Source organism: Nelumbo nucifera, chromosome 1 (genome assembly GCF_055504915.1).
Source record: "Nelumbo nucifera cultivar China Antique chromosome 1, China Antique-T2T, whole genome shotgun sequence".
Lineage (NCBI taxonomy): Eukaryota > Viridiplantae > Streptophyta > Magnoliopsida > Proteales > Nelumbonaceae > Nelumbo > Nelumbo nucifera.
This window is the reverse complement of record NC_142649.1, coordinates 38,822,037-38,894,125: the sequence shown is the minus strand read 5'-3', so window position 1 is coordinate 38,894,125 and position 72,089 is coordinate 38,822,037. Positions and strand designations below refer to the sequence as shown.

The 72,089-nt window shown below is 39.5% G+C and overlaps 1 protein-coding gene across 5 annotated transcripts; it reads left to right on the top strand.

Annotated features, from left to right (window-relative positions):
• Positions 1-13,616: 13,616 nt before the first annotated feature.
• LOC104590084 (erythroid differentiation factor-like protein) lies at positions 13,617-54,757 on the top strand. Of its 5 annotated transcripts, XM_088896470.1 has the most exons (11): positions 13,617-13,913; positions 14,023-14,144; positions 35,509-35,716; positions 35,804-36,383; positions 36,454-36,705; positions 36,810-37,001; positions 37,091-37,165; positions 37,291-39,828; positions 53,831-53,921; positions 54,113-54,195; positions 54,286-54,424. In XM_088896470.1, exons 1-10 carry the CDS (start codon positions 13,753-13,755, stop codon positions 54,148-54,150), a joined length of 4,257 nt encoding a protein of 1,418 aa, XP_088752596.1. In that variant the 5' UTR covers positions 13,617-13,752; the 3' UTR covers positions 54,151-54,195; positions 54,286-54,424. The 5 variants fall into 5 exon arrangements, 3 of the variants coding, with proteins under 3 accessions (XP_088752596.1, XP_088752597.1, XP_010246917.1); XR_016081269.1 differs by lacking the exon at positions 53,831-53,921; XR_016081270.1 differs by lacking the exons at positions 54,113-54,195; positions 54,286-54,424 and adding an exon at positions 53,526-53,643 and having other exon boundaries at positions 53,831-53,934.
• The last annotated feature ends 17,332 nt before the right edge of the window (positions 54,758-72,089 follow it).

The following is a 72,089-nucleotide window of genomic DNA, read 5'->3' as shown; positions in this document are numbered from 1 at the left end:
TTCCCCTCAACCTCCTCTACTTTAAATATTTTCCAAATTGGGCTAATAAACTTAGAGGCCCTCTTTTTCTTTCCCCTAGTATCAGTACTTGAAGTGGAAGTTCCATCAATATCAATAGCATCCATATCGGTGCTAAAACTATCATGATACGACTAAATATCGTCGACATTGAACATGTTGGCGAATTGGTTTCGAGAGCCAGCCTTTTTTTTAATTCTAAAAACAAAATTAATTTAATTGGACTTACTTGGATTGTCGGTTTGGAATCCTAACTTGATTTCAATAGTTGAAGCCTTTCAACTCCAAGAGTCCAAGCCTCTCAATTTGCTAATTAACTTGAGATACTTGAGTTGGTTGAGCAAGCCTTCTTCTTGTTAAAACTTCAATAAAGTTGAGAATTGAAGAATCGGGGTCAATTAGAGTTCAGATCACTTCAGACTTCAGAAAATGTATGAGAAAAGAGATTAAGAGAATTTTTGAATTGGTGTAATGAGAATAGTGGAAGATAGGGCTATTTATAGAAATTGCAAATAATTTAATTACCCAAAATACCCTAAAAGCTATCTGTTTTTTAGTTGTTAGGAGGGGTATTTTGGTTATTGTAAAGTTATTTATCACTTTACCCAAAATGCCCCCCTAAACTAGCTATTGGAGGGCATTTGTGTCATTTTTTCTTCCTTATAACTAGAATACATAAATACCCCCCCTATATAGTTGTTTATAGCTATTGGGGGGTATTTCTGTAAAAAAACCCAAAAAGCTGAAGCTAGCCGTTGGGGGGGGTTCCCAATGGCTAGTTCTCAGGCAGGTCGAGCGGTAGCCCACTACAGGCCTGCGGGCAATGCCAGCCTGTGGACTCCAAACCCCAGGCCCAGCACGACATGGACCATCGTGCTAGGCCTGGCTGGTCCAAATTAAGGCTAGGTCGTGCCTGGCCGCGGGCGGCACGACCCGATTTACACCTCTACTCGCTAGGTTCGAGGAGGATCAATCCAGCCCCGCTTCCTCTCTGATTCAATGAACCATTCACATGGAGGATCTAGGGCTTTCAATCCTTGGTTGGGATAGGTGTCACGCTAGTTAGGGCCTCAGAGGAGGTCACAGGTTCTCCAACTTCAAGGATCGACGTGCTTAACATGCACTCGACAATGAAGTAAGCTAGGGCCTATGCCATGATTGTTGGACAAGGCTTGAACTGAATATTGTATTTGCTGAGCTCGATTGTTCACTTTGTCAACCTTCTTGACACCTCGGGCTTCTGTAAGACTTACTACAGAGGCTTGCCGATGAGGACGACTATCGTATGGGCGTAACTTGCAAGTTGCTATAACCAACAAGAAGGCTAGTTTTTCATTGTTAGGGTACTTGGTCTTCAAGGCATGCAGCACTTTACTTACATAATAAATTGGTCGCTATACCTTATCCACTTCTCAGATTAAGACCAAGCTTACCACCTCTTCACTCATAGAGAGGTTGAGCTTCAATTCGTCACCAAGTTCCGACCTAGTTAGTAAGGAAGGGGAGCTATGACATTTCTTGAGCTCATCGAAGGTGAGCTAGCACTCTTTGGTCCAGTCGAAGTCTTGGGCTTTCTTAATGACTTTAAAGAAGGGAAGACATCGCCCAACTGACTTGGACATAAATCGGTTGAGGTCGGCTATCCGACCTGTTAGCCTTTGGACTTCTTTAATGGAGATAGGGGGTCGTATGTCTAAGGTGGCCTAGATTTTCTCGGGGTTGGTCTCGATGCCATGTCAGCTCACAATATAATTGAGGAATTTGTTTGACATGACACCAAAGACACATTTATTTGGATTGAGCTTCAAGTTAATATTTCTAAGTAAAGTAAATACATCAGTTAAATCAATGACATGCCATCAACATTAACTTCCACTTTATTACCAATCAAATTAGAAAAAAAAAATTATTTATAAGTCGCCAATAGGTCACCCCAGCGTTCTTTAAGTCGAAGGGCATGACCTTATAACAATAAAGACCTATTTTGATTACGAAAGATATTTTTTCTTGGTCGGAAGGATCCATCTAGATCTGGCTGTAACCAGAATAGGCATCCATGAAGTTCAATAACTCAAACCCCGAGGTTACATCTACCAACCGATCTATCCTAGGGAGTGGGAAGTTGTCCTTTGGAAAAACTCTATTTAGGTCGGTGTAGTCGACGCACATGCGCCATTTGCCATTAGGCTTCTTCACGAGCACTTTGTTTGCAATCCAGCTCGGGTACTCGACCTCCCTAATGAAGTTTGCTACGAAGAGCTTCCCAACCTCCTCATTAATTATTCTTCACGAGCACTTTGTCTGATTGCTCTAACCAGGGGGTCAACATTTAGTCTATGAGTAATAACAAAGGGGTCTATGTCGGGCATATCAATAGTTGACCAAGCAAGAACATCTAAATTTGAACGTAAAAAACTTACCAGTTCGGAGCGCAATGGTTCGTTGATCTACGAGCCGATCTACACCATCTTCTGGGGGTTGGTATTTGAGACCGACACCTGGATGATGTCCTCCATTGGTCGAGCTCTTTCTCCACCATATTTCGGGAGCTGATCTAGGTCTACCTCCAAGTCCTATTTCCCCTTGTCTTTCAAAGCCACCACATAGCACTTGCGAGACTCTAACTAGTTTCCACGTACTACTCCCACCCAGTTGTCAATGGGGAACTTCATCATATGTGGATACCACCACTCTAAGGGAATGCAAGATCGGGCGGCCTAATATAGTGTTGTAGGGTGATGTTGTAGCTACCACCAAAAAATCGTGGTTGAATCTAATGTTGTTCGGGGCGGACCCCACTGATACCGAAAAGTTTATTCTTTCGAGAGGCCAAACCACCTCTCCACTAAATCTAACCAGAGGTACTTAGGCTGGGGATTGGCCCTTCTTCTACAGCCCCATCTACTCAAATGCTTCCAAGAATAGTATGTTTGTCGTGTTGTCGGAGTCCACAAGGATGCGCTTTACCTCCTAGTCATGGATGACAAGTTTCCTTAAAGGTAATGGACTCTACGCATGTCATCTTCAATGAAATAGACATCTTCTTTGAAGCATGATTGTCTTTCTTGATGAACTACTTGAGGTATCCCCTCCTGATCAGTTCCTTGATCTCATCTTTCAAGTTCTGGCAATTCTTTGCATCGTGTCCCCTTTATCTATGGAAGTGGCAGAACTTATCCTGGTTCCGGTTGGTGGGATTTCCTTTCAAGGGAGTCAACCACTTCAGATACTCGGCCAACTTAATTTCCATCAAGATCTCTCCCCTTTTGGCATTAAGTGACATGCAGTTCTTAGTCTTTATGGGGGGATTCCAGGAGCGTTGGTTGGACAACTTATGACTTCTTTGGAGGGATCTAGTTCTATGGTAGGGAAACCTGCTTCTTTTGGGTGAATTGCTTCTTTTTCTATGCTTTCTGTTGCCACCCTAATCATCTTCTTAGACCCAAGCACTTCTTTGGCCTTGATATACTAATGTGTATTTGCTACACTAGCAAGTGCACTAGCCGCACAAGTAATAGAGTGATGAATTGAGTATCGTTTCCCACGAGGACTTATGCAGCAACTACTAGTAGTATATCAACCTTCTATTATCTAATTAACCGAAATGCTAACCTAATCAAAACTAAATTTCTATCTAACAAACTATTTCTAGCAAATTGGATCAAACACCTTTCATGCAATTGAGAAGATAAGTTAAATATGCACAGAATTGCTTCGGCAATTAATTTTCTAGGTCATTCGATTAGATCAGAATTCAGCCTTGGTTTGGTGAAACCCCAAGGCAATGAACAACCTCTCTCAAGTGCATGTTCACTCTATTCATGAGTGATGGTTCTTCTATCTCTAACAAAAATCTAATCCCCATGCATGCATTAATATCTAGGCATTCTAGGGCCTCAATTCAGATTGAATGAGCACCAACCAAATTGTGCAAGTTATATCTAACCTTGCACTCAATTCGGTTCTTGATTAGCAGATCCTAAATTCTTTCTCAAGCAATTCAAACATTACAAAATCAAGATCAATTCGGCTAGCAGTTCTAACAATTAAATCTCTAATCAAGAAACATCAAGGTTGCATTTAATCCATTCAAATGAACCTAGAAAACTAATTACATATCTGAATTTACAGAAATCATGCTTCAATTACAACAAGAAAGAAAAATTAATGGAGAAAATAACATGAAACGCTAGCTGAATTCGATTACCACTTATGCAGAAATCAAGGAAGAAGACAACCTAGATTGATCTCTTCCAATGGCTTCTCCTCCAAATTCGAAATCAGCCTTTTCTCCTTCTTGAATCTTCTCCTCCTTTCTCTCTTGCGCACCTTTCTTCCCAAATCTCCCAAAAGGTCTTGACCCCCTTTTCCCCTCTTTCTCTTCTCCTTTTATAGCATTCTCATCTAGAAAGTTTGGCGCCTTTAGGATCTCTTGAACCTTCTAGAAAGTGTTGCCCCTAGCTTCTCTCGAACTTTCTAGAAATTTCCACCCCTAGCTTCTCTTGAACTTTCTAGAAGTCGCTGCCCCTAGCTTATCTTGGGTTGCAATTTGGACTGCTCTTGAGCTGCAAATGGGCATCCTCCTTGCTGGGCCGAATAGGCTCCCTTGGAAGCTTCGGCTGGGCTCTCTCTTTGGGCTTTCCCAAAGAGTGTTGCATGGGTTTTAAGGGCCGAATTGCCCCCCTTTGACCTTTCGGCTGAGCCTTGCTCCCAGCTGGGTTGTATTACCTCCAATTTGGCCTCTTGTAGCATGGTTTTATGTTTTTTTTTTCCTAGACTTGTCCCCTTTGATAATTTCCTGAAATCAAGCTAAATAGGGGTAAGAATTCACACAAATCAGGAGGGTTCAACTTGATTTCCCAGCGTAGGTCAGTGTGTCAGATGCCATTGACTATCGTAGTGAGTTGGATGGCATGGTTAAGGTTTGGAACTTGCAGCCTCTTTAGGTTGAACCACTTCACATAGTCTCTGAATGACTCATCGCGGACGTAGGGCAGCACTTGCTAGTAGCGAAGTAGGTCATAAATGAGTCCACGAACTACCTCCAGGTTTGGATCGAGTTTGTGGATAGCCTGCAATATCACGTCTGAGCTGTGCCTCAAAAAGTGGTCTAAAAGGCTAGGCACATGCTCACATTTAAGGCCTCGTGTAGATGCATTAGGGATTGAAAACTCTTGATGTGATCCATCAGGTCGTCGGTGCCATCATACGACTCTAGGATGGGGGCCTTGAAGCCCTTGGGGCGAGGGGTCGTAAGGATCTTGATCAACAACGGGAAGTGCAAGAAACATGCGGGGTAGACGATGTGCCAGTTCGACTAACTCCTTCCTCTTTCTTTTGGGCTTCATCATCCTTCAGTGCGAAATGACTTTTTCTAGGGTCAAGTTGGGTACGTCTTCGGTGTCTTCTTTGGGACCCCTCAATGAAGTTAATGTTTGTGGGCCCAACTGAGGAGGTAGCACAATTGGCCTCTTCGCTTGGGATGTATGTTGAATCCCATTCTTCCAAGGTGTAAGTCTTCTCCAAGTCAACGGTCTCGAGTGCTTGCGTGTTGTTGGTGAGAGGGATGTTTTGCTTACAGAGGGGCTCTTGCACTTGGTTTTGATTCTACTTGCCAGGCTATTGGTTCAGGATGACTGTTGGAGTGGGAAACTAGTTGGTGACGTATTGCTAAGGTACATGTGGCATCTGCAAGTTGGGCATAAATTGTGCTGCGTCCAGGCCATCGCAGGAGATGACCTTCCCAACTCTACATCCACAAGTTGATGCCGCTGATGTATTGCACTAGCTCCTGAAACTATTGGTCGTCAACACCAACGAGAACCACAAATGGATCGACCTACGGGGGAGGCACAGTCGAAGCAGGCAACACAAGGAGGCTCGATTCAGGCAACACCGAGATGCTTAGCATTGTTAAGGGGACTAAAGTCTACCCAAGCTGGACATTCTAAGTTGATGCATTTTGTACAGGATGGTTCTTCCCCCTAGTTGAGGTGATGTCAATCTGACCATTGTCGGCATTGTTGTTGTTGTTATTGTTGCTAGTTGAGGTCATTGTGTGCTTAGTAGAAAGTTGGTGAGAACTTAGCTTTTTGTAGTGGTTCCTACAAACGGTGCCAATTGATGATGCGCGACCTGGTGCTTCCTACTAGAGGATAGCTTAGACATTGAGGTGACGAGGGCGGCTGGTTTAGCTAAAAAAAAAACAGTCAGAGTACCCAAGGTGGGCACTCCAATGCTTAAGTCAACGAAGAGTGTTTGAAAATTATAGAAAGCCAAAACTACATGCACCTTTCTTGGTTGAAGGGGGTGCCTTTATATAGATGTAGGTAGTCGTGAGCTTCACGTAGCACATCCAAGATCTTCGAGAGGACATGGCTTATTGGTCTGCCATGCTCGGAGGTGTTTTCCGCATAAAGTGGTAAAGCTTATCCGGTTATCCCCAAAGTGGGCAACACAAGAGCCAGCTCCATCGGTCAGGCGATGTGATCCTAGAGGGCTTGGTGACGATAAGTCGCACATAGCAGAGGCCGATCGCCACATCACATAGGTTGCCACCTAAACCTCAATTAGGTTAGTGGAACCTTGGAGGGAGGTCGCCACTCATCCTAAGGTCCTTGGCCCAGTCTTGATGATAGTGCCAGTCTACTCCTGTCGAGGTGCATACAAGTCATCCCTAGATGAGGCGGTGTTAGGCGCTCTCCCAAGGTGCGCGAGGTGCCTCCAAAGTGTGTGCGAGGTGGTTCCGAGGTGAGCTCAACCAACTTGGCAAAGGCACCTCATTGCCTACGTGGTGCCAAGGTGTTATGCAATGGTTCGGAAGTGACACATGGTGTGATGTCACTAGAGGGCCAAATTACCTCTTATCAAATCAGATTAGGATACATTAACTAGGACTTATACTATTTCAGGGTTAAGCCCTTCGGCCTCAAGAATAATGATGCCACATACCAATGGCTTTTCAACAGGATCTTCTTCAAATCGGCCAAAACATAAAGGCATATATTGATGATATGTTGGTAAAAAGTGTTAAAGGCAACCAATGCCTTGTCAACTTGGAGGAAATCTTTGACATCCTTAGAAAGCACAATATGAAGCTTAATCCGAATGTGTATGTCTAGGGTCAGCTTGAGCAGGTTCTTTGGATTTATGATGATGCAAAGGGGTATTGAAGCAAACCTAGAAAAGATACAAGCCATCCTTGACATGACTTCACATTGGATTATGAAGGAAAGCCAATACTGCTTAATAGGGTGGATTGCAAAACCCAATCATTTTGGGTCCAGGTTGGCTAAGAAGTGTCTACCCTTTTTAAGTCTCATAAAAGGAAAAGGGGTTTTAGTGGATTGAAAATTGTGAATAATCATTCCACTCATAAAAGGAAAAGGGGTTCTAGTGGATTGAAAATTGTGAATAATCATTCTAAAAGCCAAATGAATGCTTATGCTTGATGCTGCTTGTCATAGAGTAGAACCTAGTAATGAGCTTTTCCTGTATTTATTATTACCAGACAAAATCATTAGCAGTCCTCATCAAAGATGAAGCCAGAGTTTCGAGTTCGATCTACTACATTAGCAAGGCTCTACAAGATGTTGAGATGAAGTACCCCGATTTAAAGAAGGTTGTCTTGGCATTGGTTTTCTCATCAAGAAAGTTGAGACTACACTTCTGTGCCCATAACATTATAGTGTTGACTGATTAACCGATTTGCTAGATCCTCCAAAAATTGGAGACTTCAGGTCAGTTAACCAAGTGGGCCATGGAACTAGGACATTTTGATATTCATTACAAGTCTCGGCCAGTGACTAGAGCACATGCCAATGCCGATTTCATAGCAAAGTGCACCCTGCCATAGATTCCTTAGCCTCTACCATGTGGATGTTACAAGTTGATGGATCATCCTATTAAAAGGGAAGAAATTCTAGGCTCATCTTGCTAGGTAGGGATGTCAATTTTTTCTGTAAAACTGGGTCCCGCATCACCCTGTTTCCAATGGGGTGGGTTTCCCCTAATCTTAAACGAAGATGGAAGTTACATCTGCCCCCCTCAGAATGCACCACAAAAACATCCTACAACACATCTCAATTGTGTATTGGGAACATCTCCCAATGACAAGTACGAGAGATGTTTTCAATGCATGTTGAGATGTGCATGTGGGATGCTTTTAGGGTGCATTTTGTGGGGAGTAGATGTGAATTCACGAAGATGGGGTGGTGCGGAAGGGGAAAATATTTTTTCCCCAAATTGAGGACGGGACGAGGATAGGATTTGCATATAATTCCTTGAATCCAATGATAAATTATTAAAATATTTCTAGATTTAATATTAATTTATAAAATATTCTTAAATTTACCCCAAATTAAAAAAAATCCTAAAATCCCATAATCACATATTTAAAATACTCCCAAATTTCCATAATCCTATATCTAAAATATTTTTTATATTTAATGTATTTATTAATAATTTATTCTAATTAAGTCAGGACGGGGAAGGGTAACTCGCCCCATTGCCATTCTTATTGCTAGGCCTTAATAATACTGCCCTAGAGTGCGCCATACCAATTGGTTTCAAGGCCTCCAATAATGGAGTAGAGTGTGACGTCCTTATTGTTGCAATTAGTTTTACCAAGGAGCTTAGAGTGGACAAGTTAGAAGCTTTTAGTGACTTCCAACTCATTGTCAACCAGATCAATGATGATTATGAAATTCAGGATCCATCGAGGGCCAAGTACTTATAGAAGGCTTGTAGCCTCATTAGTGGCCTAAACAACATACTATGCAATAGATTGATTGGAGAACGTTCGAGCTGATTGTTAGATAGTGTATCATCTCAGCTCCAATAGAAGTGTTGTAAATTGATATTTGTTATTATTTCATGTGTGTATGGTATGTTTTTATGTAATACCCATTAAGTCAGATATTTATGAGAGTTATGTTAGCTTAAAATGTTCTTGGATAATTGGTAAACTTGGGGAGTTTCGGCCGATTGATAAATTGGGGAGTTTATCTTGTCAAGGCTGACATTCTTGTGCTACCAAATGGTGGAGTAGTCTGTCTCAATTCCTTAGGTTGGACCTAAGGTACAAGGATTGGGTATTTGAGAAATAATGAATGGGAATATTTTTAGTTTAACCCTGGATCTTGGAGATAGATGGGTAAAACTGAAAAGTTGTATTTAATCCCCTGGCTTGATAATGATATATGTTGGGTGGTGGACTGATTTGCTTTTAATATGTCAACTAGTGAAATCCTTTTAGGGTTAAATACTTGGGAATGTTGTAGCTGATTGAAAAGATTCTTTAGTGAGTGATTGTCGTGATAGGATTAACCACTTTGTTTAACAAAGAGAATATCCCAATTATGTTCTCATTGTTGGATTTAAACATATTTTGAAATCATTTTATGAAATGTATTCATATTTATAAATAATTATTTTGATAAGTTTGCAAATGATTTTAATTATGGGATGCATTATGAATAGAGGGTGTGTCACTACATTTAGAAGTTTAAGAAAAGGTTCTTTCCTATCTATAGTGTTATACTATTATTGGCTAGGAGATTTTATGCAAGTGACTTCTTAGACCTTAAATACCTGGAGCTCATTAACTTAGTCTAAATTAATAGTCTTGGAATCATAGGGTGGCTGAGATCCAAGTTTAAATATAAGGCTTAATGGGACAATTGTTGGGACCAAAATACTTGAGCGAATTCACTTGTATGAACAAGTTGAATTTGGCCAATGTGTTTAAGTGAAGTGTGGACCGTGAATCGTCACTCTGTCATTATTGATTTGGCTGAGATCTTGTGGGTTCTATGCCAAATGGATAGCTTTTCTCACTTATCCTAATTCCCAACAAGTTTTAGAAGTAACCTAATGATGGTTAAAGTCTAATTAGAAAGAGTTCTTGTTGCAGTCATAATTAACATGTATTGACCAGTCAAAGTCCTAGCTGAATTAGAAATTCCAATTAGATTGGGACTTTCCTAATCAGATTAGGAGAGGGTTTGGGCAACATTTACTGGATTCTAAGGCTTATATAAACCTTTGGATTGACCAGATCATGCACCTTCTTGCATTCTATTATTTTGAGAGAATTTGTGAGAAAACAGCTCAACAACAATAAGAGGGAAAATGTAAGATTGCCATTAGGGTTTTGTCTCCCAATCTTGGAAAACATTCAGTCTTGTTCTTAGTGAAGATCAAGGCATAAATTGACCATCTTTCAGAGTTTATTCAGAGGTAAAACGTTGTTGGTTCATCAGGGATCAAGGAGCAATCTTGGAGATGCGCCATCTTTGTCTCCAACATTGTACCAATGAGATTGTGATAGGGTGAACTACCACTTGGACAATATGCACTTGTGGATTATCAAAATTTTAGATATGAGAATTTTTATTTTCTTCTTTAGGTCTAAAAAATCGTAATGAAAATTTTGGAGGTTGATCCAACAATCTTGGGTGAATTTCGATTTGAAAACCTTAAACTGATTTGCTGGATTTTGAATTCAGCATGTCATAAAGGTTTTGAACTATAATCATTTCTTTAGTGGTATTGGAAAATTAGGGTTTGAATCTTCAAGATTTAGGTCAGGTTTATCAGCCTAATTAATCAGATTATTTTTCCCATATATTAGTAAATCGCTTTTGCTTGAATCGCTAGAATTGTTCTAAGCGATTTTGGAGAATTAGATTCTCTCGTATTTTTAGGCATATGATCTGAATAATTCTTTTATATTTGCTATAATTTTTTAATTACTTATATGATTGAATGGCTGGAGTGTGGTGGTTGATTAAAGCTTTAATTTTTATGAATAATGTTTGGGCATTTATATGCCTCAGTTGTTAAGGGTAATCGACTATAGGTTTACACTACCCTCAGCTGTCAAGGGTAGTCGGCTATAGGAAAATCAGTAGTCAATTATTAACAGTTCCAACATCAGAAACTTTAGAAATTTTGGTCCAACGGTTTGGAAAACATTCCCTTAGCTTTCAAATGTGATTTTCAACATTTTAATTTTAGTTTAAAAACTAGGAAAAGCATAGGAACCATGCAAACCTAATCTAACCATTGGTATCTAAAGTTAGCTTAACTTAGTATAGTGTTGTTGAGCTTAATGTGTTGTGCATCACTAGCAAAATTGTTACATCAAGAATCTAATGATAATACACTTAGGGCTTGTTCATTTGCTATGAAGTCTGACATCTGAAAGTGCAATAATTACATTAAGAGGTATATTGGTATTGGCGAACTTTTATTTTCTCTGAACTCTGAATGTAGATAATGTTGTTCTGAATTTTAAATTCTAAAAATTATCAAATATCCATTTTGACCCCATATATGAGAGTTTTTGTTTGTCTTTTTGGGGGTATTATTGGAAAATAAAAAGTTGTATGATTGTACTTTAAGAGATAAGAGATAAGAGTAAATGAACAACCATTTTTCTCTTAAAGTTAAAAGATTCTTCTTAAAAGATAAGATCTAAGAGGAAATGAATAGGTCCTTAGACTCATGGGACTTGATGCTTCTTCTTCTTGAGATGATGTAGCATGTTTTCTTTAGTTTCTCTTTTGTTCATTTGCTTCTTGGTCATTTTTCTTTTTTGGAGATTCCTTCTTCATTAGAGAGAATGATGATGATGTTTAGCTATTCATAAGCAATTCTTCCATTTTCTTCTTTATGGAGTGATTAACAAATTATAGCTTAGTAAAATAAGCTTAATCAATTGCAAGTTTAGCACAACATTAGTACCATCAATGAATTTATTATCATCAAAATACATAGGGTCAATACAATCCTCTAAAGTGCATACTTAAGTGACTATTAGCATCAGTGTACACTTCTATCTTCATATAACCATTATTCTTAAAGAGTATACCTTTGTCTAGACACCTATTCAAGTAGGCAATAGTACTAATTAAAAACATTGATATCATAGAAGGTTTTAGGACTTTTTAGACAAAAATAGACAATCTTCCCTATAAACAATTGGTATATGGCTTTGTCTTCATGAGGCCCACCACCCCCTACACACATCTTATGATTCAACTAAATTGTTTTTTTTTTCTTTTTCTTTTTTTTTTTACCTAATGACCAATCCAAATCACCTTCATTATCACTAAATCTTGGTGAATATAACGGTTAGGAAAAAAAGTTACTAATTAAACAATTTTGATTTTTGGTAATATTACTAGATAAATGTAGATTAGTACTTAGTTTGAGAACATGAAGTATTGAAGAGGGGGTGATGACATTAGACTCCTTGATGTCTCCCTTGCTAGAAATAAAGGCAAGAAAGTCATTAATATGAACTTTGTCTTTGCCAAAGGACAAATGATAAGAGGTGAATAAAGAGGATAAGTTGGTCATATGGTCAACGACACTTGAATCTACTATTCAAAAATAAGTAGTGTTACTTAGAGTCGAAGCATGATAGGCAATGTCCCTTGTACCTAAGTGTGCAAATTGAGATGATCCAATAATACCAACCTCATTAGTAAAAAATGAAACTATTTTTTAAACACTAAAATAACAAATAACAAAAAAAAAAGAGAGAGAGAGAGAACCACACTCCCTTTTATTTATTTTTCTTTTTTTCTAGGGATGGCAATTTTTCCCATTAATCCAGGGTCTTGCTCACCTCGCCTCATTTTCCCAAAGGATGAGGGGGATTTTTTGCCCTTAATCATATGCATATAATTCCCTAAATTTGTCGAAACTTGATGATGAATTATTAAAATACCCCTAGGTTTATAATTAATTTTTAAAGTATCCTTGAGTTTTTTCTCAAATTCCTAAATCCTCATGATCCCATAATTCCATTTCTAAAATACCCCCAAAATCGATGTATATTTAGGTGGCTACTTGGGATAAGGAAAATTCTAAAATTTTCCATTCTTGACAAGGAGGGGGTGTCTCACCTTGAACCCGTCTTGTCATTAGATGGGTGGGAGTAGGGTAGGGGATTTTGTCTATGGAATGGGGAGGGGGTGCCCCCACCTAAAACCAACCCCATTTCCATTCTTCTTTCTCGGTCACCTTTTATCACTTTTTCCTATAATAACATTACGTATTTATGACCAATGTATCTTCTTAATCTAATACAATATTCCTATCTAGTGGTCAAAGATGCAATATAATATATAATTTTAAATTGAGTTCAACTATTTTAACCCGTTTGATCCAAATGGTTCACCCATTGACCCGAGAGAGGCGGAGGAAAAAAGCGGTTCCATTTTCGGGCTAATATTTATGTTTTTTTTGTTAATAATAATAAATACTTAATCTTAAATCGTTAATACTCAATAATCAATAGTTCATAAGGCAGTGTTTGGTTGCAATATAAATATATTTATACTGATGCAAAATTATGACAATACAAATGATTTGAGTGTAAATTCCAACTTATTTTTATTTTAAATTTTAGTTTATTTTATTTTATTACGATACAAATTAAGTAAAATAAGACATTGAACAGAATAAAATAAAATATAATACAAAATTAAATAAGAATTTGCATTTCCATGCATCTGTACTGGTGCAAATAAAATTGCACTTCAACCAAACGCAGCCTAAATGTAAATCTCAAAACTCGAAAGGACGAGAACCTTCTCGTCGCAGAGAACACAGGACCATTAGCGAATTGGTGAAGCAATTTCATAACCGAATTCAACTATTAAGAAGAATACGATAAAACCCGGTGAAGGTGCTGGCGCTACTTTGTTAAGAGAAGAAACCATGGAGGGCTTCGGCTCTGATGGCTCCGGCGACCTCCAGTGCATTGGCAAGTTGGAGGTCGTCAGTCACAAGCCCGTTGGGTTCCTCTGCGGAACTCTTCCAGTTCCCACTGACAAAGCTTTCCATGCCTCCGATTCCGCTCTTGTTCCTTCTTCTCAAACGTAAAAACCCCTTCTCTCTCTCTCTCTCACACACACACACACACCCGTTGTTCTGAGTTTTGTTTGGAATTTTTGATTCTATTATATTGTCATTTTTATGGATTTACAGGGTTAGTGCACCTCGGTATCGATTGCTTCCGATGGAGACTGATCTCAACACTCCCCCTCTCCTCTCCAATTTCCCAGACAAGGGCTTCCCGATAAGTGCCCTTCATCCCAGGACCAGTGGAGGTTTGTCTTTTGTTGAAAATTTTGGACCTTATAAGTGTTTAAACTGTAATGGAATGGTTACAAATGATAAGTGCAAGTGGATTGCGGTTATGAAATCGGATTGTCTGGTCCTAGTTCCTTGTCGGGAGTTTCCGGATTCATTTCTAGCTAAAATGTTAAAAAGGGATGACAACAATCTCTGTATAGATAAGAAACGGAAATTGACCTTGAATTAATAGGTGATTCAACTTATTTTAGTAATTAAAGAACATATGGATAAGCTCGATAGGGAAAGGAACCTTTAGAGTTTTAACATTGTATGGGATGATTGTGCTTTGGGAATTGTGATAGTATTATTCACATGTATGCTACTCTGTCATCTTAATTGATCTTGTTTGGTCTTACCAAAGTAGCTTTGGAAAATGACGCTGGCAATTGATGAAAGCAAGTTTGGATGAACTTCTATGTGGATGACTATTGGACTCTTCTCTTAATGAATTAATATTTGTAAGGTTCCATATGTTTCCTGGAAGAGGATTTTAGGTTTTTCACATTTAGAATAAATGTGCTACTAACAGGAAGTAAAATGGATATTTGGAACTTGGGTCTTGCCAAGGAACCTTTAGATTTATCCGATTGTTTTTCTGCAATCAGAATAATTTTCTTTTCTTTTTGGGAAAATTACAAATAGGTGCTTTGTAATTTGGGGGTAGTGACACCTAAGAGCCTCAACTTTATAGTGCGATAACCAAGTACCCTGAATTTTCAAAATTCAACACTCAAGTCCAGCACCGTTAACCAACATTGCAGTGAATGGTAAAATTACCAAACTGCCCATTTTAAATTCCTTTTATGCAGTCCTGATAATGAATTTGTTGAACTGGTTTGGGGGAATGGTCGGATTCTGATGCAAGGTCAGTCTAGTAAAACTCAAAAAAGTCTCTCGTGAAACTATCCTATAAAATATGTAAAGAGTAGTTTTGGGATTTTGAAATTTTTCAAGGCACCCATGATATCTAGGGATGGCAATAGGGCAAGTTCAGGGAGGGTTTTGTAAATTCTAGACCCTAACCACCTCCCTGAATCTCCCAACGCATACAGTCGTACCTGTCCCAAAACTCGTAGTAGGTTGGATTTTGAGAATCCATACCCTCCCCGACCCTACCCTCCCCACATTCAAGGGTAGAACTGGTTGGGTTTAGAACCCACATCTAATTTCCTATTATTTCTTGTTATATGTAAGCAATAAATAAATAAAATAACATAATGAAGCAGCAAAGTTTCCAATTATTTGATTAAGACATGTAAAAAACACATAAATTATCAATTACCCTTCACATAAAATTCAAAATATTATTAAGTTCAACACCTAATACATAAAGTTCATATGCTTTCCAACAATATGTGGGTCGAGGAGGGTTGGGTTTAGCCTAATTCTGTACCCTACCCGTAACCGTAGGGGTTGTAGAATCCCAAAACCCATCCGCATCCTAAAATCCATCCTTCAAGCAGAAAAAGCCCACCCCGTTCGGGCAGGTAGCCACTGAGTAGGGTAGAAATTGCCATCCTTGATGACATCATGTGCTGCAGATAATTGATGGAAAGCTAGCAGGTGGATTTAAGTGTTGATTTTTTAAAGTTCAGGCCCTTGGTTGTTGCACTTGAAAGTTGAGCCCTTAAGTGTTACTACCCCCAAAGTACAGGGTACTTATCTATAATTTTCCCATTCTTTTTTTTTTTTTTTTTTTTTTCTAGCAGCAATAGTATCCAGGAGTTTTACTAGCATTATAGAAAAGAAGAAGCCCCAGGGGACAATTTCAAACAGCAAATGATTGACAAAAACATGTCAAAATTTTACATCGAAGTAGTTGGGTATTTTCCCATTCTTTTTACTAGCATTTGATTACGATACTGGAAAAACTTGTAACTAATCAACTGGTATCGTAAAAGTGGTAACCAATCTGGTGATATTTGTCAAAATTTATGGGGGTTTTGATTGGTCAAAGCTCTTCTAGTATCATGTCTTTCTGGCACAATAGATTTTCCGTTTTTACTATATTAGTGAAATATTGTAAAATATACTCTAGTATTGCCATGTGGTATCCAATATCTTATTGGATACATATTACATCTGATTCAACTACAGTGATATTTCTGTACCCCTCCCCCCTCCCCCCTCCCCCCCCCTCAAAAAAAAAAAAAAAAAAACGGTGAAAATAGCCATTGGAGATCCCAATAGTTATATTATTTGGGTGGACTGGCATGTTTTGGCTCCGTGCCGGCTGCCATCCAGGCTGGCATGGGTCAATTTTTCATGCCATGTCGTGTTGGCCCGTGGGCCTCAAAACCCCCTGCCAGGCATAGCCCAGGGGTTTGGGCAAGCACTGCCCGGTTACTAGCGGGGTTGTGCTGGGCTATGCTGGTGCGTGGGCAGGCTGACCCACATTACAGTTGTATGATAATGTAGTATAGGCATCCAGGTATTATAGCTTAGAAATGAGAATATAGGCATGTAAGCTCAAAGTAGACAAATTTAGCAACTCCTTAGGTTTAGATATTTGGCATAAAATCATCTTTCATTCCCATTAAAATTTATACTGATTGGTTATAGCATAACTTTGATGGTGGCTATCATGTCAAATAAGAAAAAAGGAAAAAGAATGAAATGAAAAGGAAGTAAAATGAATATGAAAATGAATGAAGTGCTCATAAAGATAGGTAGGCTGGACAGGCTGGAGGATGAAGGTAATGTGCCCTTGGCTGCTAAGATGGAAAGAGAGAGACTAAAAAGTGAACCGGAAAGAATAGTTCAGAGGGAGGAGGTGAACTGGAGGTAGAAATCTAGGGCTTTCTGGTTGAGAGCTGGTGACAAGAATACAGTTTTTTTTTTCACGCCTATGCTAATGCCAGATGCAGGAGAAACACAATTTCTAGAATTAAAGTGGGTAATGATGTGACAGAAAGTTGGCCAGAAATCCAAGACGAAGTGGTGGTATTTTACAAATGTTTATATTCATCTAGGCAGAGGAGTTAAGTGGCATTAGGGGGAATGAGCCTAAGAAACTAAGTGAGTTTTCTGCCCTGTGGCTTGAGAGAGAGTTTGAGGTGTCTGAAGTTAAGGAGGTGTTAAAGGGAATTATAGGAGATAAAGCATCGGGACTGGATGGGTTCAATTTCTCCTTTATTAAATATTGCTGGAACATGCTAGAGGAAGACTTAATGCTAATGTTCAAAGAGCTTTTTTGATTCTAAGTTGCCGGATAAATTGGCTAATGCTTCATTTATCTCACTAATTCCTAAGAAGGATGTGGCTCTCGACATTAAAGATTTCTGCCCTATAAGTCTAATTTGCAGTCCTTATAAGCTTGCAAAAAAGTTTTGTAAGAAGGTTGAGAGGGGTGATCCATGAAGTAGTGGGCGAGACAAATGACATTTGTGGAAGGAAGGCAAAACCTGGATGATGTTCTTGTTGCTAGTGAATGTATTGATTTAAATCCTCTGTGTATAGGGCTTCATCCATGTCCTTAGAGCAGTGTTCTTTTCCCAAGTGTTGTGCAACCCTTGTAGACACTGGTTGAATTTTTGTGGGCAGCATAGCTTCTTGGCCATAAACTAGTTTATAAGGGTAGGTTCCCGTTGCTTCTCTTTTAGAGGTTCTGTATGCCCAGAGTGTATTTGACAGTTGATCTGCCCAATTTGTCTGATGTTCATTTACTACTTTCTTCAACATCCTTATTATTGTTTTATTTGTGGTCTTGGTATGACCATTGCCCTAAGTAGAATGTCCTAGTCTAGTAGCATAATGGTCTAAGAGGTATGGCACTGTTGAGTTTTTGAAGGACAATGTATTGTCTACCAATACTCTCATGGTTACTCCAAACCTGTGGATGATGTTTTGCCCAAGGTTCAAAGTTTTTATAGAGTCCGATACACCAAATTGGGTGTATCAGACTTTGTATCAACACTCTTAGTTTTTTTTTTTTTCAAAATATGTTCACGGGGTCGGTTAAAGGCCTGGTTACCCCCTGAAACAAGTCTTACTCTGGAACTCTTTATATCAGTGTTTTAAAAGGCACGGGAGGCGCACTCCTGGAGGCACACCTCCAGGTGAGGCACTCCCAAAATGCCTTGAGGCGTATGCCAGAGGCGCTGACACCTCTGAGGTGTATGCCTCATACGCTTTGTTCACGAGGCGTGCTAGAGGCATATGCCTCATGCACCTCATGCACACCTCATATAAAAAGACAGAAAAAAAAGAAAAAAGAAAAAAGGAATGGAAAGGAAAAGAAAAGAAAGGGAAGGGAATGAAAAAGAAAGAGAAGAAAAAAAGAGAAAAGGAAAGAAAAGAAAAGGGAAGGGAAGGGAAGAAAAGATAAGGGGAAAGAAAGTGGTTTGCCTCCAGCCCCTTCAACTAGTGCTATGCATCTTTGTTCTTTTCTTTTTTTTTTGATCAATAACAATATTTCATTAATTAATCACAGAAGTGATTACATGGAGGAAGATAAACTTTCTTATCTTCCATCTGAAACTTGAGCCCTCAAGAAGAGAAAAAAGAAAAAATTACACTTGTGCCCAAAACATTGACAACCTCTCGATCCCTTGCTTAGCTAACCCAACAGCAAAAGAGTTAGCTGATCTTGACTTCCATCTCTTGAACCAGCCACCAAAATTTCCTCCTCTCATTATTGTACATCCATAACCTGCTATTTTCTTTATTCAGCCACCCTACCACCACCTCCGAGTCCCCTTCAATTATGAGTTTTTTTATATTCATCTCCTTTGCTCTTTGGACTCCTTCCAAAGCTGCAAAGATCTTGGCCCTAAGAGAGTCACCCACTCCAATTGGGCCTGAGAACAGGGCTAAAACAAGCCCATTCTCATCCCTAAACACACCCCCAATCCCTGAGTGTCTAGGATTCCCCCAACTACTCCCATCAAAGTTTAGTTTTAAAAAACCAGCAGGTGGAGGGGTCCAAGACACACTCAATACTGTTTTGGTCTAGGTGCAGTTAGCAATCTCACCCCACTTCCTCAACAAGTCATCCACTGTGAAGTCTGTAAACAGCTCTGAAGATTTCACCCACTGTACCACCCTTATATGGATCAGTTCTCTCAGTTCTTCATTGCCTCTCTCTACTTCAGAGAAGATCTTGGAGTTTCTTTCCTCCCACAAAGCCCAACATACCGCAGCCCTCAAACATCTCCACATGGTCCTTCCCCTTATCATTTGCCACCTAAAGAAGGAAGGGGAAAAAAGGCTTTGCAAGTTTGATAGAGGGTTCCATCTACTCCCAAAAAGAGAGAAAGCCCACTCCCAAATGCACTTTGCAAACCGGCAAGACACTAGTAGGTGAAAACCAATCTCCCCATCCGCTTAACAAAGAACATACCTGTGAGGGGATAAACATGTCTTGGCCTCTTGGTTCTCTTCTTTTGAACCAGATCACCAGTATTGATTCTTTCCAAAAAAGCTTCCCAGCAAAAACTACCAACCCTAGGAGGAATTGGTTTGCACCAAGCCTCATTAACCGGGAAGGGAGGTGCTACAGGGCTGGGGGACTGACTTAAGACTTCGAAAAAAGAGGCACAAGAAAATGAGCCGGTGGGGGTGGGGGTCTAGATTCTAGAATCCAACTTAGCAGGGTCCAAGAAAACATTATCAAGGATTCCAAGGAGACTCGTAGAGAGATTAAGTGGGCAAAACTGGAATGTTACACCTGACCCCTAGACTCGATTATGATACTACACTAGGTGTCGGATTGGGCTGTCTTTGATGTGCCAATCAGTGAGATCCTTAGAGGGGGTCAAAACCTGGGTATGTTGGGATAGTTCGAGAATTCATCTGAGTGGGTGATCATAGTGACAGGATCAACCCCTTTGTTGGACAAAGGTAATAATCGGGGATGCACTCTCTCTGATGGAAACCAAAACTGCCGGCAGTTGATTTCAATCGTTGAAATTTGTTTTGCAAAATATATTTTATATACGGATATAAATATATATATATATATATATATATATTATGGTTTCAAATCGTTTGCAAAAAGGTTTTAATTCCCGGGATCCATGTGAGTAGAGAGTGCAGCACTGTTCCTTGTAGTCGAGGGAGAGGTCCTCTCTTGTCGGGCAGTGTATGATCATTATGGCTGAGAGGTTAAGTGTAAGACCATTGAGCGTAATACCTGATGGGCTAATCTTGCATCTGCCCACAGTCCCTGGGTTTTTATAAGGTGGCTTGGCCCAGGGACCACTTAGTGTAAGTGTTGGGCCCATTAGGAGTCCATGTGATGGGCTTCAGGGGGTTCACTGTCTTTTTAGTGAATTCGGCCAGACCTTGTAACTGAGGTTGGGCTGAACCCATGTGGCTGATGTGTAGATCAATGTTTGGGTCCCACGCCATACAAAGAAGCCCAACTGGGCAACAGTTTGGAAGCATTCTGAGCACTTAGACTTATTGGGCCTAAAGCCCATTTCGAACTGGCCTAATTTGATTAGTTAAATAAGGGGGTGGATTTGGGATTAAATCAGTAGATAGGATAGGGTCTTATCCCTATTCACTCAGAGAGTCTAGATCTGAATACAAATTTGGATTTAGAAACCTCCTAATGAGATTAGGAGAGAGCTGATCTAATCTGCAGATAAGATAAGGTCTTATCCTTATCTCTTAAAGAGAACTCCTTATCCAAATACAAATTTGGATTACGAAACACCTAATGAGATTAGGAGCTCTCTTTAAGCCTATAAAAGGAGGGGGCGAACCATTCAGCCCATCCCAAATTCCAGAGATCAGATCTCAGTTTACACATAGAGAAGACAACACCAGTGTGACTGCGCCATCTTTCTCTCTGCGTCCTCCTCCAGTTGCTGCCATACTGCCAGTTCGATCTCCATTGTAGGAACGATCAAGAAGAGTCTTGATATTAGTCTTTGGAGAAAGGCTGATTAGAAGTCGTGCTCACTGCCTCCATTGAATTCTTGCTGAAGAATTCGGTTCGTTGGACGGACCCTGCTGATTCTGCTCCAATATTCGCTGTGTCATCTTCAGTGGGAGCAGTCTTTGGAGTTTTTCTTTGGGCGTGAACACCTTCATTGGGAGATACTGCATCTTCGTATCAGGTATATCCCTCTCCTACTGAATTTGTTCATATTTGGTTTGGTTCTTGGTTCAAGATTGATCCTTGAAAAGCAGTTTTCTAAAACAGGGAATGTGATTCCTGTTAGACAGTTTTGTATGCCCTTAGCTTCAATCAGAATGATGTACTTTATGAGTTTATTGTAAATGAATAAAGATACATATTTGATTCATGTTCCCTTGGTATGTTTCTGTGTAATACCCTTAAACTGGACACTTAATGAGACTCGTGTTAGTTTAGAATGTTCACAGCCGGTGGGTTGGTCTGGGGAGACCTATCCTGACAACGTTGACACTGTGGTGCCACCAAGTCGGTTGGGGTGGCCTGTCTCAGCTGCCAGGGTGAGACCCTAGGCACATACAGTGTAGGATTAATTGAATCTTTGAACTGGACCAGATTTCCAGTATTGCCCTGGACCTTGGAGATTGATGGGCAAAACTGGAAAGTTACACCCGACCCCTAGACTCGATTATGATACTGCACTAGGTGTCGGATTGGGCTATCTTTGATGTACCAATCAGTGAGATCCTTAGCAGGGATCAAAACCTGGGTATGTTGGGACAGTCCGAGAATTCATCTCAGTGGGTGATCATAGTGACAGGATCAGTCCCTTTGTCGGACAAAGGTAATGATCGGGGATGCACTCTCACTGATGGAAACCAAGACTGCCGGCAGCCGATTTCAACCGTTGAGATTTGTTTTGCAAAATATATTTTATATAAGATATAAAAGTATATATATATGGTTTCTAAAATGTTTGCAAAAGGTTTTAATTCCCGGGATCCATATGAGTGGAGAGTGCAACACTGTTCCTTGCAGCCGAGGGAGAGGTCCTCTCTTGTCGGGCAGTGTATGATCATTATGGGCTGAGATGTTAAGTGTAAGACCATTGAGGATAACACTTGATGGGTTAATCTTGCATCTGCCCACAGTCCCTGGGTGTTACAAGGTGGCTTGGCCCAGGGACCACTTAGTGTAAGTGTTGGGCCCATAGAGCTCATTTGATGGGTTTCAAGGGGTACACTGTCTTTAGCAGTGCATTCGTCTAGGCCTTGTAACAAAGGCTGGGCTGAACCCATGTGGCTGATGTGTAGATCAATGCTTGGGTCCCACGCCATACAAGGAAGCCCAACTGGGCAGCAATTTGGAAGGTTTTTGAGTACATAACCTTAAATGGGCCTTAAGCCCATTTCGAACTGGGCTGATTTGATCAGTCATTTAAAGGGGGCGAATTCTGAAGTGGGTCAGCTAAAAGGATTGGGCTTAGACCCTATCCACTCAGAGAGTCCAAGATCTAAATAAGATTTAGATCTGGAAACCTCCTAATTAGATTAGGAGACAGCTGATCTGATCTGCAGATAAGATAAGGATTATCCCTTATCACTAAGGGACTTCTAACCCAAATATGATTTGGATTAGCAACTCCTAATCTGATTAGGAGCTGAACCCTTTAAGATTATAAAAGGGGAAGGGGGCGGCAGCCTTAAAAAAAAACAACAATAACATCAATAGCATTCTTCTCTTTAAGAAAGAGAGATTAAGAGATTTCCTGCATACTGCGAATTCTCTTCTGCCACCACCTTCCTGCCATTGCCATTCCTTCAGTTCGATCTCCAGTTCTTGGGAGCAATCAAGATTGGATCTTGATTTCAATCTTTTGGGAAAAGATTGATTGGAACTGTACTCACAAGCCGTCCAGTTGATTCTTGCGAAGGGTCAAGTTCTTTTGAAGAACATTGCTGATTCTGCTCCATCCTTCACTGTGCCATCTTCAGTGGGAGCAGATTTTGGATCCTTCCTTGGGCGTGAACACCTCCATTGGGAGATAGTATTTCTCCGTATCAGGTATTATCCTCTCCCACTCCCTTTGGTTCAGATCTGGTTCAGTTTATGGTTCAAGATTGATCCTTGAAAATATGATTTTCTAAATAGGGAATACGATTCCCAGTTGAAGGGAGAGATAAAATTTTTGAAATTCGCCCCTTATTCCGCAATCTTTGGGCGTCCATAGGATGGATCTCTCATCCCTTCACACATGGGAGAGAGATAAATTTTTGAAATTTCGCCCTACCTTCTTGTAGGGTTCGGCCATCCATATGATGGATCTCTCATCCCTTCAAGAACACCTCGTGTCACACCTCTGCGAGGAGAGAGGACTATGTCATAGTCTCATTTCCTTCTCTCCATCATCCTTCACACTACCAATGAAGGAGATCGCACTACTACCGTTTCTGAACTACGCCTTACGCCTCTAGGTAGTGGAACACCTCGCGTCACACCTCCACGTTTTAAAACATTGCTTTATATTTCGCGTATCGGTGACCCACTGATATGATACGTATTGGCCGTACGGGCCGATATGTGATGAAATTTTGAACCTTGGTTTTGCCTTATAAAATTAGCAAATTAGCTGCTGCAATAGAATCAAACTCTAATTGAATAGTTCGGGCTCGAGTTTTATTAGGCTTGATTTGAGTTTGATTTTAATTGAGCTTGAATCGAGTTCAAACCTCGGGGTAAGTTTGACTAGTTATTCGAGCTCAAGCTCGACCAATAAAAAGTTCGACTTAAAAGCTCGGGAGCTTGGCTTGATTGACACATATATTTTAATGAAAATATGTATTTATGCAAATATATATTATGAAAAAATATTTTTATATTCTATATGTAAGAATATACTATATATTATAAAAAATATATCATATTCTATTCATTTTCGAGCCTTTGAGCTGAACTCGAGCTCATTGAATATTTAATCAAATCAAGCTTGGACTGGAAAATTATAGTTTGAATCGAGCTCGACCTCGAGCTCAAGCTCAAGCCTAGTAGCATTTTAGTCGAGCCGAGCCAAGACATGCCAAAGTTTAGCTCGACTTGATTGCACCTCTAGCAGTGACCTTAAGAGGAATTGTTTCTACCCACTTTGTAAAGTAAGTGGTGGCCATTAGGATGCAGCAATATCCGTAGGATGGTGATGTAATCATCCCTATGAGGTCCATACCCCAGGTGTGGAATGGCCAGGGTGTGAGGATGGGGTTGAGGGGTTGCATTGGTTTATGAATGAGTAGGGCATGGATTTGGCATTGTTTGCACTTCTTTACATGTGTTGTGGCAACCTGTATTATTGAAGGCCAGTAAAATTCCATTTGAATAATGTGGTTAGAGAGGGCATGTTGACCTTGGTGGGCTTCAGGCTCTTGGTTATGTGCTAAGGATAAAGCTTCCTATGCTTCCTCTTCTCCTAAGCATCTCAAAGGGTTGTTTGTGAAAGACCTGAACAAAACTCCATTTACCAAATAATATCTCTTAGCTTTTTGAGCTAGGGTTTCTGCAGCTTTCTGATCCCCCGGCCAAGGTTCCTTATCTTAGATAAGCTATTTAGGGTCATCTCCAGTCTGTTGTTGCTATATGCAAGCACTCTTGCTTGTCAAACATAGGTAAACACTCGACACAGTCCTGCCTTTCTTGGGCTTCTTTCTTCATTTATGGCCAATAATAGCCTAACCTCTGTAACTTTCTATATAAGGTGGTCAATGGGTTTCCGCAGCACTGGGTGTGTACTTCCTCTAAGACTCTCTTACTTTCTTCAGCCCCTAGACACCTGACTCTCACTCCATCTGCCATCTTGTAGTATAACACATCTTTGAGGATTTGGAATTTAGTTAAGAAATGATTCCCTTTTGCTGAGGCTGCTGGGTTTTGAAGTTTTGCTACTATCTCATACCCCCAGTCTTCCTTGACTATGTGTTCTTGGGATGTTCTACAAGATGTGCTAAGTTATCAGGGGTTGATTGTACCTTTTTAGCCATTGTGACCGTGACCTCAGCTCCTTCAAACTGTATCAGTGAACTTAGTGTGGCTAGTGAGTTTGTGAACATGTTTTTGGCTCTGTTTATGTGATTGAAAGTTACTATATCTTAGCAGAGTTGGTTAAGTAGGGTCCTATATGGTAGTAGTGCGGTCTCCTTCATTTCCATTTCGACACTGGACTGTTGGATAACTAAGGATGAATCGCCAAATATTGCTAACCTTTTGACCCCCCTTTCTCAGACTACCAGTAGTCCTAGGGTTATGGATTCGTACTCAGCTACATCGTGTGACCCTGGAAACTGTAGTTTGAAGGCCTTGGCTATTTTAGTACTGTTTGGGGACTGCAGGATGACACCAACACCCTCCTGCAGTTACTGCTCCGTCAAAGTATAGTGTCCACTTTGCTTCCTCTATGTTTGCAACCTTGGGTACTTTTCTTAGGATGTCCTCACTGATTTCTGAGGTGTCCACAGTAGGGAACATAGCTAATAAGTCTGCAAAGGCTTGGGATTTGATTGCTTTTGGGGCTATGTACTTGATGGAAAACTCATAAACTGCATTAGCCAATGTACCAGATGCCTTGAGAGGGGTGGTTTGCCCACAAAATACTTGATAGGGTCAGTTTTACTAATTAACAGGTTCTTGTGGCCTAGTAGATAGTGCCTAAACTTTCGCACTGCAAACACCAGGGCTAAACACTTTCTTCATGTTTGAATTTTCTGACTTTTTTTTTTGATTTTTTAGCTTTTGGTATCTCTTGGGGCTATCTAAAAAAGGAAAATGCCTTTGGAAGACTATTCCAGCCGCTGTGATTGGCTCCATTTGGTCAGAAAGGAATAACAGATTGTTTAGAGATCAAAGAAAGATTCCTGTGATTGGGTGAATGAGAAGTTTAAACATTGCTCTGGGTAGTTTGCTTTGAAGGGGCTGCAGGTGTGAAAATGATCAAAAAATTAAAGGCCATTAAGGAAGGATTGAGGGAGAGAAGGAAGGAGACATTTGGAGGGGAAGAACGTAGAAAAAGGAGATTTTGGAAAAACTAGCTAGACAAGACAGAATTAGAGAGGAAGGTGAATTCAAGAGAGAAGCCCAAATTGAGATGGCAGCTTTAGAGTTGGAGCTGGCTAGACTGGACAGAATTAGAGAGGAAGGTGAATTCAAGAGAGAAGCCCAAATTGATATGGCGGCTTTGGAGTTAGAGCTGGAAAGTCTAGTCTTGAGGTAGGAGTAAGGTGGAGACAGAACTCAAGAGCTTTATAGCTAAAAGAAGGAGACAAGAACACCCGGTTTTTCCATGCCTTTGCAAATGGAGGAAGAAGAAAAAACATGACCACTAGGGTGTTGGTGGAGGAGGAGGTGGTGGAGACATGGGGGGAAATTCAAGAAAAAATGGTGTCCTATTACAAGAGGCTGTATGCGGGGAGAAACTGGTGCTGGGTGTCATTGGGAGATTTAGAGCCAAGTCAGCTAAGTGACAGTTCAGCAATCTGGTTAGAGAGGGCTCTTGAAGTAGCAGAGGTAAAGGAGGCATTGAAGAAGATAAATAGTGATAAAGCACCCGGTCCAGATGGATTCAACTTCAACTTCATCAAGAGTTGCTGGTACTTCTTGCAAGAGGACTTTATGCAGTTATACAAAGAGTTCTGGGAATCCAAAAGTTTAGACAGAAGGGTAAATGCAACATTTATAGCTTTAGTTCAGAAAAAGAGTGGAGCAGTGCACATGAAAGATTTCAGGCCAATAAGTTTAATAAGCAGTCCCTACAATCTTTTGGCAAAAGTGTTGGCAAGCAGGTTGAAGAGAGTGATCCAGGAAGTGGTGGGGGAATCTCAGATGGCTTTTGTAGAAGGAAGGCAGATCCTGGTTTGTAAGCTGGATATAGAGAAGGCGTATGACCATGTGGAATGGGTTTTTTTTGGAGGAGATGCATTGATTGATGGGGTTTGGGGAGACTTGGAGGGGCTGGATGTATGGGTGTATTTCATCTGCGTCCTTTTCTTTACTTATCAATGGGGTATCTTCAGAATTCTTTCAAGCCTCTAGGGGATTGAGGCAAGGGGATCCAATCTCCCCGTTGTTGTTTGTGTTAGTAATGGAAGCTTTAAATATGGTCATGAAGAAAGGAGTTCAGAGGGACTGGATTGAAGTCTTTAAGGTTGGAGCATAAGGACCTTGTATATCCCATCTACAGTATGCTTGTGACACATTAGTTTTCTTAGATGCCTCGGTGAACCAAGTCTTGAATCTCAGAGCAGTGTTAGCTAACTTTGAGATGCTGACCGGTCTGAAAGTGAACCTAGAGAAGAGTCTACTGATAGGAGTTTTAGAGATAAGTGGGGGGGGGGGGGGGGAATGGAACAGTTTACAGGGGTGCTGGAGTGCAGAGTAGGGGAGCTTCCTTTTATGTATTTAAGACTTCCGGTGGGGTCAAGGCAGCAGCAACAAGTATTTGGAAGCCTCTACTAGAAAGAGTAGAAAAGAGGTTGGACAGATGGAAGGCTAAGTACCTATCTTTGGGAGGGAGAATCATACTTATAAAGAGTGTTTTGGCCAGCTTACCAACTTATTACCTTTCCTTTCTAAGAGTACCTAATGAAGTGGCTAAGAAGGTTGAGAGAATTCAAAGGGACTTCTTATGGGAAGGGGTGGGGGGAGCCAAAAAATATCACTTGGTCAAGTGGGAGGAGGTGTGCAAGCCAAAGGAGAGGGGAGGTTTGGGGCTGAAAAGGGTCAAGGTAATAAATAAAGCACTTCTAGGGAAATGGCTGTGGAGGTTTAGGCAAGGGAGGGAGAGGGAGGCTCTATGGAGGAGAGTGGTGGTTGGAAATATGGTGTGATAAGATTCGGGTGGGAACCAAGGGAAGTGAGAAGCTCATATGGGGTGAGTGTTTGGAAAGGAATAATAAGTTTCAATCAAGATTTCAGAAAATTGGTCAAGTTTATAGTGGGGGAAGGCTCTAGAGTGAGGTTCTAGGAAGATGAGTGGCTTGAAATAGGGAAGTTAAGTGAGGTGTGCCTAAGGTTATATAAGTTAACAGAACAACAAGTCTCAATAGCCCAATGCTATGACTGGAGAGGGGAGCAATTGATCTGGAATCCAAACTTCAGAAGGCCTCTTCTAGATCAAGAAGTGGAAGAGTGTATTGTGCTTCTGGAAAAGGTAGAAGGAACCAACATTTTTAGAGATATAGAGGATGGTCTCTGGTGGAAAGAATGTAAGGAAGGCAGATTTACAGTCAAGTCATTTTACAAAGCTCTAACGAGAGAAGAAAGGGGTACGTACCAGATAAAAGAGTATGGGGTAACCCAGTCCCCCCAAGGGTAGAAGCCTTCGCCTGGTTGGTGGCACACGATATTATTCTCACCTCTGTTCATCTGAAATTAGGGGTTTATATCTTGCCAACTGGTGTTATATATGCAATCAGGGGCACCCTTTGCAAAGCAAATGAGGAAAGTTGCTACCATTTACTAATCACTTGCTCATTTGTTGTAGGCCTTTGGGAAAACTTTTTGATCTTTTTGGCTGCAGGTGGACAGAACCGGTGCAGATTTGCAATCTTTATGATCCTACAACTTTCAGGTGGCCAAATAGAAGAGGAAGAGTTTTGTGGAGGTGTGTGAGAGCTGCTTTGGTGTGGACTGTGTGGGAGGAACGAAATGCTAGAATCTTTAATGACAAGGAGAGGGGTCAAACTTGTGTGTTAGAAAGTATCTTATGTAGGGCCATAAGTTGGGTAAAATCATTGGATCTGTTCTCCTCCTACACTTTTGATGACATAAGGAGAAATTGGGAACAACTAGCTAAAAGTTCCGCAGTCAGAAGCAAGCCAATGGTGGATTGGAAGTCTCCTGATGCAGGCGTCATTAAACTAAATTTTGATGGCAGTAGCTTGGGCAACCCGTGGCCATCTGGAATAGGGGAAGTCTTTAGAAATGATCAGGGTCAGATTGTAGCTCTATTTTCTGGTCCTATAGGGTGGGGAGACTCAGTAAATGCAGAACTCCAAGCTGTATTACAAGGAGCAGAATGTGCAAGAGAGTTAGCAGTGGAGCATTTAATGATTGAAGGTGATTCTAAATTGGTTGTTGGATGGCTAAAAGAACCAGAGACGACAGCCTGGCCGTACAGGGGGACTTTGAGAAGATTTAAGTGGCTGACTTCAAATATTTCAGTCACAGTTCAATGGGAAAGAAGATCGGCAAATGGGCTGGCAGACCTCCTAGCTAAACAAGGAGTACATAGGACTCAGCTCTTTTGGGCTCAATTGTAAGCTTTATGATATAGTTTGGAGGCTGCACCTCGCGCCTCTTAGTGGGGAATTGTATGATGTATACTTAGTTCTTTAGTTAATAAAATTATCATTACCTTTATCTATCAAAAAAAAAAAAAAAAGAAACAGTCTTCCATTTGTTCTCATGCAGTATAGCAAGCTTCATATGGAAGTTCTTCTTCTTTCTATTTGGGGTGAGTGGATTCCATCCACCGACTTCAGCAGAAATATTCTCTATGTGGCCAAAGTTTAGGCAGTAAGAAAGCTAAGATTATTTGGAGCTGTGTCCCTTTTGCAGTATGTTGGTCTATTTGGAGGGAGAGAATCAGGAGTTTTTGAGAATAGGTCAAATAACATTGAATATGGTAGCTGCAGTGACCAATCTGATTTCAGAATGGGTTCTCAGACTTCCAGATTTCAATCAAGTCTCCAAGGCTGATTTGTTGAAAAATTTTTGGAATACCCTTGAATTACAGCCTTGTAATGTAGAATCCTTTTCAATTTGAAGTTTTTGGAATGTATGTGGTGCGTCAACTAGACGACCAAGGATGTTAGGATGTAACTCCTTTTTCTTTTAGTGAAATGAAAATTTTTTCTTGATTCTTGAAAAAAAGGGGAAGAAGTACAAGCAAGTGCAATACCTGTTTTAGGCTTTAGCAAAGGCAATGGAAGGATCACTAGAACCAATAGAAGTGGACATTCCGTTCTTCTCCAAATGCATTAGGAGGCTTCTAAGCTTATCCGTTACATCACAGGAGCCATGAGGAAAGGTCAGGATAGTAGATTACGGAGCATCAACACCAACAATAGTTAAATGGGCATTACCCTTCTTTCCAGTTTTAAACCTATCAGGCTTCAAATGTAGGTTCAGCTTCTAGCATATTTCCTTAGTGCGCCAAGGTTTCTTAGAATATTCACAACTATAAGACTTTTCATTGGCAATTTGCTTACTTATGCTTTGTTTGGCTTTAAAAAACATAAAGGTTGAGTGCTCGACCACAGTAGGCTGCATCATAGCAGTCGTACTCTCCTCATCTTGCACCAAGGAGTAGGTGGCTGCAAGGGAAACAACACTAAGAATATATTGCCTGGTGAAGTCAAACTCAGGATTCAATCCAACAAGTAAATCAAAGACTTGTTCTTCTCAGCATATTTCCGGTATTACTCACCATCTTCAAGATCCTTCCACTCCAAGGCCTCTAAGTGATCCATTTCTTCCCAAAGTGACTGTAGAGAAAAAAAAATACATAGCTACTATTCTCTCCTCTTGATGCATACTAGAAGCCTCCCTTTGGAGTTGATAAACCCGGGCTGTGTCTTTTGCCTAGGAATAGGTGGCAGTAACCCCATCCCAAATGTTCTTGGCTGTGGAGAGGAACATGTAGTTATGGGCTATATGGAACTGCATAGAGCAAACCAGCCAAGACATTACCATCGAATTGTCCTGTTCCCACTTGGAAAATTTTTGGTCTTCAGGTTTTTGCTTTGCCTCCTTGCTTGTAATGTAAACCATCTTATCTCTTCCACAAATAATAAGTTTGGCAGATTGAGACCACTCTAGGAAGTTGGTCCAATCAAGTTTTATGGTAGTTATCATACCACCAAAGGTATCAACACTCCTGATAAGAATGCTAGACAGCTAGAGGTTACCTGCAAATCCTTGGACGAATCCATAGCTCATGAAGAACTTTCTTGACAGCTCGATAACACTCCAAATACCAACGGGCAAACAATAGACCCAACCAACTAGGTTTAGTCTTGGTTTAGAGGCACAAGGAGGCCAAACATAAGCTGGCTGCAAAAAAGGGATAGAAAAAAAATCTTCCAAACACTATTTAGGGCTTAGAAAAAGATGGGATCACTTTTTGTTAATCTGGAGATGTAAAACGACCCAATATTACCAGGTCTCATAGAAAGAAACAACCTCATATACACAATACTCAAAACGTCAAACTTGTATTTTCTACCATTTTTGAATATAAAATACCACGAAAAATCATGAAGGCTTCATGCAGCTTTAGCAATCACGCAAAATGCCCCTAAAATCTGGGCGCATAAAATTGTACCAGATTGGTGAGTGCCCCGAGAATAGGATCTCGTCATGGGCCAGTCCATGGGGAAAACCTCCTGTTTTCCCTTGTTCCTCCCTTTTCTTGAAGAACCTATCTTGTCGCCCTAAAGGTGATTTGTTCAAGAGATCACCTAACTCTCCTTGCTCTCTTTCTTGACTGAAATTTTCGATGCCTTTATTCAATATTCTCAGCTCCTTACTTAGGAGATTACAAGAGATAAGAGTTCTACTTTTAGGAAGACTCCTTGCTAATTAGGAAGACTCCCTACTAATCTATCCTATTGAATTGATAAGATAAGATAAGATAAGACTCCCTTAATCTATCCTACTGAATTGATAAGATAAGATAAGACTCCCTACTAATCCATACTACTGAACTGATAAGATAAGAACACTGAATAGATAAGACTCCTACGAGTCCCTGCTACTGACAACAAATAAGGTAAGAATACTAAATAGATAAGATAGGATGAGAACACTAAATTGCTGCTGCTGAGAACACTAAATTACTGCTGCTGCTGCCGGCGCCCACATCATTACTCCCCTCCTAGACTACGAGCTTGTCCCAAGCTCGAATTCAGGATGGGTGTCTTGAAACACAGTCAAAGGAATCCCGGATAGGTGGAATGATTTTGCCCTCCTGGATCGGGTTCCAATGAAGAGGGTTCATCCTCAGACAGCTGTAGTGAGATACCAAGATTTGACCATGCGTAGCTGCATTCTTTGCCACGGCCAACTGCAACCTAAAGGTACTTCTGAGATGTCTTGAACTGTAGAGTACAAAGATTGTGAAGGCCAAGCTGGTGCCACTGAACCACATCATCTGGATCCTCTTCTATTGCCTGCTTTAGTGTGTACAAAGCTCGCTCTTCCACTTTCGTCAAATCATTATGTCCAGTTCCAAACGTTGCTGCAATTTCATGCTGAGCCTTGTGAACCATGACAAGTCCTGCCCATGCTATCCGAAGCTCAATTGTTGCAGAGTCCCCTTCTCTGAGTATTGAAGCCATTTCATTCGCAACCCATGAAAGTTGTTTAGTGGGATCTTGAGACCTTTCTGCATCCTTGATACGATGAAGCGCAACAGCATATCGAGTTGACATGCAATTAGGCTCCAGTTTTTCTGCCTTCTCCAGGCACCTTCCAGCACTTCTATGATCACCAGCCAAATAGTATGCATTAGCAAGATTCACCCAGATATGTGCAGCCCTAGGATCTGATCTGACTGCAGCTAACAAACACTCTTTTGCAACATTTGCAGCCACAACATGAGGCATACAAGCTCCTTCACCAGCACTTGCCCCAACACCTGCAACAACTTGAAGATATGCAATCCCAAGATTCTGCGACACCTCGACGACACCGGATTCCTGCTTAATCGGGACATTCTGGGTGTTGCTAACCTGCGCTAGGGCAACGACCTGCTGCTCGCCCGACGATTCTGCCACGTCTGGTCGACGGCCGGTTGTGGTTGCAGCCCCTTCCGGGTTCCTTTTCTTGCTGGAAAAGTACAACTCCATCAAGCGCCTTAATTCTCGGACGTCGTCCTTGATCTCGTGCACCTCCGTGCTATTTTTCACGATCTTGAGCTCCAGTTCATGAACCCTAGTCGTCAACTGCTCAAGGTCACCCATGACGCCTTGCTCTGATACCAAATTGTTATGGGCCCGAGAATAGGATCTCGTCACGGGTCGGTCCACGGGGAAAACCTCTTGTTTTTCCTTGTTCCTCCCTTTTCTTGAAGAACCTATCTTGCCGCCCTAAAGGTGATTTGTTCAAGAGATCACCTAACTCTCCTTGCTCTCTTTCTTGACTGAAATTTTCGAAGCCTTTATTCAATATTCTCAGCTCCTTAAATAGGAGATTACAAGAGATAAGAGTCCTACTTTCAGGAAGACTCCTTGCTAATTAGGAAGACTCCCTACTAATCTATCCTACTGAACTGATAAGATAAGATAAGATAAGACTCCCTTAATCTATCCTACTGAATTGATAAGATAAGATAAGACTCCCTACTAATCCATACTACTGAACTGATAAGATAAGAACACTGAATAGATAAGACTCCTACTAGTCTCTGCTACCGAAAGTAGATAAGGTAAGAATACTGAATGGATAAGATAGGCTGAGAACACTAAATTGCTGCTGCTGAGAACACTAAATTACTGCTGCTGCTGCTGGCGCCCACATCAGTGCCACCACCACCTATATGAACTGCTGACATCATCCAATGGCGGTTTGGTGTCAGCAGTTTTCCCCTGGAATGAAGGTCAGCAGTAGAAACTCCCTCAAGTCTCAATGAGCTCTAATACCAAGTTACACGTGTGGAAGGTAAAAGGAAGAAGAAGAAGAAGAAGCAAAAGAGAAAGAGAGGGATGTGTCCAAGAGAAGGTGTGAGTTACTGTTCACACCCTCAAACCAGCAATCTATGTTTACTATTAAGCATGAGATATTACAACTATGCCCTTGGGTGCCCAAATACAAAAGAACATAAAAGATAATATTGCCCTTACATACCAAGTATTCTCAACAATGATGATGATGATGGAAAAAATGGAGGTGACAGTGGTGATGGGGGTAAATATCCAAGAACATAGAGGGAGTGAAAATCAGAGACCTTTGAACCTAACAATTGGAGAGTCAAGGTTCGATCATGCTACTCAAGATTATAGCCAAGCTTCTTGTGTTTCTAGAAGTCAATATTATCGAAAAAACAAGACAATGGAAGCCAATTATGAAAAGACCATGTCAGAAAACTAGCTTAGCAGGGATGAACAACTCTTCTAGTCCTATTGAGTGGGGCACTTCCAGTTCTACATCATCACATGCCTATGGGCATCTTAATCCTAACCATATACTTGTAGGCTCTATGGACAAGCTTCTGATAGGGCGTCTTCTTATGGATAAGTATATGGATATGGAATTATGGAGAATACCCTCAAATAGGAGTTTTTCTTAGAGAATTGACCAAGAAAGCTACTGACACTATGTAGAGTATAAGAGAGGGTATTTTAATGTGAAGAATTGACAACAATATTGTAGATATGTGGAGTAGCAACATTACTGCACACCTAATGGAGTTGATGACCAATTTGAGTCAACTTGAAGTTTTTTTCGGATGTGATGTTAAATCTTAGTTTTTGTTTATATAATAAATTATTTTGTAGTTCAAAACTTAGAAGGCAAACAAGGTGACTCCAAAATATAAAGACAAAGTAACCCCAGATATCACAATGCATTACAACACAAAACTTTTCCATCACCTTAATTGTACTCCCCTGAAATCCTCTTGTTACCCTTCCTGGTTTTCTTCACCTTCTTATTTGGTCCAACCCCAAAAAAGCCCCTCCTCGATCTGTCAAACACATTCAAAACTTTGAACAACTCTTTGACTTTTCCTCTTAAAGCATCCAGCTGCATTAGGATTCTTTTCTAATTCCTTTCTACATTAGAAGGCAACCAAGTGTTGTTGATACTAATGGGAGGATGCAGAAGGAAAATGTAGGGTGTTTGGTACATCTTTTGCACCCGGTCAATAAAGGACAAACAGAAATATGCAAACCTCTTACCAATAGATGGCAGAAATTGGTGTATTTTGAATTATAACTATCATCATGCATGCCTTATCCCAACTATATAGGGTTGGCTACATGGATCCTATTTTTGCCAATCTGTTTTATTTAATGCCTTATCCGATTGTTCAATTATTAGCACATAAATAATTTCTTGCATGATTATGACCTTATTCCAATTTGGATCATTTGTCATTTCCTCTGTGAGTTTTGCACAATCCTTCCACTTAGTATCTATGTTACCTGGATATGGCAAAAGGATGACTGGACAAGGTATCAGATAAGAAATCTACACCAAAAATTTAAGCATCTGATATGATACAGCACTCTTATAGAGGAGAGGTGTCCAGTATCATAGGTTAATATATACTCTACTTGCTAGCTTCAGAATGCTAGTTAACTAATTTTCCACTTGTTGCTTCTACTTCTTTACCTTTTAGGGAACCATTTAACTAAATCATTCTCTTCTTTGTTTCTTTCCTTGAACTTCTAATATTTGAGCTACGTTTTGTTCATTGATGTCAACAGATTTTCATTGGGAAAGTGGGGCTATCACTCAAAATCTTGCTAGAAAATGTGAGATGCTCGCTGTATCTGGTCTAGTGGAATATGGCGATGAGATAGATGTCATTGCTCCAGCTGATATTCTGAAGCAGATCTTTAAGATGCCCTACTCCAAGGCTCGTTTATCTATTGCAGTTCATCGTATTGGTCAGACTCTTGTTCTTAATACAGGGTATGCCTTTTAAACAGAAGCTGCTTTTTTGCATGTTCAGCTTGTAATTGCAAACACACATCCTTCAATTTTCCTGAACATTTGCAGGCCTGATGTTGAGGAGGGAGAAAAATTGGTTAGAAGACATAGCAATCAATCTAAATGTGTTGATCAGTCTCTCTTTCTGAATTTTGCCATGCATTCAGTCAGAATGGAGGCTTGTGATTGCCCACCAGGTAAATATGTCCCACACGAAGAGGAGTCAAACCCAACCATTTTTCCAGGACAATTTGACTCTACGAAGGGATCTTTTGTCTCTCCTGATCTTCCAAATCAAGGCGATACATCACAGATTCTTGGTCAGAGTGGTGGTGGCAGCCAGAGAGAAGGATTAAATGGCCATGCACAGTATCCACAAGGGAATCAGGGTGATTTTTTTTTGGGTGGTAAGAAAAGTAAGAGAAATAGCAGGTGTGATGCTGTCAAGAAAGCTTCACAAGTTGGTGAAAAGCCCAGATGCACAGTGCAGGAATCTGAAAAGTACAGGAGGGTTGGTGGTGATGATTTTCTAAGAGTTTTGTTTTGGAAATTTCACAACTTTCGCATGCTTTTGGGAAGTGACTTGCTTTTATTTAGTAATGAGAAATATGCTGCTGTGAGCTTGCATCTGTGGGACGTTGCGCGACAGGTAACCAGCATCTTGCTGTATACAATGATATTATGTCTCTTTTCTTTCTCATTGTATTTCTCATCTACAGGTCACACCATTGACTTGGCTGGAAGCCTGGCTTGACAATGTCATGGCAAGTGTTCCTGAATTGGCCATCTGTTATCATCAAAATGGTGTTGTCCAAGGCTATGAGCTTCTTAAAACAGATGATATTTTTTTACTTAAGGGCATCTCTGAAGATGGCACACCTGCATTCCATCCTCATGTTGTCCAACAAAATGGCCTTTCAGTTTTGAGGTTCCTTCAGGAAAACTGCAAGCAAGATCCTGGTGCATATTGGGTACTGTTTCCTGGTTTTTATCTGGATATGGAAATGGATGTATTTTAAATTGCTTATTACAATTTGTAACTTTCATGATTCTTATGTTGACTAAATATTTTCAGTTGTATAAAAGTGCTGGAGAGGATGTTATCCAACTCTTTGATCTTTCTGTTCTCCCTAAGAACCATTCACCCAGTAACCATGATAAAAGCTCTAGCTCCCTGTCATCTATAATGCATAGAGGGAGAAGGGACTCCTTGTTTTCATTGGGGACTCTTCTGTACCGAGTTGCTCATAGACTATCATTTTCAGGGGTATGGAATCAGAGATGTCTGTCATTTTAGATTCTTTGCCCTATAGGATATGGTTAACTCTAGTTGATGATCGACTATTTTTACTGCAGGGTGCCAATGGTAGGGCGAGGTGTGCAAGGTTTTTCAAAAAATGTCTGGATTTTTTGGATGAGCAGGATCATCTGGTATTACTGCTTTCCAGGATATGTTTGATATTGGTCATGCTGTTTTCTTTTTGGTTGATTTTTATCCAAAATTATTGGATTGAAAGATGATTTTTATACTTACAATTAATTTGGTGGTGAAATAGGTTGTTCGTGCATTTGCTCATGAACAATTTGCAAGGTTTATTTTGAAATACCATGAGGAGCTTGATTTAACATCTGAATCTGTTCCTATTGAATCTGAAGTTACAGTTACTGATGCAGAAGATGAACCCTCTGACTTATCTCTAGGCATGACTAGATCATTAATCCATGATGAATCATGTTCTCAAATTGCAGAAGATGCACAGACTCCTTCATCTAAAGATGGAAATAATCTTCAAGATTCACTGTCAGGGGAGCCCTCTCTGAAGATGACTTTAGAAGCAAATCTGTTTAGCCCAAAAAAATTTGTTGCACCACAAAGAATGGATGGGAGAGGTTCAAAAGGAACTGTGCCAAGTTCTTGCAGTGAAGATAGCCTTGCAGTATGTGAGATGGCTTCAGCTTCTGCACATATGGTTCAAACTGTTGCTGATCCAATCTCCTCGAGGTTAGCTGCAATACATCATGTATCTCAAGCTATCAAGTCTCTCAGGTGGAAGCGTCAATTACAGGACACTGAATTAAAGCTGATTGATCATGGTAGCAGCATCCAGGAAAGATCATCTACCCCCTTTACTGTATGTGCTTGTGGTGATACTGATTGTATTGAAGTTTGTGATATTCGGGAGTGGCTTCCAAGATTGAAAATGGACCACAAGTTGTGGAAACTTGTTCTTTTACTTGGAGAGTCTTATTTGCTTCTTGGGCAAGCTTATAAAGAAGATGGGCAATTGCGTCAAACTCTAAAGGTTGTAGACTTGGCATGTTCTATTTATGGATCAATGCCCCAACATATTGAAGAAGAACAGTTTACCTCATCCATGGTAATTAGCACATCCCAATCAAATTTTGGTAGTTTGAGTGGAAAGACAAGACCATTCCTTGACAAACAATTGCATTCTGATTTCACCGGAGATTGCCTTCCTATTGAATGTTGCTCTTCCCCTTACCTTTTCTGGGCCAAGGCGTGGACACTTGTTGGGGATGTGTATGTTGAGCACCACATGGTAAGAGGTAAAGAAATACCAATACACCCAGAAAGCAAACCTTGTAGTCGCAAATTGAGAATGCCATCTGAAGTTATGAAGGAGGTAAAAAGGCTCAAAAAGAAGTTGGGACAATATAAGCAGAACTGCAGTACTTGTTCCTTGATAAACTGCAGTTGCCAGAGTGACAGGGCAAGCAGTGGTAACAGTGCAAGCAGTAGCACTGGAGATGTCCAACCATTAACTCATGGTAGAAAACAGAGTAAAAGACTTAATGCAAAGAAATCTAAAGATGCTCTTGTTGGAACTCTGGATGATAGCCATGTTCAGAGCAAGGAAGAACCTGTGAATGCTTTCGAAGGTGGATGTTTACCTAACAATAAAGGTGGTAACAAATCTGTTGAAAATTCTAAAACAATAACAAATAATTTAGGTGAAGCATCTTGGACCACTAATTCTATAGTTGAGGGTCCCTTGGAAGTGCAGGATAGTGGGTCTTTAGCAGCTACTGATGTTGAAACTAATACTCAAGAAGCATCCAAAGAGAAAACTGGTGGAATTTTCAAATTTCTTCAAGGGCCTGTATTTGCAGATGAAGATTCCAATCTTTCATCTGCCATAAGCTGTTATGATGCGGCTAGACAAGCAATGGATGGCCTGCCCACTGGTTTAGCAGAATTACAATCTGTACTTAAAAAGAAAGGATGGGTGTGTAATGAACTAGGTCGACAGAGGCTTGAAAGAAAAGATTTGGACAAAGCTGAACTAGCATTTGCAGAAGCTATAAAAGCCTTCAGAGAAGTTTCTGACCATACTAATATTATATTAATTGAATGCAACTTGGGTCATGGCAGAAGAGCATTGGCAGAAGAAATGGTATTGAAGATAGAAAATCTCAAGGCACATGTGATCTTCCAAAATGCATATAACAAAGCTCTTAATACTGCAAAGCTTGAATACTGTGAATCACTACGATATTATGGTGCAGCCAGGTCAGAGTTGAATGCTCTAGGGGAGGGCACAGGATCAGTGTCAAGCACCTTGAGGAATGAGGTATATACACAATTTGCTAATACATATTTGAGGCTCGGTATGCTTTTGGCCAGAGAGGATATTACTGCAGAGGTTTATGAAAACAGAACTCTTGAACATCTGTCTTTAAGCCATCTAAATCCTCTTGATAGGAGAGCTAGGAAAGAACTGAGGAAACATGAGATTTCAGCCAATGATGCTATTAGGGAGGCTGTATATATGTATGAATCACTGGGTGAACTGCGCAAACAGGAGGCTGCATATGCTTATTTTCAACTTGCTTGCTACCACAGGGATTGTTGTTTGAGGTTTTCAAATGCAGATCATAAGCACATTAATCCATCTAGAGGTGAGAGCAACAGTCTTCAGAAGGTTAAGCAGTATGCATCTTTGGCTGAAAGGAACTGGCAGAAATCGATAGATTTTTATGGAGCAAAGACACATCCCATCATGTACCTGACTATTCTTATGGAAAGATCAGCTCTTTCATTGAATCTCTCAGACATTTTTCACTCAAACACAGTATGTTCCATTAACTTGTTGGTTCTCTGTCAGTTTTCTAATACAATAATGGTTTAGCAATTATATATTGGTCTTTATTTAATGCATGTCAATTTTTTTTGATCAATAACTTAACATTTTATTAATTAAGAAGAAGGATGGTAAAATACATTAAATACAGTCGCTGTGAGAGATAAAACCTCTTATTTCTCTCCCATACAATCTGATCCCTTACAGTTGTGCCCATAATGAATCTCTCTCCACCCATTGTTTAGCTAAGGCATCTGCTACATAGCAAATCTCTTAACACACCCAACAACTATTTCCAAATCTCTCATTGTTGAAAAGCCACAGATTTGACCCCCCATCTTGTAACCAGATAATCACCTGTTTGGACTCTCCTTCCACAAATAGCTTTTGAATGTTCATTTGCTTTGCCTTTTGGATGCCTTCCACTACTGCTAACACTTCTGCTCTCAGGGAGTCTCCTCCAACTGGCCCTGAGAACATGGCTATTGGAACTCCTAGTTTCATGATTGGTACCTTTGTTTCTAGGAAATGTCAATATTATTAGAGGTATAAAACTTGAGGCATGCCTTGGTGTGTGGCATTGTAAAACATACTTTTCAAGGCGCCTAGTCTCCTAGGCAGACACTTAGGCATCGCCTAGGCAATGAGTTCTTATTTTTAATAAAAAAATATAAATCCTAGGGTAGTTCCCTAGGTTTCATAGTAATAAGCAGTATCGTTAACTAATCATTACCATAATCCTCAAGAAATAAGTATAAACTCCATATCAAAAGATAGAGAATCAACATATTTATGAGAAGAAAAATATGAAAGAAAACATACAAAACATAAGGGATGAGCCTTTATTGTTCTTGTGTTTCAATTGGATAAAATCTTCAAGTATTTCTTCCTTATCAATTCAGGTTTTAAAGTCCTAAAGTGTTCAAGGCTATGCCATGAATTGTCTGCCGATTGAATCCAAGCAAGTAAGAAAATAATAAAAAGAAACTGGTATAAGAACAATAATATTAACACTATAAACCCACAATATGAATAATTTAGTCTAATAATATCTATTATACTACTAATAACAAAATATAAAAATATTATGTGGTGTCTTACATATAAATTTGTAGGCATTTGGGCAAGGCAACCCTCCAAGAATGCCTTATTGCCTTAGGTGTTGCCTAGGCATCACCTTGACAACTATGTTGCCAAATGCCTGCTGTGGGATTAGTGATGTACCCATGTCATGTGAAGTGTGAGTAATGCATGAGAAAAGAAACCAGATTTGGAAATTTCTGGATTTTCAAGTATTTTTTATTTTTTATAGTAATGATATTTTGGTTATTCTATATATTGCTTTTAGAGTTATTTTCTTTATGTTTGTTAGTGTGGTAGAATCATAATTTTGAACTTCATGGTTCAAGGAGTTTAGTTGACTCTAGACAGTACATTTATGTATATTGTTGCAAAAACATGATAAATTGTAATGAAATGATATTTGAGTGATTTTTCTGCATGTTATGCTTATGGTGAATGAGACTGAACCCATAAACCTAGAGAGATTCTAGGTGTCCATTGAATGATTCTAGTCTTCTAGGTTCTCTCTTCTCTCTCTCTCTCTCTCTCTTGCTTTCTAATTCTTCAAATGTTCATTATAGTCATCAATAATCCATAAATTATTCATTAAAAGAGTTTATTATCTTTAAAGGACTAAAAATTGATCTAGGTACATTTTCTTTAGTTAAACATAAAATTCGCTTGACTTTTGCATTTCAGTTATTTTCATCCTTGTCAAACCATATTGGAATTCTCCCATATTTGGATATCTTATAGATTTCTATCACTTTTCATCCTACCAAATTTTATGCCAAATTTTATTTAAATCTTAATTCATTGGATTTTGGTGGTTATTCTCAAGGAGTTTTTTTGTCCTTTGTGGAAAACTTACTCAAAATGCTTTCAAACTAAATCATGCATACAATCCATCATTCTAAAATGTTTACAAAATTTCTTTAGAAAATTCCACTTATACATATTTATTTAAAATTTCTATTTTCTCAAGGTCCTAAAACCTTTCCAACCTCTGTTTACTCTTTTATTTAGTCCTAAAATTATCCCTAAATGCTTACTAGTCCATTTGCTGCATTACAAGGAACTCAGATTGCTCACCAGCGTAGCCTAGTAAATTTGATAATAGGAGATTCCAAGTTGGTGGTGGGTTGGCTACAAAACCCGGATTTTGTTCCTTGGTACTATAGAGATGAAATCAAGAAATTCAAATGGTATACAAGGGACATGAATGTAAGAGTACACTGGGCCAGAAATCTGCAAATTCTTTGGTTGATTGTCTTGCTAAACAAGGGACAAACAAGGATACTTTATGTAGAGAACATTGATGTGGGCCCCACAGCTGTGGTCCCACTCTGTCCGTAGGGTAGAATGTATCTAGTCACAGCTGTGGTTATTTTGCTATTCTGTTATTTCTAGTTTCAGTTTTACATTGTTTGTTATTTGTTAGCAGTTATGATGTAAACACCAAGGGCAGATATGTCCTTTCATGTAACTAGCATAACCTATATATATTAACTTAAAGTGGCAGCGGCAGAATATTGACATTCTGTTCTTCTCCTCAAAATCTGTGTTCTACTGCTCTTTCACCACTCTTTCTTCTACTTCTTCACTTTTCTTCTCATCGAACCTGAAATCTCTTAGTGGTCGAGACTGACTAGCAGTCTTGAAAACCTACACTTTATATTGGGTTCAGCTGTAATTTTCTTTTAACTTGTTTATTTTGTTCTAAAATTGGGGGAGGTCGCAACTCGTGCCTCTCAAAGGGATGCTTGTACTGATTTAAGCCATTGATATCAATAAAGTATTAATCATTTATCAAAAAAAAAAAAAATCCTTCCTAGCCCATTGTTTTGTTTTCAAGAAAAGGTAATGTATACATTAAAGATGAACTAGAAAGACCATACAATAGAATTAATTGAATCCCTAAATCCTTTCTAGCCCCTTGCTATATAGATAGACAGAGAGAGCGAGTATAGACAAAACAAAAAGAAAGAAACAAAAAAATAGCAAAAAGACTGTACATACCTTCTTTGTCATCATTCTTCTTTTCTCTTTCTTTGGTCTTCATCAAGTTTCTCCTTTTTGCAAGAAGTAGAACCCTAACATGTTGGATCCAAATCTAATATATATGCCATCCATTGCTCATTTTTATTTGAGACATACTTATTTGGTCCCTATTATATACAAGGAAAATGGTACCTTGGAAAGCTATAAAGCTAGATTGGCGGCCAAGGGATACACTTTAGCATGTGATATAGACTGCATGGGAACTTTTGCCCTTGTGGAAAAGATGAATTTAGTTTGAGTTTTATTATGTCATGCGGCATCTTATTCTTGGCCACTGATCTAATTCAATGTGAAGAATGCTTTTTTTTGAAAATAAATAAAAAAGAGAATATATTACGAAAGAAAGAAGAGAGTTACAAAAAATGTGATAAGGCATCACCCCAAGGAAGAAAACCCAACCACCTATCTCACTTCCAGACACCTCACTGAATAACACCAAAAAAATACACTTCTACAACTTCAGCTGAAACAGAAAAAGAAAAGGAAGTGAACCCAACCAACCACTTCCACTGAGCACCTCAGACTATGTTTAGCAAATAAGTGGTTTGTTAATTAAGTACTTATCATAAGCACTTCTTTTTAAGTACTTCTTCAATTAAGTACTAATTAGTGTTTGGGGAGGTCTTTCTCAAACAACTTACAATTATTTTAAGTACTTATTTGTGTTGCAGTGTTTGGTGAGCTACTTATGCTATAAGTACTTAACATAGTGATTTGTTGGATAAACACAAAGACGCATAAAAAAAATAAATAGATACTATAACTGAACCTGTTTCCACGTTCACTGCAGCAACGGGGTGTGTGTGAGGTGCCAACCAGCTGGTTGGTAAGGTCTCCTGCTAACAGGGGCTCAAAATGCTAATTGCAACACCACAAGAACCACTCAAAACTAAAACTCCAAGTGAAATCTTCTCAGGCTTTGCTTGAAACCTCATCTCCTTCAGGTTCTAAATTGGAGAAAGCTTTACTCTTCATATTCCCTTCATTGAACTTGTATCACTTGAACCCTGACAGTGATCCACATTTCTTTAGTCTTCGAATAGGTGTCAAAACTCTAACCACATAAGGAACTAATAAAAAATATATAATTTTTTGAAAGAAATAAAAGGAATGATATAGTTTATCATGTTTTTCTTACTATTATACAGTCAAAATATAATAAACATTATAACAACTAAAGAGCTTATATATAATCTCATGGTGTTTGGGCGAGGTGAGCCCCAAAAAGCACTTAGATGCCTAGGCGCCGCCTTGACAACTGTGCTGAACAGTGTGAACATTCTTCTTATTTCTGAGTCACCTCACTGCATTAGGCTTTTTCTCCAGCCTCTGCTCCTCCAATGATTTGGGATTGATTCTTTCTAACTCTAAAACTGCATTCTTCTAAAAAGTCTGGATGGAATTCTGCTCTATATCCCTTTTAACATCAACCCCACACTCCAACTAAACTGAAAAAACCTTGATCCTCATCCTTTTTACTTTTTAATTTAACAACAGCTTCACCAATCTCAGTCACTGCTGTCTTGTAAATTTTCCTTGCAAATTCTTCTTGTCCTAAGAAACGCAAGCCCAGGATTTTATTTAGTAGAAAACTACCGAATCAAAGAATCTGTAAAGAAAAGAGATGTTTCTAGAGGAAGAAGAGAAAGAGAAGAGATTGAGAAAGAAAGAGAGAGCAAATCAGTTCTGGGCGCCCTCTTCACTAGTATTTATACTTTTAATTAAAAAAGGGTACAATGACTAATATGCCCTTATAGGGCGGCTAACACATAAAGCTGCATAAATAACTTAAAAGAACCACTCAAAAGGGACCCAAAGTGTGTTGTGGTCCTCACTTCCTTTCTAAACAAATAATAAACAAAACAGCTACTAAATCTGCACAAATTTGCCCAAAATCCTCAATACTCTCCCTCAAGTTGGGAGTAAAATGTCACACATTCCCAACTTGTGTAGGTCATATTCAAGCTTGTTCTTTGCAATTCCTTTGGTGAAGACATCAACTAACTGTAATTCAGAGGAGACATAAGGCAAGCAAACTTCTCCTGTTGTCACCCTCTCTCTTATAAAGTGTTGATCAACCTCAATGTGTTTTGTCCTGTCATGCTGAATTGGATTATGAGAAATATTGATTGCAGCTTGGTTGTCACAATATAACATCATGGGCTCCTCAACTTTTATCCCAATCTCACTCAGCAAGGATCTAACCCAAAGTAGCTCTGAAACACCATGGACCATAGATCTATATTCAGCCGTTGCACTTGACTTAGCCACCACTAATTGTTTTTTATTCTTCCATGAAACTAGATTTCCTCCCACAAAGGCGCATACCCCTGATGTGGATCTCTTGTCATCTAGACAACCTGCCCAATCTACATCTGTATAGGACTCCAGTTTTAAATTCCCATGGTCTAAGAATAGAATCTCTCTGCAAGGATGCTTCTTCAGGTATGCAAATATCCTATCAATGGCTTCCCAATGCTGAACCCGAGGAGCCTGCATATGCTGACTCCCAACACTAACAACATAGGAAATGTCTAGGCATGTCATACATAAATATAATAGCTGGCCTACCATCTTTTGATATCTCCCCACATCCTTAACCAACTTACCATCCAAAGCATTAATCCTATGGTTCGAGTCAATAGGAGTATCAGCTGGTTTAGTTCCTAGCTTCCTAGTTTTCTACAGTAAGTCCAACGCATACTTCCTCTGAGAGATGAATATCCCATGCTTGGATCTTGCAACCTTAATCCCCAAAAAAATATTTTAGCTCACCTAGATCCTTGATCTCATACTCTTATTATACTGACTTCTTGAGTGCATCAATCAGTACTGACACAAGTGCTTCTCTTCTTTTCACAAAGAGAGTATGATCGTACTGAGTCTGTGTGTATCCAAACCGGATAAGTGCTCCTTTGAACTTATCAAACCATGCCCTAGGTGACTGTTTCAAACCATATAATGATTTCTTCAGCTTACAAACTTTTCCCTCACTAACATTTTCATAAAAACCAGTTGGAATGTCCAATATATACCTCCTCTTGCAAATCACCATTAAGGATTGCATTTTTAACATCAAACTGGTAGAGGGGCCATCAATAAGTAGATGCTAGAGACAAGAGAATTCGAATTGAACTCATCTTAGCTATTGGTGCAAAGGTCTCTAGGTAATCAATAGCATAGGTCTGTGTATACCCTTTTGCAACCAACTTTGCCTTGTACCTCTCTATATTGCCATCAGCCCTATACTTCACAGTGAACACCCATCTACATCCGACTGTCTCTTTGTTTGTAGGAAGGTCAACTATCTCCCATGTTTGGTTCTTAACCAAAGCCTCCATTTCTTCCTGCATAGCTGTTCTGCACTTGGGTTTGGAGAGAGCCTCACTGATATTCTTGAGTATAGACACAAAATCCAAGGAAGAAAGGAAGACACAATGGGAAGGTGATAAGGCACTATAGGAAAGATGGTGCAATGGGCTGTACACTTGATCTTTCCCTTGCGGAGTGCAATGGGAAGATCAAGATCAATGGGATCAACTGCAACATCAGTGTTAGGTATAGAAACATCATTAATGGGATTAGGGGAAATAACAAGCATAGGCTCAAGGGAAATACCTGGAACTGTATCAGCCGGACCTAGAATCTCAAATGGATTGATGGAGAGTGGTGCAGGTTCTTCTATTGGAGCATGTGTGGAGTCAGCCCTCTTCTTGCTTTGGTGCTGAAAAAATTGTAAGGTTGTCCGTAGTGGATCAAGCAGTGGGACTGGAGCTGTTGATGGTGGAACAATAGGTGGAACTAATGGACCAGATGAAGGAAGAGGAACAAATAAAACAGGAAGAGGAACCAACTATGAGTTCTCCTCCCCAAAACACTTCCCCTGAGGAGAACCACCAGAGAAAAAGAATGTAGACTCAAAGAAGGTAACATTCATAGTGACAAACCTGTTCCCCGACGCTGGATCATAACAATATCCCTTTTGGTTTTGAGCATACCCGAGGAAAACATATTTCTTGCCCTTAGGATCTAACTTCCTACGATGAGGACCAAGAATGTGAACAAAGCAAACACACCCTAAAACTCTCAAAGGCATATGAAATATCTTCCCATTTAGAAAAAGAAGACTGAATGGCACCTTAAACCCCAGAATGTGTAAAGGTACACGATTAATCAGATACACAACCGTGAGAATTGCATCCCCCCAAAAACGAACAGGAACTGAAGCACACACAATAAGACTTCTTGCCACTCCACAATGTATCTATTTTTCCTCTCTACTACCCCATTCTACTGTAGTGTATATACACAACTGTTCTGATGAATCACCCCATGCTCCAAAAAATATGTGGCCAAATCCTTCTCAAAGTATTTTCTAGCATTGTCTGATATGAAAACCTTAGTCTTCACTCCAAATTGTGTAAGAACCATTTGGTAGAACTGTCACACCAAAATAGGTACCTTATCACGTGATCTCATCAAATATATCCAAGAATACTATGTGTAATATTCCACAAACAAAAGAAAATAATGATAACACCCATGGAAGAAATATGATAAGGTCCCCATACATCAATGTGAACAATATCAAAAGAAAAAGAACTTTTTTAATTACTTGGTTTAAAAGAATGTCTACAATGTTTTACCAACTGACAACTTTCACACTCTAGACTAGATAACTGAAAAGACTCAAACAACTTTGGAAGCAAACATCTCAATGAATTGAAAGAAAGATGACCCAAATGATTATGTCAGAGAATAATTCAACTCACTGACTTTGATCCACTACTACTATTGCTACTAACATGGTGGCTCTGATGTCTCGAAATCTCATCCAGAAGGTAGATTCCATTCACCTCATGACCACTCCCAATCGTCCTTTTCAATTCCAAATCCTGCAAAGCATAATTATCAGGAAGGAAAGTCATTGAATAATTCAAATTTCTTATCAGACTATTCACAAAAAGAAGATTGGTATGGAGTCTAGGGACATGTAAGATAGAGGATAAAGTACTGTCATCAGTCATTCTAATTGTCCCTTTCCCAGCAATGGGAATATGGGAACCATCTGCTGTAGAGACTCTTTCTCTACTAGAGCACAATTGGTAAGAACTGAAAAGGGTAGATATATTGGTCATGTGCTCAGATGCTCTTGGGTCTATAATCTAGGGAGGTCCCTCCTTACTTGAGGTGGATACATAATTTGCAACCGCATATGAACTATCTGTATGAGCAAAGGAAGTAGTGTGATTGGCTCTTGCATTCTACTGCCCGTTCGAAGAACTAGAATTAACTGAATCCTTCTTGCTCATAAGCTATCCATACTTCTCCAATTCAGTTCTAATTGCTGCTACTGCAAGACTGCAATGGACTTCAAGTCAGCTTGGGTAAGAGGTCCCGAAGAGTATCCTGTAATTTCCACATTTGCATTTCCCCTCCTGCTCTTGACCTGAGCTGGTATGAGATGTAGGTGGAGCTTCCAACAAGTGTCTCTGGTGTGCTTAGGCTTCTTGCAATAGTCACACACCAAGTCATTCTTATCCTCCCTCTTAATCTCACTACTCCCCCTATCTCCATTTGGCTTAGATTTGACTGTACTAATCATAGTTGACTGGTCAATCCCAGATTGTCTCAACATGACATTCCTCTTTCTCTCCTCTCCAGAAACAAGGCATAGGCTTGAGAAAGAGTCGCAATTTCTCTGGAAAGGATGTGTTGCTTGGCAATATCAAATTCAAGGTTCAGTCCAGCCAAGAACTCAAAGACCCTATTCTTCTCCACCAACTTCTGATAGGTTGCTGCATCCTTCATACTCTCAAACCACAATCTCTAAGTGATCTATCTCTTGCCAAAGTGTTTTCAGCATGGAGAAATACATAGCAAGTGGTCTATCTCCCTATTTTGTATCAATCACCTGATTCCTTACTGATAGGCTCTAGCTACATTTTGTTACTAGGAATAAGTTTTAGTCACTCCATCCCAAATCTCCTTTGCAGTATTAGCCCACAAAATATTTTTACCAATGTGAGGTAACATAGAATTACATAGCTAGGACATCACCATATAATTCTCTTGTACCCATTGGGAGGAATCTGTATCAAGTTTCTTTTCCTCCCTAGTGATGTACCCCGGTTTCCCACGAGCACCAATGGCCATCTTGGCTGATTGTGCCCATTCTAAATAATTTGTACCATCCAATTTTATTATGGTAATAATTCCAAACCCAAAAGTATCACTAGTACTTCTTACACCCAAACCCATGTCACCGGTGGACTTCTGCTTAGTACTCCAACTCTTGATTTCAACTTTAAACAATTCAAAACAAGAAATAACTAGGTAGAGAGCCTCCAAGTTCAAATCAATCTCACACACAAGGGTAACAAATCTTTTCGGAAGAAGAAAAACCTATCCAGAGAGAAGTACCTCTTCTCCCACCTTCACCCACTGGAGAGAAAAGTGAACTGATCACTCCAGATGGTTCAAAAACTGCTAGAAACCAAACCACCTCCTATATAAAACCTAGAGAAGTTCAAAAAGGTCTAAGTTCCCAATATTAGATAAAAAATAAAGAGTCCAACTTGACTAGGGCTCTTCCCCACACTCCATTTCTTCTTGATTTTGATGCCAAAACATAGATCACCTCTTGATGACTGAAACCCACCAAAAAATCCAAGACCTGGGCAGTCTGAAGTGGATCGATCAACCCTTTATCTCCTCATGTAGTCGGCTGATCTAGGATTGCGTAGTACCCTAGTCTTGCTTTGGTACCAAGTAAAAAACTGCTGATTCAAAGAATCTGTAAAGAAAAGAAATGTTTCTAGAGGAAGAAGAGAAAGAGAAGTCCCTTTTAATTAAAAAAGGGTACAATGACTAACATGCCCTTATAGGGCGGCTAACACATAAAACTGCATAAATAACTTAAAATAACCATTCAAAAAGGACTCAACAAGTGTGCTATGGTCCCTACTTCCTATCTAAACAAATAATAAACAAAAACAACTACTAAATCTGCACAAATCTGCCCAAAATCCCCAACATATTTACCTCCACCTCTGTGTTCACACAATCACACCCTCTCCAAATCAATTGAATTTTCAATTTCATGAGTTTCATCAATTGTCACCTCTTTATTATTGGAATCAAACTGTTCAGTTTTCTCCTCTTCTTGATGATTTCTTTTGTTTTTGTTATGCACAAATTTCGTTCTAAAATTTCTTTTCCATTTATACACCCTCAAAACTAAGCCTATTTCTATTGTCCTCTTTGTTCTTTTTTTTTTAAAGGTAGCTATTATATTCAAAAGGGACAAAAAAAGGGAGGGGGGGGGGAAGAGATGTACATGAGATGATCCAGGAAAGATCATCTCCCCAGAAATGTATAGGAACATTGGAGTTTAGCATAATGCTTCTAGTTACCTCCAATATATGCCTATTCTTTCTCTCAACAAATCCATTTTGCTAAGGTGTACGGGGACAAGTGCTCTGATGAATAACCCCATGGTCAAGGAAGTATGAGGCCAAAGGTTTGGCAAGATATTCTTTGGCATTATCTGATCTTTTGACTCTAAATTGGATCAAAACCATTTGATGGAAGTTCCGAGTCAGGGCAAGGACTTCATCTCGAGAGTGCATAAGATAAACCCATGAGAAACGGGTATAGTCATCAACAAACAACAGAAAGTATCGGTGTCCCCCCATAGTAGTGATGTGGTATGGTCCCCAAACATCAGTATGGACAATTTCAAAAGGAATAGTACTTCTTTTATTGCTCAAAGAATAGGTTGTTCTACAATGCTTTGCAAGCTCACAACTTTCACATTTTAAACTAGACATTTGGATTGACTCAAACAAACTAGGAAACAAATTCTTTAAAGACCTAAAAGACAGATGACCTAACTGATTATGCCAAAGCATAATTTGACTCACAGATTGAGAAACAAGAGACATTCCAGCTTCTTTATGAAGGTTGTGATTTGACAGAGGGAAGGAATCTGAAGGATTTAATAATTTACTCTGAAAAGGCCTCGAGTTTGAAGGTAAATTTTGAGAAGAGTTGTGTTGTGGGGGTTCATTTGAATAGAGAGGAGGTGGAGTCTATAGCAGCCTTGTTAGAATGCACTTGCTCTCAATGGTCTCTATCCTATTTAGGACTTCCCCTAGGTGCAAATCCAAAGGAAAGTAGGTTCTGGAATCCGGTGGTTGAAAATTTTGAAAAAAGATTGGCAGCTTGGAAGAGGAACTACATCTCCGTGGGTGGTAGAGTTACTTTGATTAAAGCAACTTTAGCCAACTTGCCTTTATACTTCCTATCAGTTTTTAGAATTCCTAAAAGGGAGGCAAAGGGGTTGGAAAAACTGATGAGGGACTTCCTATGGGAACTTGGTGTAGAGAAAAAAGACCACTTGATTAGGTGGGAGGTGGTGAGTAGGAGCAAAAAAGGAGGACTAGGCTTAGGGAACGTGGTGAGTAAGAATGAGGCTCTTTTAGGTAAGTGGCTTTGGAGGTGGCCCTTGGAGAGGGAGAGGTTGTGGCATGAAGTAGTGAAAAGTATCCATGGCTGTTCTGAATGAGGTTGGGATGCGGGGGTATCCCGAAGGGCTTTGCTCACAACTCCCTGGAAGGCTATCTCTAGCATTCTCCCTAATTTCCTCAGGTTTGTAAGGTACGATGCTTGTTCTAGAAACTCTATTCTTTTTTGGGAAGATACTTGGGTGAGCACTCAACCCCTAAAAGACCGTTTCCCTTCTCTCTATTCCATATCCCTCTTTAAAAAGAAACCCATTTCTTGGTTCCTCCCCCCCCCAGTTTGCCCTTTGGCTTTAAATTGGAATTTTGGGTTTCGGAGAGGGTTAAGGGATGAAGAAGTTCTTTGTGTCTCAGAGTTGTTGCTTCTAGATTCGGTGTGCCTGGACCCCACTAACCCGAACAAAAGAGTCTGGTCTCTAAACCCGGTTGGCTCTTTCACTTGCGCATCTTTCTTTAAAGCCCTTTGCTCTAACCCTTCCTCTCAAATCTTCCCTGTTAAAGAGGTTTGGTCAAGGCCAATGCCCCCCAAAGTAGCAGTGTTCTGTTGGGAAGCCTATTATGGTAAGATCAATACTGTGGAAAACTTGCAAAAGAAGAAACCTTCTTTGTGTTTGTCCCCAAATTGGTGCTTTATGTGTAAAGTGAAGGGTGAGGACTGTAACCATTTGCTGATATTGTGTTCCTTTGCTGCCAATATTTGGAATTGGGTGGTTTCTTTATTTGGGTGCAGGTGGAACTTGCCCTCTGAAGTAAAGCTGCTGTTCACTCCAGATTCTCTTGGGAGATTGACAAAAAGGGGGAAGATAATGTGGAAATGTATCAGAGCCGCCACCTTGTGGATTTTATGGGAAGAGAGAAATGCTAGAATATTTCAAGAAAATGAAAGAAGTTTTGCTGAAAGTCGAGGAATGTATATTGACAAAGACAATTTCATGGCTGAAATCTTCACAATTGCTGGCAGATTTCTCCTTTGATGACTTAAGTAAAAATTGGGAAGCAGTGGCTTCTACAGTCTCCACTAAGAACAAATTACAAGTTGAATGGAAACCCCCACCGGATGGAGTGGTAAAATTGAACTTTGATGGCAGCTGCCAAGGTAACCCAGGGCCATCCGGAATTGGAGGGATTTTGAGAGATAAAGACAGCAATACATTGTCTCTCTTCTCAGGACCAGTGGGTGAAGGCGATTATGTAAGGGCAGAGCTGCTAGCAGCGGTACAAGGCATACAGATGACTAGTCGATTAGGAGTGAACAATTTGTTAGTAGGAGATTCCAAGGTAGTAGTGGGCTGACTGAATAGCCCAGACACAGTTTGTTGGGGCTACAGGGATCTGTTAAAGAAAGTTAAATGGATGACAAGAAATATGACTGTTAGGTTCCAGTGGGTTAGCAGATCAGCAAATGTAATGGCCGATTCTCTGGCCAAGCAAGGGGTGTCGAGGGGTGATCTGTTTTGGGCTACTTTGTAATTTGTATCTCAGGTTTGGGCATGTTTTAGTTTTTATGATTCAGTCCTTGGGGGAGGTAACATCTCGTGCCTCTTCTTAGGCTGCTTGTTTTTCTGATTTTATTTCAATAAAATTACTCTCATTTATCAAAAAAAAAAAACAGGATGTATTCAGTTACAGTTCGATCATACCTTATCCATCAAGGTAGCAGATATTTTGTTGACTGTATTCATTGTTTATGTTGATGATACTGTGGTGATTAGTAATGATTATACTTAGGTGGATTGATTAAAGTATTTCTTACACTAGGAGTTTGAAATAAAAGACTTGGTAGGGCTTCAATGTTTCCTAGTGATTGAAGTGTCTAGGTCAAAATATGAGATATTTTTTATCCAAATGCATCGATGTTCTTAACCTATAGAAGACAGAAGTTAGGGGTCAAGCCTGTGGATACCCCAATTGATAAAAAACCATAGGTTGAATACTAGTGGTGGAGAGGGACTTAAGATGTTGGATGATATTATTAGCTAGGTGGTAGGTTGCTATTATCTATCTATGCATTACTAACCCTAATATATCAATTGCTGTCAGTGTAGCTAGTCAGTACATGCATGCTCCCAGGAGTTTCATCAGATTGCTGTGGAAAGAATTTTAACCTATCTTAAAATGTGTCTAGGCAGAGATAGCGTATCTTCCTTGACATTTGCAGGTATTAGATCCCCCTTTTTCTTGTTCCCAACAACACTTGTCTACCTCACAATCAAGGGACCAAATCCATATCTTTATGAACCTGAATGGTCTCTTCTATGGGGGATGAAAAAGTTTGATCTTTGAGATTATATAGCAATCTAGTGCTCTATCAAACGTACTTATGAGGTATTCTATTGCACTTGCAGCCACCATGCTTCTTGGCCCAGCCTGAAATCTCATTTAAATTACAGGTTGCCATCCAAGGTCCCGTTCCAATGTCTACCAGACATTATTTCTGTAAGCAGCATCAGGTTCATTGTAGATAAATGTGCATCTTCAAGAATGCCTTAGTGGGGCCTGAGCTCCTTCCTAGATGCATAGGCAATTAGGTGGCATCCTGTTGCTTAACTTTTGTCTTGCTGCCTGGATAGCTAATTTATGTATACAACCAAATGTACGCATCTGAGTTTAGGCTATTATATGTATAGGCTCTCACAGAAGCACCCGCACTACTCTGAAAGGGTAGATTTGCCTGGGCATTTACAACATTTACAAATGAATATGCATGCATGTAAGATGGTGGCAGAATTTTCTTTATTTAATTTACTCAGCACTCTAAATGATGGAATCCTGATAATAACCAAGCTTGTTTGTGTTCCAGATGCTGGAATTGGCTCTATCTCACTTGCTTGAGGGTCGTCATATATTTGATGATTCTATTGCAAATCCTTTGAGGAATGACCATGCCGAAGTTTATACCAAGTTTTGGAGTCAATTACGACAAGTACTGAAGAAGATGTTAGCAGTGGGCCTATCAGGAAATGCAAACAAGTGTTCTGCTACCCAGACAGCTTCAACGAATAGTAAATATGGAGATATTGGGAAGCTGAAGGAGCTGTACAGGGTGTCACTACTGTCGACAGATTTGAGTCAATTGCATTCTATGTATGAGTTGTTGATGTCATTAGCTCCAATGGGCTCTGATCCTGTTATATCCTAGTCTAAATATTCTGATGCTTGTTATGGAAACAGATTCAGAATGGAAATTCTGGTTTCTGAACTTAGATGCTCTGTAGAGTTGCAAGAGATCAGAATCAATTCAGGAAAAAACACGACACGGATAATTTTGGTTATATTGTCGAGTCTGTTGTATTCTATGATGTTGCAGCCCAGCCTGGTCTGACCCGCACAAGCCCCACCCTGTATATATTTAAATATATACAGGTACAGGATTGGCCCGGCCTGACCTGTATATATTTAAATATATGTGTTTTATATGTACATTTTTTTTTGTTATATTGAGGGTGGGTAATAATATATGGCGCAATGGTTGGGTTACTCTTGTTCCATTGTGACTTGGGTGATCAAGGTTCAAATCTTGGAAACAGATTGTGTAGAGAGGAGTTTACATTGGTGGGAGGCTTGTGCATTGGGCTGCTTCTCTTAATTTTATGTTATATTATATGTATTGTGTATAAATATTATAATATGATACTTATAATATATATTATAAATAATATTTTATGTTATATAATAATAAAAAGAAATTTATATGCTATTCAATATGATATATTATATAATTGTAATATTTTATATAAAAGATGTAAGTCTAGAATCAAACCTGGCCTGACCCACGCTTGGGCCTAGGCTATTATCCTTATCATAGGTGCAAAGATCGGCCCATGATCCCTCCTATTGGGAGGATATAGATTGTGTAGAGACTAGAGTGGAGTTGCTGAACAATTGATTCAGGCCCAATCAACTATGTTTTAAAAAAGAAAAAAAAAAATCAACTATGTTGTAGGTGTAAGAAGTTCAAAGTAAGTGATGAAATGAAGGCCTAGTTGATTCGGTCTCGCAAAGTCGTGGCTGAGCCTAAGATATTACTTTGCGAAGTCAAGATATTCTAGTCTTACAAGTTCCCTTGCGCGACAGTGTCGGTCGAATCTCATAAATTGCCTCGTGAGGCTGCATTAATCTGACCTCGTGAGTCGCCTCACCAAATCTTGTTGCGAGGCCATAAAATCTGAATTGCAGCTCCCTTCTAATCTACTAGTAGTCCCTTTTTAAACCGCATCCTATCTGTGGATTTGGCATCAATCCATAGTCGGATTTAGTCCACCCCATAGAATGGAGCTCTAGATTTTCAAGGGTGGATTGACCTATAAAACCCCAAAAATAAATCGTTCACGGAGTTCTATCCACTTTGCCAATCCCGCCAAGTGTTTAAAAGTAAATATGCATATATTTCTTGTGAGGCAAATTAAACATCAAATAGAAGAGTACAACGAGAGTCATGTTGAGGATGTTAGATGCATGATCAGTGCCTCGGGAAATCATGACTGGTTGTGCCTGAAGAGACCCAAGATCATGTTCTAACAGCCTTGTGGTCTTGAGGGACACGTGTCCCAAAAGAAGCGATAAGTGAGATCTATGTTGTATAAGTTAAGGAGTATTCTAAAATTTCAGCTTTATGCAGTCTTTCTCCCTTAACATCATCTATAAATAGGGAGACCATCCTCTGTGAAGGGGATTCGATATTCATTCCACTCAGAGATAATTTCTGCTCCCTATTCTCCTTGGTGACATCTTCCTTTCCGATTTCAGAACCCTAAGTCCATCTTAATCCCTACTGGCTTAGATCAAGAATCTTTAGTTTGAGTTCTATTTGAAGAATATGAAGATGTCATCATGCAGAACACAATGGATGAGAATCGAAGAAGTTATACCAATTCCACCACCACCATCGGAGGAGTTAGTTCACATAGATCCACTAGAGATGGAGATAATAGACATTTCGTCTCATGGAAGATAAAGACGATAACATGCACGATGATCAATGGGCTAGTCTGCCCGAAAAAATGTACGAGTTGCAAGACTAGCTTTACAGAATGGAGGAAGAACAACAATAAAGGATACAACACATGGAGCAAAAGCAAGACTACCTATTCTAACTCCTATAAACCCATTTCTCAGCATCTGAAGTCCAAACTCCACTAGCAGCACTAATAGCCCAAACGCTACTGGATTCATCCCTTGATCCAATCGCACTAGCAGGAAGCCATCCAATCCTAGGAACCTCTAAGATTCATCTAGAATTATAATTCCCACCAACATCCCAATCTCCCACACCCCTATCACTACCAATACACCACCCACTATCCCTAGTTCTGGTAGATATAAGTTCAACAATACCTGAGCATTGGAAAGAAAAGATCCAACACCTAACCAAGGAGGAAATCATTGAGTACCTACAGTCGGTGGTTTCTAGAAATAAGCCTAAACCCTCATCCTACTAGAGAACCTACCCCATCCACATTGCAAGAAAACCTTACCCACCTGGTTACTAACCACCACTAACCTAGCAAATGTATGATGGGAATTGGGGAATGCCAAGTAACACATTAGTAAGTTTGAGGACACTCTAGGACCCAACTCCATGGATGGAGACATGAAGCAAAGAGATTTCTCAAAGACTCTCATGGGTTAGGTGTATTCATGGTTCATAAACCTGGTTCCCAATAGCATCAACACTTAAGAGGACCTGATGGAGAGGTTTGTGATGAAGTGGTTCACATTGGAGAGAAGGATGACCTTGGCTGATTTGAGGAACATATGGTAATACAGTTTAGAGGAATCAGGAAATTATGTTTATGATTTAGGAAAAAAGCAACAAAAATGCTTGGAGAATATGAAGAAGAGATCATAGTAAATGAATGCATTCGGGGGATGAACCCTAAGGACCGAGTATGGATAGAAAACCTTGACATAGTAAATTTCTCAAAGCTATATTCTGTGCAGAGAGGATTGGCACATGCTAGATTGCTAGCGAGGCACAAAAATACTCACAACAAGGTAGGTTTTCACGAGGAGGGCGCGTACCCCCTAGACGAGGCATAGGAAGATCACCTCGTAGCTCACCAGCAAGGCTAGATTTCAGTCCCTCCACAATTCCCCTACACTAGAAGATGGAGCTTCCATGAGGAGGTTGACTGCATATGAGAAGATAAAGCAGCCACAAACCTCACACCCACCCACTAAAGTGAAATATGATCATCCATTGATCATGTTATGCAGCAATTCCAACCATTAGAGTAATGACAAATCAATTTTTTTATTGAATAATGCTGAAATCACATAGGAGAAAATTTTGGGTTTTGAACCATGAAAGATCTAATCTTTTGGGTCAAGATTCAGTGCATTACCTGATTTTGAAGTCCACAATTGTAGAATTCAATGTATTGTTTATACTCAAGCCACATCTTCCTCAAATCACTATAAGAAGTTGAAGATTATGCAACATTAAACTTGCAGTTTTGGGTTCTTTCTCTAGAAGTTACAGAAGTAAAGGTTCAACCTTTCTCATGCTTTAGGGAAAGATTTTTTACCCAAAACAAATTTGAAAAAGTGCTAGATAGAGTGGATATAAGGGCTGGTGGAATGGGGTTCAAAACCCTAGTCAAAATCTCTCACAAAAGTAGGGTAGAATTCAGCTAATAATGAGAGAATGGGATATCCGACCCCTTCATGTTCCAATCTATTTATTGATTTGGGAGGGCTGCATGAGCCCTCTCCTAATCTAATGCTAACTCTTAACTTATTTAGCATAAGATTAGAGAGTCTAACTCTTTTAAATCGGCCATTAAATTGGATTCCATCTAACTAGTCTAAGTAGTCAAATCCTAGCCTTACTAGACTTTTCTACCACATAGTTTGACTAGAACTCTAATGTGAGATTTCTAATTATCTATTAATACTATAATAGTTCTGGACATATTTTTATCCAATTGAGAAATTACATCTTGTATGGTGCGAGACACACAACTCAATGGGAGATCCAATATGTCACATATGCTTTATGCAAGCTAATGGGCCAGCTAGTTACATTCTGATTAGCCTCGTAGGCTAATTCAACCCATGCTGATATGGGCTTAAGTAATCAAGCTATAGTCTCTAAACACTTAAACTACTTGGAACCTTACCATCTTAAAGGCCCAAGTCCATTGGTTCAACCCATTATGTGACAATCAAGTCAATGCAACTCAATTAGTTACTTGCAATTAATCTCTGCTAAAAATATTTGACACCACATTAAGGGAATGACTTTTTCCCTCTTTATCTTTATGACATAGTGTCTAATTTCCAACACCAGTTGGATGATTGGATCCTTCGTTGAAGATTCAGATAATCTTACTATCGATAAATTAAGGAGTCCAAAGAGGAAATTGTACAAAGTATTTTCTATGTCTATACATAGTACTAGATTTTATCACATTGATCACCAGTTGAAATACTATCATTGAATATCCCAACATACCTAGGTATATGACCCCAGAAGGATATCATTGGTTGGCATATCAAAAACAGACAAATTTGGTACTCAAACTGATACCAATATCAGGTTCAATAATTAAAAGCAACACCTAGTTGTTCCACATCACAAAGTCCAGGAACAATCTGAGTTTGGTTTAATTCAATATTTCTACTAAACACTCACCCTCACACCTTATATTACAACCTAAGCAGTTGAGACCCATTATTCCACAAACTTGGGTAGTGTGAGAATGACAACCTTGTCAAGATAGACTTCCCCAAGTGTATCCACTGGTTGTGAAGATTTAAGCCCATATTAAATTAATTATGTGGTCTCATACATAATACTAACTTGAACCAATGATAATTTAGGAGAACAGCCTAAATGACATGAAATGAATGTTCCTTTGTTCATAATAAATTATATACAATACATTAATTGGAGATGAGGACATACACACTGTCTAACATAAAAAGAGAAACAAAAGCCCATTTATTGTGAGTTCCACCGGTCCACCATACATGATTTGATTGATGTTATAGATTGAGAAAGTTATTCAAAGAATTGGTCTACTTTGAGGACCCAAAGAAAGGGCAAGGCAACAAGAGCAATATGGTAGACAATAATCCCCTCCCACATCACCCACCGGATAGAAGAGTCAACACTATCAATGTAACAGTGATCAACAACATAGGCAAAGCACCCCTGGAAGCAAAGTTTAATCGGAATCAACATCTGCAACAATTCTTTTCAAATCAAAGCAATCCTGGAGGAAGTGCAACAAAGAATGATAAAACTAATGACAAGAGTAAGGATCAGAGATGGAGACTTAGAGGTTACATTTGGCCTTGAAGATATGTAGGTTGAGGACCTAGAATATAACAAGCCACTATATATCATAGCAAGGCTAAATGGCTATGAGGTGAAGTGAGTCCAACTAGGCTATGAGAGGTCTGCAATGTAGTATCCAACCATGCTTTAGAGAAAATGGGAATCCAACCAAAAGACATAAAGGAAATGCCAATGGAGGTATCAAACTTTAATTCTAACATCTCAACAACCTTATGATCCATTTTGTTCAAGCTAGAACTAGAACCCTATAGATTAGAAGAAGAGTCTAAGTCATTAGAGGTAGAACAATTTACCATGCCTTGTTGGGAAGTCCACTAATTCACAGATTGAGGCTAATTTCATTTACTTATCCTCAATGTGTCAAGGACATGTACAAGGAAAAACAAATCTAAATCCCAAGAACAAAAGCACCATTAGCAATATTATCACATCACCATGATGCAATTTATTTCATAGGACTCGCTATCGAGGTGGAAACCCGGCTAGTGAAAGTGATTGGCCACAACCTATAGGAGACCTCACCAAGTGCTGTATTAATTCAGAAGAGATATAAGGAGAGAAGGAAGAGTTATAAGAGCAAGTATTCAAAAAGAGGAGGCCCAAGGGGAACATATTGTGTGCAAGTCATCAAACCAAAAGACAAGTCTTATTATGTAATAGTTCCAAAGGAAGCATATGAAGGTCGAGATGTTAACTACTTATGGGAAGAAGGGTAACAATTAAAAAAGAAACCCACCTCAGCAACACAGGTACAACCCCAATCTCGACAACCATCCTTAAGCACTACTGACAAAGACCCCTCCCCCCTCATAGAGAAGGAAGTAAAACTATAAAACCTAAACTGTAGATAGCTCCTTAATATCTCATCTGAATCATTTACTTGCCTTGCCAAAAAATAGAACTCTACTCTACTACTAATATCCTAGTAATCATTATAATTGTAGTTAGCACATGCTTTAAAACTAATCTCAATCCATGGCATTGTCTTTTTTTGTCTATTACCAATGTTAGCACTTATTTTCACCATTAGTGTATTAGAGCCATGCAGCAAAATCAAGTTAATGTTGCCATCATTATCAATCTAACTATTTTCTCCTTGACTCTTAACTTTCTTGGAAATCCCTCACTATTTAGAATAGCCATCTCACTATCTCAAAGTCTCATTACATGACAACATTGCAAGCAGATGTATTGGTCATATAACATTTAAAACATACATCAATATTGTTTATGAATTTGTACATGAACACACACGCACACACTAACTACATCAATACCAATGTTCATAACATAATACATGTAGTCTATATCAATGTTCAGAGAACTGGACTAGGCATAGAACTAGAGAAGGGAGAGGTTTACGGGTCAAAGGTTCAACTGGAGTCGAACTAGAGGTTAAACCGTGATGATGTGGCATACACACACACACACACACACTTAAATATGGTGTATTGATGGCATGTTCCTTAATTTTTAAAGCAAATAACTAGGGCTCAAGTCTCTTAATTTACATTTTCTTTAAAATACATGCTTAACAAATTAATATGCATAATAAAGAGTCATTAATTAACACAAGTTAAAAGGTGGACTAATGACTATTAAGCAATATATGAAAATAAGAGGTCATGGGTTCGACTAGCCGATCAACCAGTTTTCATCATTTTTTAGCAAAAACGGTTATTGGGGTGAGACCGAACAAGCCAAGGTCCCTAGTCATAGTTCAACCAGTTCGACTAAATGGTCCGATCCAATTTTCTAAACACGGGTTTATACATCAATACTAAGCATAAGATATACAATGTTCACATCATTGCTATACCGTCAATGAAATCCAAACAATAGAGAAAGGGGAAGATAGACTTAAAGAACAAACACAAGAACAAGATGGTACCCCTTCAAGCAAAAAACACAAATTTAAAATAAATATAATACGAAAAATCAACAGCCTAATAAAAATAATCCTTGTAGATATACAAACAAACACTATGGAGTACGTTGATGAGCTCTACCTCGCACCAAAGCAACTATAAGAAGAAAATGAGGTAGTAGAAGAAAAATTAGAAGAAATCAACATGTCAAACAAGCCAGATGAGAGAAGGCCTCTTTTCATTTTAGCAAGCTTAGCACTATATGAGAGAGAGAGAAGCTAATAAACTTACTCAAAGATAATCCATCATACCACTCACAACCTCGCAAGCTTGCAAATTGCATAATAATAAAAATATTGCACTCTCTTTTAACAGAATTCAAAGACATCTTTGCCTAGTCTACAATGAAATGCTTGGGTTGGACCTTACCCTCATTAGCCATGCTTTACACATAGAGGCCAGTAAAACAATCACCAAGAGTATTCAATCTAGAGATAGAAATCAAAATCAAAGAGGAAGTAGAGAAAATCTTTAGGGTAGGGTTCATAAGACCCATATTCCACTCAAGAAGGCTTGTGAATGTGGTTCCAATAAAAAAAAAAAAAGAATAGGTAACACAGGTTAGTAATAGAATGTTTTTTTTTTTCAAATAATACGAGACCAACAATGTCAACACTCTAAAATGGCAAGTTCCTTATCTTACATAGGTGTTGCATAGACTTCAACGACCTTAACAAAGCCTGTCATAAGGATGAGTTCCCTTTTTCCCAACATAGAAACCTTGATAGACTCCACAGCATGACACAAGCTCCTCTTTTCTTGATGCTTACAATGGATATAATCAAATCCAAATGCACCTAGCTAATGCACCACATATAGCCTTCAAAACACCATTAGGCAACTTCTACAAAATGATGCCATTTGACCTAAAGAACGTGTGAACAACTTATTAGAGAGCAATGATTTGCATTTTCCATAATATGATACACAAGGAGATAGGAGATAGAATGCTATATGGATAAAGTCATAGTTAAAGCTATAAGAGAGATCACACAAAATTCCTAAGAAAAATATTCATGAGAAGAAGAGAATGCAACTTCTACATGAACCCCACCAAATGTGCTTTTGGAGTCAAGTCAAGAAAATTCTTAAGATACAGGTTAGATGCAAAAGGAATACATCCAGATGAGTCCAAAGTCAAGGTAGTTCTAGAAATGTTTAGCCTATAAAATGAGAAGTATCTAAAGATGTTCCTAGGAAAAGTATCCTACCTAGGAAGATTTATCCCAAGCCTTGCTATAGCTATAATCCCCCTTACTCAAGTTGACAAAGAAAAATAACCCTTTCAAATGGGAAAGTGAGCACTAGCTTTAGAAGGGAAAGAATTCAAACAATACATAGCAGCCAGTCTAGAAGTCGTCGGTTACATATTAGCTCAGGACAATGGAGAAGGACAAGAAAGGCCCATCTACTATGTTAGTAAGATCCTCAAACAAGCTAGAAAATCTATTCACCCATGGAGAAGCAATGCCTAGCACTAGTGTTTGCTAAATAGAAGTTTAGACATTATCTCCTAAGACACAAGTTAATCCTAATGATTACAAATGACCTTGTTAAGTACTTCGTAGACAAACCTCCTTTCTCAGGGAGACTAAGCAGATGACTAATGCAACTAAACGAGTACTCCATAACTTGCCAACACCCAAGGGAAATCAAATGCCAATTCGCAACAGACCTATTAGTAGACTTACCATCCAATGATAACTTGACAGTCATTGAGGATGTCCTAGGAGAAACCTCCATGGTTGTAGTAGTAAATGAGGCAGGGTGGAAACTATACTTTGATGTAGCATTCACAACGAAAGATGGAGGTGGTGCAAGAATAATTCTACAATCCCCTAATGGGTCTAAAATTTTTCAATCCTATAAACTCCAATTGCTAGGTTCTCACAATGTAGTAGAATATGAGGCCCTAGCCATAGGAGTCTACCTCGCGAAGGAATTAGGAGTGGCATATGGAAACTCCCAACTAGTGATGCAACATATGAAAGGAGACATGGCTATTAAGGAACTAGTTTTTCCACCCTACAAAACATTGATAAAAAAACTTGTTCCAAGACATCAAAGTCACTTTTAATTACTTGAACAAAGCCAAAATCCAGTTTACAGACTCACTAGTTGCACTAGGATCTCACACAACCTTCAAAGGGGATGAATTTGTAGTAGTTATCCGCAAAAAGAAAACATCAATAATTAAGGAGCAAGCAACACTTATAGAAAGTGTAGCCACAATTAGAGAGTAGAAAAAATAAAGAAGCTAAAAGAGTCCAAAAACTCCATAAAAAAGGAAATGTTGCAAAAGCTTTAATTAATTGGTGAGGTCCTTTACTACAAGATTCCACAAGGACTGGGAGCATGGTGTTTAGGAGAAGAGGAAGCACATAAAGCCCTAAGGTTGTGTTTGGTTGAAAGAAAAGTTGGGAAAGGAAAGGAAAGGTAGGAAAACCTATACAAGGTTTGTTAAGACATCCCTACCTATCCCTACCTTTTCTTTCCAAACAAGCATAGCCTAAGGGAAACTCATGACAATTGTTGTGAAAATCAAATGACAATCCTATATAGAAAATTACAGAGGCTCAAATACTATTGGCCATAGATGAAAGAGAAAGCCAAGGAAATCCAAGAAAGGTTCAAAAATTGCCTACCATAGATAGACACACATGAGTGCCTAATAATTTGAAAAGAAGATTGGAGGCAACCTTATATAACCTACCTTACCAATGAAAAACTACCTTCAAACATAAAAGTGGTTGGAAAACTCAAGAGAAAAGCAGGAAGATTCATGATGATAGAAGGGTTGCTATTTAAAAAGTCATTTAGTGGAAAACCATTAAGGTGCCTTGCAAGTAATGAAATCAAAGTTGCACTCCAAATGACACATGAATAAGAGCTCGCATTCCACCATGGAAGGTATGAACTCTACTACACCTCCTACGCCTAGGGTTCAATTGGCCAATAATGCTCAAGGGCACAATTGAACATGTGAGAACCTGTCACAAATGCCAAATCCATGCACTTGTCATTCATCAAACTGCCCAATCATTGAACTTAGTAACAACACCTTGGCCCTTCTACACATGGGGAATGGATCTAATAGGAAAATTAAGACCACCCTCCAAGGGATATTGTTGAATCCTAGTGGCCATAGATTACTTTACTAAAGGGGTAGGAGAATACCACTTAAGAAGGTGATAACAGGTAATATGGCTAACTTCATAAGGGAAAACATCATACATAGCTTTAGAGTACTGATGAGAATATTAGTAGATAATGCAATATTCGTCAACAACTCAAAGGTCATAAAACTCCTACGTACGACAACAAAGCTAGGTAGCTCAACAATGTATTACCCCTAGGGAAATGGACAGGTAGAGGCAATAAAGAAAACACTACTTAAAATGCTGAAGAAAGTTGTAAATGAAACCAAACTAACTGGGCTGATAAACTTTCAAAAATCTTGTGGGCTTATAGAACAACAAAAATACAACTATTGTTAGCAAGAGTAGTGAGATGGACTAGCAAGGAACATGAGATAGAATTGATGGAAGAAGAGTTATACAAAGAACTATACACCTTAGATGAAAAGGAGGAAGCTAGTTTGTTACATCAATTGTAGTATAAATAGAGACTTACAACTCAATACAAATTGATAAAGACAATGGAATTCAAAGGAAGGGGGCGGACATGGTACTAAAAGTAGCAGCCCACGTAAGACAAGGGAAGTTTGTAAAGAAATTCACACCCAATTCACAAGGTCCTTTCATAATACTTAGGCCACCCCAAGATAAGTAGTGAACACATTATATAACCCTGTGGATAAACAACTAGATAAAACACTAAATGTCGAGTGGTTAAAGTTGTATTATGCTTAAATTACTTGTTCATCTTCTATTGCCTCGCAGAAATGAACTAGTCTTTTTGCTCATGTATTTGCTTCTATCCAAAACAATAGTATTCAAAACCTGAAACCAAAAGGACCATATTACATGATAAAGTATCAATGAAATGACCAGTTCTTGTACAATATTTGTATACTTCATCTTTTCAATCCCCACCCCAAAAGTCCTGGTATTGCACAATGAGACTATACATTGAACTTAGGCTAAGTGCCTTGCAAAAGCTCCGTGCTCAATATCAGAAAGGATCTAATGCTAACCTAGTAACTTTGGGGGGCTCTAGTTTAATGGTAAATCTAGAAAAAATGGTAATTCTAGGGGCTCTAGCTCAATGGTAAATCCAGAAGAAATCCACGTCCTAAAGGTCTTACAAGAAAGGTTCCAATGCCAAACCACTAACTCCAGGGGCTCTAGCTCATTAGTAAATATGGAAAATTGGTAACTCTAGGGAGGGGGGCTCCAACTTAATGGTAAATCTAAAATAAATCTGTGCCCTAGTGGCCTGACTTAGTATCAAAATATAGGTTCAATGCCAAATTGGTAACTATGGGGGCCTCTAACTCGACGGTAGTCCTAGTAGAAACTTGTGCCCTAGAGGCCCAACTCAGTATCAAAAGAAAAGGCCCTATGCTCACAAGCACAAAGGCTTTAAGCCTTGCAAAAGAAAAGGCCTTATATAACTTGCAAGAACAAAGGCTCCATGCCCGGAAACTGTCATTGGCGTCCATGTTCTTGGATTACTTGTTTGATAAGATGGATGACACTGTCCATCAGATGAGGGATCCTTGCTACAATTGAGTGTTACCCCTCACCGTCTCTCCCCGAAGTTGAAATGAATCAATTTTGTACTTTATTCATTTACAATAAATGTCAAAAGATACATCAATCTGATTGGAGTTGAGGGCATAACTGTCTAACACTCGGCCCGAAGTTGAAATTCTACAAGTCCTATCGGAGGGCATTGTGGGTGAAGAGGTATTTGTGGTTCAAATGTTTTTGATTATATAGTGTGCTTTATTTTCTTAAACTAATATTTTCTTGTCTGTTTCATCGTAGAGGATTCGTGATAACAATCTTTCTAATGTTTTTGTTTCGCCTATTATTAGGCATTCGGTACAAGATTTGAGATCTTTGCAGCCCCCTGTTGAGGGCTAGAACTAGTTTGAATGTCCCTCTGTTAACCTAGGGGATGAGGGTTCTCAAGTGGATGCGGGAAAGGATTCTACTGCATGAAATTCTATATCCGGTGGACCAGAGCGAGAACAAGAATCTGTTGTGCCTGTGCAAGAGCAGCCCCTCAGGGGCCCTGTTCTTGAGACCGAGGTAGCTCATCAGCCTGAGTTGTCTATGGCAACACAAGAACAGCCCCCTAGGGGCCCTATGGAGGAGACCTAGGTGTCTCAGGGGCTTGAGCCCTCCGCGTTGGAACAAACTTTTAGCAATCCAGTGGACGAACCAACGAAGGAGCAAAGATTTTCTGATGCGGGTCACGGTGAGGAGCTTGATGAGGTGGCTGCTGTTGAGCGGCCTTGTGCAGATTCAACATTAGGAGCCCAATTATGAGAAGGAGCCTGACGGGTTGTCGAAGCCCTCAAAATTAGTGCTAGTCCCGCAATAAAATTTTTGCAGTAAAAGTGGTACTAGGTCGAATCCCTCAGGGAGCTAAACAATAATCTCTCAGCCGAATGAATAATATAACTGAGTGGGAAAATTAAATAACTAAAATTTAGAAGAACAAGAAAGCAATAGTGAATTCAACTAACAAGATGTAATCAGTCTTACCGGATTCTGATTCAAGGGTTCGGGTTAGTCAATTGGCCATCGATCATAGGAAGACTTCAGTGGACTTGCAATTCAAGTATTTAACCTTAGATTTATTAGGATAGCCATAATAAACCTTGTGTTTTCCTAATTCAGTTGACCAAACCCAGCATTCGATCAACACTTATCACTAATTGACTGGGTACGATAGCATTCCATATCAACTAGTGATAACATTAAGCTTTGTGAAAACAGTTAAACCAAAATAACAATAATTGAGATAGCTGCAATTATCGAATCTTGTTCCATCGATTCCCTTTAGGTTAAAACATGTCAATACATTGGTCAAAGGCTGTGACGGACAATTGACCCAGAAAGATATTAACCTAATTGCTACTTGTACCATTATTCGTGACAATTATGGATCACCGAACCATGGATAGCAGTAGGAAAATCAATATTAATTAATTTGTCAGACTAATTAACATTAAACATCCAATGAGAATATGCACAAGAACCAATGAATACTTGAATTAAAAAGCAAGAACTTGAATTAAATACAGAACCTCACGATGACACAATCGAACCTCCCCCCTTGAACCAGAGAGGAAAAGCTTAGTTGCTCATGAATTTCGATCCCTCCATGCTCTGCTTCTCAGTAGGCCGAACTGATCTTCTTGGTAGCTTGAGTTACTTGATGATTTCTAGGTTGCTTGAGTTGATTGATGATTTCTACCATGCTTGAGTTGATGCTTAGAGCTGGCCCACCCCCCTCTTTATATAGCTGAGGGAGAGGGCTATTTTCCAACTCCTTCTAGGAGATTAACCTTAGCTAGATAGCCCTGATCTGTTTTGAACTAATCCTATCATATCTCTTATCTAATGATCTAGTCTCAATCTTCTTAAACTTTAGATCTGATAAGACTCTTTCTCAGGAGATTACATTCGAAATTGGGACTCTTGGCTCTTGAATTCGAGTTGGGCTGCTACAAAGCTCTTCTGCGAGTTGGGCTTCAGTTGTGAAATGGGTCTGGCTGCGAACTTGCTCCGACATCGAGCCCAATTTCGTATTCGATGCGGACTGAATATGTCAAAACCCAAAACGTAAAAGTTGTGGGCCTTTCTTTTATATTTCTGATGCCTCTTGAATCGTCCAATTCGGAATCCGGAATTGAGAGTTATGCCTAGATTACTGAGTATTTCCGAAATTGTGCAAAATCATTTGAATTGCCTTGTTTTCTTGCCCTGAATCGAAATACAAGAGTAATGAGTCTATTTAAGTGATAAATAAATGTAAAAGAGTGAATATTAGGGGATAAAAATAGGGTACTTTTTAGTCTCATCAGAGCCTGAAGCTTGTGTAGAAGTAGCAGTGATTCAATCACAACATTTCGGGGCTTCAGTCGACCCAGATGTTCGTTCTGAGGCCTAGCCTGAGTCCGATCCTGTGGCTGTTGAGATTCTATCACCATCTGAACCTATGTCAGTTGCGGAGGATCTGGCACTTATGCGTCAGGAGCTCGAACAGTATTTTCAAAAGCATGAGCTTCTACCTTTGGGTTACTCCATCGTCGAGCCTATTGTTATTCAGGGTTTGCGCAAGAATGAAAAATATGTTGTTTCTAACTCTATGGCTAAGTCCACCTCTTTGATCGTTCAAAAATGGTGGCTACTAATTGGGGACCTCCCAGCAGTGGTCATGGGTGCATCTTTGAACACCATCGTGGCCATAATGAACTATATTATGGGTTGGTCTATAGAAGGTCATTCATGGTTCTTGGCAATAAATCCGATTGAAATATGAGGAAGTAGAGAAGAGAAAGGAAGAAGAGAGAAGAGAAGAAGAAAGAAAGGAAGAAGAAAAGGTTTGGAGCAATGGAACAGTACTGGCGGCGCCAGATTCTGTTATATTATATAGGGTGGCAGAAATAAGAAGGGAAAAGACACTTGTGCCCCTACTGTAAGTGAGTACAATAATAGAAAAAAAAAACTTTAACTAGCCAAACAAACCCTAACACAAATAACTAAATTATTTCAACACTCCCCCTCAAATTGGAGCATAGATGTCAATCATGCCCAACTTGTCACACAAATCATTGTGTCGCACATGATGAAGACCTTTGGTGAAGATATTTGCAAGTTGTTCTTCTGAGCTGACATATGGAGTACACACTTCTCCATTTACAAGTTTCTCTCTAATAAAATGCTTGTCCACTTCAATGTGTTTCGTCCTATCATGGAGGACTAGATTAGCAGCAATATTGATGGTAGCTTTATTGTCACAGTAGAGTGACATAGGGTTACTCACTACAAAACCCAGTTCCCCTAACAGATTTCTTATCCACATGATTTCAACAACCCCATGAGACATCGCTCTATATTCTGCTTCAGCACGAGATCTATCCACCACACTTTGTTTTTCACTTCTCCATGTGATCAGGTTTCCTCCTATAAAGGCACAATACCCAGTGGTAGACTTTCGGTCATCAACTGCTCCTACCCAATCAGCATCAGTATATACTTCCACCTTTAAGTGTCCATGTTTCTAGAACATGAACTGACTAAGGAGATGGCACTTAAAGGCACAATACCCACTGGACACTTTTAAGTGTCCATGTTTCTATTCTAGAAACTGATGTGGGGCCTTATCCTACAAGGCACAATACCCAATCAGTTGTAGGAAACAGAAGCTGATATGGGGCCTTATACTCTAGTAACTGAGATGGCATACAGTTGATGATGTATGTAGCACACAAAATTGCATCCATCCAAAAACATTTTGGCACATTCATATGAATTAATAAGCCATGAGCTACTTCGAGAAGGTGACGGTTCTTTCTTTCAGCAATACCATTTTGTTGGGGTGTCCTAGCACAAGAGCTTCGTTGAAGTGACCTACTCGAAGCAAAAACGTTTGTGAGGTCACTATGGAAGTATTCCTTCGCATTGTCCGATTAGAAGATATGGATTTCAGTTTGAAACTGAGTGAACACCATGCGTTGAAAGTCTTTCACAATTTTTGGCACTTCATTTCTAGATCGCATAGGGTAAACCTAAGTGTATCTAGAGTAATCATCAATCAAGGTAATGAAGTACTTATATCTGGCCTCAGTAGGTAGAGTAACAGGGTCCCAAACATCAGAATAAACAATATGAAATGAAAATTCAGATCTTTTATTTCTCAAAGGAAAAGAACTTCTACAATGTTTACTCAATTGACATGTCTGACACTATAACTGACTCACTGACAAGGACTCAAACAACTTTGGGAACATAACTTTTAATGACTCAAAAGAAAGATGACCAAGACGACTGTGCCATAAATAGGCTTGACTCTCATTGGACAAACTCATGGACTCTGTAGCCACAAGACCAGTTTTATTCTCCAACACGTAGAGACCATCCACCATGCTTCCTTACCAATGGTCTTCCTCGAGGCCAAATCCTGAATCACACATGAAGACGGAAAGAAAGTGACTGAACAGTTCAAGGAGTGAGTTATACTACTAATGGACAACAAATTTATAGGTAATTTCAGAACATGCAGTACATTAGAAAGGGTAAGGCCGAGTGGGAGAGGTATGGTACCTTGGCCAGCTATGGTAGAGAAAGAACCATCAACTAGTCTCACCTTATCTCTCCCAGAGAGAAGGTTATATCTGAAATAAATTTGACTTACCGGTCATGTGGTTTGAGGCTCCGGAGTCAATAACCCAAGGAGAATCAGTGGAATGAGATGACACATGGAAGGTTGTGGCAGTGTTACCTAATGTAGACGAGAAAGAGGTAGAGGGAGTAGGACCAGAATCCATCTGACGGAGAGTCCTACCATACAATTCCAAATGGTCACAAAAGGAGTTGATAATTTCTTCCTTAGGGTCAGAACTGGGATGCCTCTCCTAAGTTACCAATGGACTAGTCTCTAGAGATGCCATATTAGCTAGGTTATACTTTTTCTGATCCTGCTAACTTGGTTTCTTGCCCTGATCAGGTGTTGTCTTCTTACCCAAATCCTGTGCCCATTTAGGTTTTCCATGGTGATCCCAACATATATCTCTGGTGTGTCTTGTCTTCTGGCAGTGAGTGCACCAAAGTTTACTCTTATCATTTGTTCACTTATAAGAGTCACTTTTCATAAAAACACCTCCGGCAGTTGTATCTGAATTTCCTCGGATAGCTAGGACAATTGACTCCCCCTCTACACAATTCATCACACTTCTTCTACTCTCTTCTGACTGCACTAAGGCATACACCTCCTGAACTGATGGCAAGTCTTTACTACCCAAGATTTGCACCCTGATGGACTCATATGAAGGATTCAACCCTAGGAGGAAGGCAAAGACCCGTTGTTGAGATACAAGTGACTTATATGCCTTTGCATCTTCATCACACTTATAATTCACATTCTGGTAGTGATCAAGTTCTTTCCATATCGATGTCAAATCAGAATAATACATCGAGAGACTCCTCTCTCCCTACTTGCAAGTAGAGGATTCAACTTGTAGTTGGTATATCTTGGCATAGTGTCTCTGCTCTGAATAGGTGGACTTTGTTTGTTCCCATATCTGACAAGCAGTTTCAGCCCACATAAAAGTCTTCCTTACCTGTGGCAGCATGGAAACCAAGAGCCATGAATCACCATACTATTCTCTTGGTTCCACCTATCATATTCAGCTTTTCCGTTCTTCGGTTCCTTCACTCTCCCATTGATGTA

Coding starts and splice junctions, on each gene's coding strand:
- LOC104590084 (XM_010248615.3), top strand. CDS start 13,753: ATGGAGGGCTTCGGCTCTGATGGCTCCGGCGACCTCCAGTGCATTGGC. Junction 13,914..14,022: donor CTTGTTCCTTCTTCTCAAAC/GTAAAAACCCCT, acceptor ATGGATTTACAG/GGTTAGTGCACCTCGGTATC. Junction 37,166..37,290: donor TGGATGAGCAGGATCATCTG/GTATTACTGCTT, acceptor GTGGTGAAATAG/GTTGTTCGTGCATTTGCTCA.